The 71,800-nt window shown below is 41.1% G+C and overlaps 4 protein-coding genes across 4 annotated transcripts in view; 2 read left to right on the forward strand and 2 right to left on the reverse strand.

Moving 5' to 3' along the window:
* Window positions 1-97: 97 nt before the first annotated feature.
* On the forward strand, window positions 98-7,427 carry LOC137915858 (complement C3-like; the record flags this gene model as incomplete). Its single annotated transcript, XM_068758977.1, has 18 exons — window positions 98-301; window positions 391-466; window positions 587-749; window positions 850-963; window positions 1,092-1,245; window positions 1,589-1,752; window positions 2,160-2,315; window positions 2,764-2,823; window positions 3,029-3,119; window positions 3,281-3,332; window positions 3,932-4,019; window positions 5,004-5,093; window positions 5,402-5,507; window positions 5,860-5,949; window positions 6,039-6,122; window positions 6,320-6,400; window positions 6,943-7,078; window positions 7,283-7,427. Coding segments are annotated over 18 exons (2,054 nt in total), but the record flags the coding sequence as incomplete, so codon positions are not given.
* A 2,203-nt stretch (window positions 7,428-9,630) lies between these two features.
* Window positions 9,631-19,058, forward strand: LOC137915860 (beta-1,3-N-acetylglucosaminyltransferase manic fringe-like). The gene is made up of 8 exons (XM_068758978.1): window positions 9,631-9,954; window positions 14,271-14,316; window positions 14,518-14,620; window positions 15,421-15,574; window positions 15,977-16,062; window positions 17,357-17,522; window positions 17,614-17,699; window positions 18,423-19,058. The coding sequence occupies exons 1-8, from the start codon at window positions 9,631-9,633 to the stop codon at window positions 18,472-18,474; spliced, it is 1,017 nt and encodes a 338-aa protein (XP_068615079.1). The 3' UTR covers window positions 18,475-19,058.
* A 3,370-nt stretch (window positions 19,059-22,428) lies between these two features.
* Window positions 22,429-50,525, reverse strand: LOC137915861 (RNA-binding protein 20-like). Its single transcript, XM_068758979.1, has 14 exons — window positions 50,404-50,525; window positions 35,793-36,813; window positions 35,486-35,550; window positions 35,239-35,348; window positions 34,165-34,265; window positions 29,029-29,175; window positions 28,236-28,367; window positions 28,070-28,149; window positions 27,273-27,960; window positions 27,092-27,178; window positions 26,447-27,014; window positions 25,599-25,664; window positions 24,366-24,487; window positions 22,429-23,143 (listed from the first exon to the last, which is right to left on the reverse strand). Exons 1-14 carry the CDS (start codon window positions 50,523-50,525, stop codon window positions 23,075-23,077), a joined length of 3,378 nt encoding a protein of 1,125 aa, XP_068615080.1. The 3' UTR covers window positions 22,429-23,074.
* Window positions 50,526-56,828: 6,303 nt separating this feature from the next.
* The window catches only part of LOC137915856 (structural maintenance of chromosomes protein 3), a 17,549-nt gene continuing 2,577 nt past the window's right edge, over window positions 56,829-71,800 (reverse strand). Inside the window, exons 8-29 of the mRNA XM_068758975.1 lie at window positions 71,387-71,504; window positions 70,135-70,310; window positions 69,765-69,845; window positions 69,126-69,290; window positions 68,595-68,716; window positions 68,143-68,356; window positions 67,438-67,541; window positions 66,817-66,916; window positions 65,281-65,441; window positions 64,766-64,907; window positions 64,075-64,225; window positions 63,492-63,644; window positions 63,156-63,307; window positions 62,892-63,050; window positions 61,359-61,466; window positions 60,934-61,042; window positions 60,429-60,676; window positions 59,982-60,194; window positions 59,329-59,520; window positions 59,064-59,241; window positions 58,644-58,750; window positions 56,829-57,738 (exon numbers count right to left, since the gene is read on the reverse strand). Of these exons, the coding sequence (XP_068615076.1) occupies window positions 57,667-57,738; window positions 58,644-58,750; window positions 59,064-59,241; window positions 59,329-59,520; window positions 59,982-60,194; window positions 60,429-60,676; window positions 60,934-61,042; window positions 61,359-61,466; window positions 62,892-63,050; window positions 63,156-63,307; window positions 63,492-63,644; window positions 64,075-64,225; window positions 64,766-64,907; window positions 65,281-65,441; window positions 66,817-66,916; window positions 67,438-67,541; window positions 68,143-68,356; window positions 68,595-68,716; window positions 69,126-69,290; window positions 69,765-69,845; window positions 70,135-70,310; window positions 71,387-71,504 (3,225 nt within the window). The 3' untranslated portion in view covers window positions 56,829-57,666. The remainder of the gene's footprint in view (window positions 57,739-58,643; window positions 58,751-59,063; window positions 59,242-59,328; window positions 59,521-59,981; window positions 60,195-60,428; window positions 60,677-60,933; window positions 61,043-61,358; window positions 61,467-62,891; window positions 63,051-63,155; window positions 63,308-63,491; window positions 63,645-64,074; window positions 64,226-64,765; window positions 64,908-65,280; window positions 65,442-66,816; window positions 66,917-67,437; window positions 67,542-68,142; window positions 68,357-68,594; window positions 68,717-69,125; window positions 69,291-69,764; window positions 69,846-70,134; window positions 70,311-71,386; window positions 71,505-71,800) is intronic.

Genomic DNA, 71,800 nt, shown 5'->3' on the forward strand with positions numbered 1-71,800 from the left:
CAATATCCGAGGTAGGTCAGTCACCCAAAGAGCAACGGCAAGGATTAATCGTGAGCCAAGGAGAACGGATTGATCCCCCCCCCCCCCCTCCTTCCAGGCAATATATTGGCAGACAGTATTGATAACTCCATCAGTGGGGACTCTCTGGGGGCTCTCATCCGAATGCCTGGGGGTTGTGTGGAGCAGAACTTGGCCACCATCACGTTCCCCCTTATCGCCACCCTCTACTTGGAGAGGACTGACAACTGGGAGAGCGTGGGGGTGCAGCGCAAGGAGGAGGCGCTTCGATACATCAGGAGAGGTGAGAGTAAACGGGCGACTGATTGTCATTTTATTATTTTAATAGGTGGATGGACCCATCATGTATAAATTCTCTCACCTTGAATACAGGATATGAGAACCAGCTGGTTTACAGAAAGAGTGATGGATCTTACCCCCCTTACAGGAGGGAGGGTACGAGTACCTGGTACTGTCCAATTTAACATTTTATATTAAGTGGTATGGATGATATTCTGTAATTCTGTGAACGGATTCTGTCATTTGGACTGTGTGCGTTGAAAACGAATCACAGTCCTCTTTGAATTAGGATCACGGCGTATGTGGTGAAAGTTTTCTCCATGGCTCACTCCATCATCGGCGTCAACAAGCAGCAAGTGTGTGAGCCTCTGCTCTACCTGATAAAGAACAAACACCGGCTTTCTCCGGGATTTTATGTAGAGGACAACCCAGTTTACAGCACCACGATGATTGTGAGACACACACAAATGTACCTATCTACACACTATATTTAATATATACTAGGTTTAAACATTTAAATACAATCTTCTTTTTCTTTATGTGATTCTTCAGGGTGGTATCCGTGGCGACGACACCCAGATAACTCTCACAGCGTTTGTCCTCGTTGCTCTCCTTGAGGCCAAGCAGGCAGGGTTCAGTTGCAGTGATCCAAAAGTGAATGTAGAGGTACCTTCCTACCTTCCTTCCTTCCTACCTTCCTTCCTTCCTTCCTTTCTTGACCTCACTGTTTTGATCGGTGGTGTTATTAGTACTGGTATTATCACTCTTTTATGGACCAAATGTCTGTGTTTTAGATATCTATCACAAGGACAGCTGAGTATCTGAAGGCAGCTGTGTTGAAGCCTAACAGGAGACCGTACACTGTGGCCATCGCTGCGTACGCTCTGGCTCTGATGGGAAACCCAAGATATAATCCGGCAGCACAGTTACTCAGAGCTGCAGCTCCAGGTATCCTGCTTATTATTTACTGGGTACACGTCAAAGAATCCTAAATACAAATAGAACACCTTAATACGCACATTCCAAATTGCTAGACTATTGCATCAAAGTAAGGTCTTTCCTACTCTTCAATGCTGATGCAGATAAAATGCAGAGAGCTTGATCATTAGTTCAGGGTTGAAACACCCACAATCAACATTCTGGTACTTTTAAAAGTACTTACCCCACCATGCTGTTTGGTGAGTAAAATAAAGTAAAGGAAATTAATTTCTTCAAAGGTTCCAAAAAACATCTCTTGGCAAAGTTTCTGTTGGGATAGCTCCCCCCCCCCCCCATCTTGTCTGTCTTTCAGATCAAAGCCACTGGCCTGACTTGCACAACACTTTATTCACACTGGAGGCGACTGGCTATGCCCTGCTGGCTCTGGTCAAACTGGGACGCATGAAGGAAGCAGTGGCGCCCTTTAACTGGCTGAACAACCACCGGCGGATAGGAGGGGCCTTCGGCTCCACTCAGGTACTGCAACAGCAGAGCAGCTCTGGTAGATCAGCTCCAATTAGCAACTCCGACAAACTCCTAGTTGTGTTTTCAGACCCGTTCATTCATTTACTGCCGGCTTCCTGCAGTATCATTGATCAGCAGAGATTTCGGCTATTTAACTCGAACCAAAAAAGAAATCAATTAAAAATGAGACCATACCCATTTTTTTATGGAGATATGTTTGCCGAATCTACTTTATACTTTATGCATACTCCGACACTACCAAGCAAGTTATTCCAGGCATGCTATTAAGTGCATGGAAATACATCGAGGTTGTTCTTATACAGCAGAGTAACTATTACAAATGACTAACTAGTGGTAGATGACTCTTGTTAAATCAATTATGAGCCATCTCCACATCTTGCTTGCTTGTCTTCCTCCAGTCCACCATGGTGGTCCTCCAGGCCCTGTCAGAGTACATGATTAAAAATACTCCTCCTGGTGACTTTAATCTGGATGTGGACCTCCAAATATCAGGACGCAGGGAAATCCGTTACAATTTCGACCCGAAGACTGCCTATCTTGCTCGTTCTTCAAGGGTAAGCTGCAAGAACGGAATGTGAACTCCGGGATGGTTTACACAGAGATAACAGCTCATGAATTCAACTGCATGGCATGCGGCTGGGATTTCATAGCTGCATTCTATAATGTTCACATCTGGGTTCTAAAACTAATCTGTTTTCTCCAAACATGTATCAATTCAACATCAGAGAAGAGGAGAGAATGGTAGTTCAGTTTTCACAGTTAACTATGGTTACAGGTACAGACACGGGTTCTGGATCAGCTTTTCACTTGTATTAACATTGTGGCATACATTTAGGAAATAATAGGTAGCTCATAATATTCCACAGTAATCCACAACGGTATCAAGATCAGCGGAGTTTTGATATTGCTGATGCATCTTTGATGAATACATCTTAGTTTTTTGTGTTTGCTAGTCTTAGTTGCGTTTTACCAAAAATGTCCTCTGCTGCTTTTTCTCCATAGTTGCCTACTAATCTTAACTTTGAAGTGGTGGCTCGAGGGACTGGAGAAGGGATATTAGAGGTTTGATTACATTTGAAGCTTTTCTACTTTTCATCATGTATATTGTATACTTGTACACGCCAAAACTGAACAACACACAAGAATACAGCAGGATCTAGATGGTTTATGTTTTCTATGTTTTTTTAACATATTATTTGACCCCCCCCCCCTCTGTATCTTTGTTTTACATGTGGGGTGCTTCTTTTTACTTCAACCCTGACTGAAGGTTGTGACCTATTATAACCAGCTGCATGAATTTGATGAGAAAATTCCCTGCAACGATTTTGAGCTCAACGTCACAATAGAAGACTCCAGTGGTAAATCAGTTTCTCACACTTCCTCATATGTACTAAATATTGTTTTTCTGTCCTCTGTTTGTCAAATAAAATCACTTTTATTAAATTCAATAAACTTATAATTCTCAGTATTGTATTATTAAAGTTGGAAAAGTCTAAAACTTTATTTTGTGACATAACAGAAAAGCCGCCGGCAGATGTAGAAAAGTCCTTCCAGATCACAATTAAAGTGAGGTGAGTTATATATTATTGTCATCGAGTACTGTTTGAACAAAAACCAAACAATCAATCCCTTCAGGATCAACATCACATGGTGAATATTCCCATATTTTTCACATTGCAAAAAATAAAGCCATGTGCAAGTACGGTGGCGCAGTGGGTTGCGCTGTTGCCTCACAGCGAGTTCACAGATTCAAATCCAACTTGGGGCCTTTCTTTGCCGAGTTTGTATGTTCTCCGCGTGTCTGCGTAGGTTCTTTCCGGGTTCTCCCACCTCCAAAAACATGCATCTTAGGTGAATTGGACACGCTAAATTGACTGTCGATGTGAGTGTGAGTGTTATGAATTGTTCAGGAAAAGGAATGTATCAATAAAAAGGAATGAATCAATAAAATAAAACATTGTAATGTCAACCTGTTCCTCAGCATCATGTAAATTCAAATGATTTGAATGTTGTAATCAATTTCCACATAGGGGAAATATTCTTTGGAATAATATTGCTTCTTTAATTTCAGGTTAAATTTTGGTTTCGATTTACAGTATTTTATCTTCAACACATTTGCTCAAAATGTTATGAATGCAATAAGACATTGTCTCATCCTTTAATCTCACAGGGCACTAGGACCCAGCGATGTCCGGATGGTGGTTCTGGATATAAGTCTCCCCACAGGCTTCACCCCTGAAAACTCCGACTTGGAGATGGTAATCAGCCTCCGCAACTTGTGCTGATCACATTGTTTACTATAAAATGTAGCTTTCTTGTGTTATGCATATGGATTTATTTCAAAGATAGAAAGCATTATTAGAATGTGTGAGGGTTTTATTTTTGCTGAAAATGTATTCATTCTAATTTAAAAACCTGAAGTTATACAACTGACACAAGACTAAACACACAAGATGCAATAATAATCATCATCAAAATCTTCCATCCATCCGTCTTAGCCGGTGCTGGGTTGCAGAGGCAACAGTCTGAGCAGGGATAGACTTCCCTCACCCCAGACACCCCCTCCAGCTCTTCCGGGGGGGATCCCAAGGCGTTCCCAGGCCAGTCGAGCGGCATAGTCTCTCCAGCCTGTCCTAGGTCATCCCTGCATGAGGCCTGCTCCCGGTGGGACATGCCCGGAACACCTTCCCAGGGAGGTGTCCTGTGCCATAGATAGGTGTCCCAGCCACCTCAGCTGACTCCTCGCGATGTGGAGGAGCAGCGGCTCTACTCCGAGCTCCTCCCTGGTGACTGAGCTCCTCACCCTGTCTCTAAGGGAGCACCCAGCCACCCTGCGGAGGAAACTACTTTTCCCATCCAAGAACCATGGCCTCGGATTTGGAGGTCCTCATCCTCATCCCCAATCACTTCCCACTCGGCTGCAAACCGCCCCAAGAAACCCTGAATATTCAGGCTGAAAGAAGCCAACAGGACAACATCGCCCACAAAATCCTGCGGTCCTAAAACCAGCCCCCCTCTGGGTTTGTGAATTTGGTTGATACGAAAGCGTATCTTTTATTACTTCAGAACATGGATCACTTTTTTTAAGTGAAGGGATTTTTCTGTTTTTCAGACCAACTTAGAGGCGACCTTTGAATGCGACTGCTTGAAATTCCCGCCTCATTACGGAAATTCCAAATGAAGCCACTCAGACAGACGCTTCTGAAAAGCAACGCATGATGTGATTCTGTGTGTTTGTCCAGTTAACCAACTCGGTGGACCGTTACATCAATAACTTCCAGATTGTGGACAACCTGAGTGACCGGGGTTCTCTGATCCTCCACCTCTTCAAGGTAGACATGACAGGCCGCAGCGTGCTCTTAGCAACAGCAGTTTCATTGGCTAAAAGATGAGAGGGGGTGTTTCTCATGCACCAGACGCCGTACCCTGACGATTACTGTTCAGTTTCACATTTGGAAATATAAATAATCCTACGCAGGTTCTGCGTCCTCACATACAATACAAAAAATAGAAGTTGAGCGTGACATAAATACTTCAAAATAGTCGTAGTTTCCAGCTTCTTGGAGCAGAACGCCATGCTCAAGGAGCCTGCTATTTTTTGCATTTTTTGAACACTTCGTGATTCACGCATTCTTCTCAGGTGTCCCACAAAGAGCCAGAGATCCTGATCTTCAGGCTTCAGCAAACATTTAAAGTCGGCCTCTTCCAGCCGTCCTCAGTGACGGTCTATGAATATTACAATCCAGGTAGGAGAACACATCCGGAATGTTCTGCTTCACATCAGAGCTCAGGAAAAATTATTACATTTTAACATTGAACCTGCCCCCCCCCCCCATTTACAGATTCAACAATCTGTTAAAAATACACATCAACTCTGATTCACTTTTACTTTTCATGGGAACTATTCTTCTTCTGATGATCCAGATCACCCTGTGGACGGTGTAAATCTAATTATGAGAGGAATGAGCTGCTCGGCGGAGGTCTCTGCACTCTCAGTGCTTTTCCAGTGTTTTTTTTTTTTATGTAATTATTTTTAATAGATTGTGATCCTGAAAATTAGTATCACTCTCAAAACATAATGGTGCCACTCTGTGTCAGATCACCGCTGCAGTCGTACCTACACGCCCAAAGAGGACAGAGAGGAGCTCACACAGATCTGCAGAGAAAACGTCTGCCGCTGCGCACAAGGTAAAGTGTTCATGTGCAGCAACTCAACTCGTGGGGGGGGGGGGTCGGATGATGGTGCCAGATATTTAGGATTTGCTCATAACCCCCAGGTGACTGCTGCGAAAGCAGAAGTGACAGTGAAGTCTTCCCAAACAAAGAAAGGGAGACGTTTGCCTGCAAGAGTTTACACCATGGTATGAGCCCAAGCTGCCATTTTGTTTGGTTGATTTCTCCATGACTCGGACAAGGGGAACAGGCAAATAAGCAATGATTTGTTTGCAGTATTTCTTTCATACATGTGATCATCGTTAAACGGTCACGTTATCTTCACCACATGAATGCAAACATGGCAAAAGTGGATCCAATTTTTTTTTTTTCTTCGTGTTTCAAGTGTTCCAGGTGAAGGTGCTGGGCGTGAGCCAGAGTTACTACGACAAATACGAGATGGAAATCACGCGAGTCGTCAAGCTGGGTAAGGCGGTGCGGTGGGAGCGTGTGGTCCGACGTGTTCTGCTCTCATTTTAATCCTGTTACTACAAGTTTTCATCAGTCATTGAGAAGACTGTTTCCCACAGCGCCAAATTAGCTGTTTAGAAACATCTGCATCTGCTACTTGTACACTGAAGCCAGACTTGTGCTTAGCTTCTACTGGGGTACGTTGTCATGGTAACGTCCTGTACACCTGAATCGAGTGTGAGATCAAACTGTATGAAAGCACTGCCGAACTGGCAAATCAACAAATGGCATAAATCATTCATGTTTTAACATTTAGATTTTGGTTGGCATGCCAGGGTTCCGTTACGTCGATAGTTTGCAGCTGTAGCTATTATAGTTTTTAACCTGGTTCACCTTCTTCTTATTTGAGTTTTATTAGAATTGAATTTTGGTTTGTTAAACATGCCACTGTGTTGCCAGAAAACTACAAACATGGCTAGCAGCGGGATGCTATTCTGGTTCTTCTGGTATCCAGTGCAGCTATATGCATTACTGTATTGCATACCCCGTGCCATCCAGGTGTGGAGGATGGAGTGGGAGTGGGCCAGTCGAGGCTTTTCATGTCTCACGGAGGCTGCAGAGATGGGCTCAAACTAAAGCAGGGTTCCCAGTATCTCATCATTGGCCCCAAAGAAGACCTGTGGAACACCAACAAGTAAGGATGGCAAAAAAAAGAAGGAAAAAACCCAGAGATTCCTGCGTTGTTGTTTAAAAAAAATATTTTAAAGGTTCACATTCTTTTTTCTTGCCTCTGCACACCAGAATCGGATCATTCATCAGCATTTAAAAGCAAACTGCGCAACATTTGATGCGTTTAAAGACAAACGTCGTCTCTCCCTTTTTTTGCTCCTTCCGCCAGATTCATCTACATGTTGGGGAAAGACACCTGGGTGGAACGCTGGCCTTCCTCTGACGAGTGCTCCAGCAATCCAACCCTTCAAGCAAAATGCAAAAGCCTTACTGGTGCTGCACATGAACTGTTTGTCGATGGCTGTGGGTTATAGAGGTGTTGAACTTATTGCACGTCATTCCCCGTTATCATTTTGTTGTAAAGATGGCAAACAATGGATTATTCCTTTTAATCAGCCTGTGCAATAAAGTTGAAAACAAATATATATGTATATATAATTTATTTTTGGCTCTTGAAAGATGAATTGAAACCAAAGCGGTGCATCTGTGGTGGTTCCACTGCCCTCATTCAGAATACTTAGATTCAGAATACTTTATTAATCCCAAAGGGACATTTCATGTTAGAAATGCAAGCAGCAAAACGTTCTGGAAAAATACAGGAAGGAAACGGTCTCTATTAATTCTTTATCAATTAAACTTGTTCAATATTTAAAACAAATATCTCATATATTTCAATAAATATTCGTAACACAAGACATCTTCAAAGTTGTTGTCAAAGACATCATCTTGGACCACTAACTCTAAATGCTTAGTGTAATCTTAGTGTATTTTCAAACAGTGGGATGAACATTTATTTTGGTTCTGAATGTGTGTGAATGTGATTTACTGATTTCACTGACCTCATACTATGTCGCCAAATGATGAGTCAAGTGTGACCATAACCTAATTTGTTGAAAATCATGATAAAACCTGCTCAAATATATAAACCAATATAAAAATCTTTAGGTGGAAAAAAAAATGGCAAAGTTCTTGAGACTGTTCTGCGGCATCAGTTCAATACGTATGTCAGTTAATGAAGCAGTTCTGTTTCTAGAAGAATAAAAAAATCAAAAAAGAATTAGATGTATGATTTTGGAACAGAATACACTGTTGAGAACGAGAGCCTGTAGCGCCCTCTACTGACTATTTTGATAGTTTGAGTGCAATTTGTTTCTCATCTGTCATGGGGATAAAAATGTGGCGTAAACAACAACGGCTCGTCTTCAAGAAAATGAATGAACAAGTTCTCAGTTCTGGAGGGCAGAGGTGGTGTTAGGAAAAACAAAAACAAAAAAAACATCTTGTGTTACCATTTGTAGCCGTTTCCTTCTATCATTTCATCGCAAATCTGTCACAAATCCTCTCACCGTTTTGTGTGTTGTCTTCTGTTGGGATTCCATTTCTGCAACAATTCAGAAGCGTATTTAAAGGTCCCATATTGACCTCTTTTTTACACAAGTTCATGCAGTTCCCAGACACTTATCTGTGACAGTGTTTGGTCAAAACAGTAAAAGGATGATGCAGGACAGCGTCCCTCTTTTCTGTCTCAAAGAGAACTGGCAACTATATGATCTGGCACTATAGAAATAAAAATGAGTTGACTTGAATTGAGCCACCAGTATACAGCAGTGGTTCAGGCTAAAACTCAAGGTTCTTCACCACAGATGTTCATAGTGGGAGGAACCGAGCATCGGGAGATGAAAGGGTCTGAGGTAGAAACGTTACTAAGCCAACCTATTAAGTGACGTCTAGTCTCCAGCATAGACAGAGTCAAACAGTTCAATTACAGATGATGCAAATATGATTGATTCATATTTTGGAGCAAGACAACATGGACACAATTGTTGTAGATTTACAAAAACATCAAGTATTGAGTTATATTGTTTGTTTGTTTTTGTTGTTTGCACTACTGTGACTCCTGCCTGGTCAGATTGGGCTTCCTGCCTGAGCAATACCAACAGATGTGTCCAAATGTCTCATATACCAATATGGTAATAGGAGCAGGTCGCTTTAGGAATTAAGAAACATTAATATGTGTTCATTCATAAACCTGTCAAAAAATAAAGAATTCCCTGCTACAGAAACAAGCAGTCTAAAAAGCAAAAAGTAAACCATATACTCCAACAGTACATTGTGCCAAATATCTAAAAAGAAAATGTCACGACTGTGATTTATTCTGAAAGGTAAGGAAGGAAGTTCGTGTGATTCCGTGTAGCCTGACGCTGGACGACAATTAAACCGAGTGACGGAAACTTTTACTTGGAAACGATTATTTGTATTTATTTATTTTTTTGTCATATTGCCAAATGGAGAAAACAGGTGTAACTATAAAACGCGACCGTAATTATTCTGGGATTATTACATTATTTAGATGAAAAGCAAGTTATTATTGAAATTACGAGTTGAAAATCAAGGAACGTGAGACAGAAGGAAGTCCCAGCGACGATGGATGGACAAGAGAACACATTAACGCGCGTCTTTGGTGTGATGGGACCAATGCGTTAGTGTGTGATGGAACACGGGGCCACTTCTGCTACCATGTATAAGACATTCATATTCCGGAGGTTGCCTGTGTTGCTTTTCACCTTCTTCATCGTTCTCTACGTGGACTTCCAACTGCGCGCCGGGAGGCTCCGCAAACGCAGCATTACGCACCGTCCGTCACAGATCCAGCTGTTTCTGTCCAAGTCCAGAGGCGCACCAAGCCCCGCCAAGGTCCGCCCGACCTCGGAAAGTGCGCAGGGCACCCAGGCCAAACTGGCGCTGGAAGACATCTTCATAGCGGTAAAGACCACCGGCAGGTTCCACGGGACGCGACTTCAGCTCCTTTTGGACACGTGGATCTCCAGAACCAAGGCGCACGTGAGTCTTTTGGCCACTCCCCCCTCCCCAACCCAAAATAACCATTATACTGTCATTTAAAACAGGGTACAGCTCGAGATGTAGAAGATGTAGAGGGAATTTATTACTTCAGTTATGCAGTATTTAAAATACACCGATTATGGCGTCTGCCACGCCGTCTCAAACACACAACCCTTGAGGTCGTTTTACAGTCATTTGTGTCACTTATTTATTTCATCAAAAAGCAGACATGGGAGAAGACCAGTTGTGATTGAGCAGTCACTTCCTGTTTTGAGGTGGGCGATTGATTTGGCACATTAAAGTTAAGTTTCCGTGCGATTTTCAGCCGATGTCGTTTAAAAACATACAGATGGAAGCGGTTTGAGTTCCAACATTCTCAGAGAAACATCGCAAACGGACGGCAATTGCTTTTTGGAGCCTTATTTAATTTTGGACTCATAAAAGCACAACTTTGACTGATTTGCTTCTTAATTCGGAAGAACTCCATAAAATACTGTATGTTGGCGCCTGGCCGTGAAGGAGAAGGAATTTAAATCCTGTTTCAGTCTTTAAAAGTCTTCACCCTTGAAGGGTTTAGCCTGGCTTTAGGTGAAGCTGCAACAGGTGGGAAAGTGAGAGGGATGATGGAGAGACAACAGCCACGAATGGGAAAGGATGCTGAGAAGGGATCTGCCTGTCAAGAGGAGAAAAGGAAAGACCGGTGGGGAGGTTTATGGATGCAGAGGGAGGGCATGCAGGTGATGAGGAGGCTGGAGCTCTGCTATGGCAACCCCGAACACACACACACACACACACACACACGTTTTTGTGACAATGGTTTTCTTGTTGATTAGTTTAGTTAAATAATTAATAACAAGTAATGGCTTAAGGCATTTGATCTGCTGATTCCAGATTCCCGTGTAAAAAGGTTTCGTGTTTGGACCGCTGATATGAGGCGGTACCAGTCACTTCCGGCCATTTGGGTATCTGGTTTAAGTAACATTTTGCTGTCTGACAGGTGCTCTCTCTGTCTCTGTCTCTCTCTTTCTCTCTCTCCCATGCGAAGACAAACACACACACGACCAGCTACCATTTATTTTTGTCGTCTCCGTGAGGATTTGGCGGCTCCAGATTAAAGTCATTTGTCGAAACACACAACCCTCTTTGCGTTTCACTTCTCAAATGTGTGCAGGCTTGGTTTGCTCAACTGGGATGGCAAAGTTGATCTTCAGAAGCAGACTACATGTAGAGATTTGGCAGCTCATTCAGCGAGGATCAGTGGAAACGTTCACAATTATCTGAATGATGACTTTTTCTATTTGGTAAGCCTTTTTTCTAAGGACTCTTGTGGATTATGCAGATGTAACTTCTCTTTTAAAGAAGTGAAACAGACGAGCAATGATGTTGAGGAGTTTCTCATTTTCAGTCTCACAGTTGAGAAAGACTCAGACTTAGGGACACACACACACACACACACACACACAGGAAGCTGTGTAGGCAGGTTGTCTAGGTTGAGGGGAAGCAGCCACTGTGAAATGACTCTGTTAACAATACTAAAAAAAGAAGCTGGTTCTAAAACAGGAAGCAGAAAGGCGGCCTGCAGAACAGAATGAACGTCATGTTACTTCCGCCTATACATGCACACACACACACATACACCCTAAAACACTCACACACATCACAGAACTGTATTTATTTTGAGCTTGAGAATTCATTTCAAGCAGGATCACCGCCAACAGCAACTTGTCTGAAGTTTGAAGTTGATTGAGCATGGGACATTTAATTGTATTTTCGTTGGGCTATGACAAAGAGGGGCGCCACTATTCCCCTGGTCGTAGGCTCAGCCCCGTAGCAGGGACGTCCCCAGCATATCAGGGAATGCAGTATGCCTTGTTTTACACATGAAATGCAGCCTTATGGGTAGCACGGGTAGTGTGGTAAGGAGGAGCTAACGTAGCATTGTCAGTTTCTACCTTGTACCGGTCACAAGCCCAATAATGCATCATACCATGGGAATGGTATCTGGTGTAAATATTTGCCAAATGAATGGACTGCACTTATATAGTGCTTTTTCCATCCTTGCGGTGCGAATGGGTGAATTCACCCATTCACACACACATTCACACTCCAGTGGGTGCAATTTGGGGTTCAGTGTCTTGCCCAAGGACACTTCAACATGCGGACAGTCGGAGCTGGGATTTGACCCACTCTGTCAACTGAGCCACAGCCGCTCCCAAATTACACATGCAAATCAATGTAAATGAGAAAGTCATACCGAACCAGTCGAGGGCCGGGTTAACAACGACCGCCAGCAGCGCTGATAACCCAGAGGATGATGATGATGATGAATATATTTATTAGATAGAATGTTAGAGTACAAGTACAGTCACACAGTAGCATGTATTACAGTACAAATAACGTCAAACATCCTGTCTAAGAGGAGCATTTCAAAAAAGCCCTTGCGGGCTTGTTTCCGTTGAAAGTCCTTCGTACATAAATCATCCACAATTAACAATACAAATAAAAATAAAACCAATATTAAATTACACAATTGATGCAACGTAACATTAGAAAAACAAAAATAAAATGATTTTACACCGCCAGTGCAAACTAACAATTAATCTAAAATAAATTACACCACTGATGCAAAATGACAATAAATAACTTACATAAATTACAATAAATTACTAAAGCAATTAATACGTGCAACGTAGGTGATGCTGCTGGTTGAAGAACAGGAGAAAAATGGGTGGCAGTGCAGGCGATGTATGACATTTGTACGACAGCAGTGAAGTATGCAGTAGGAGTAACAGAGGTGCACACCAAGGATCAGCTCTGAGCCCCTTTTTGTTTGCCATGGTGATGGATAGACTAACAGATGAGGTGAGACAGGAAGCTCCTTGGAATGTGATGGTTGCAGATGACATTGTGATCTGCAGTGAGAGCAGGGAGCAGGTAGAGGAGAATCTAGAGAAGTGGAGGTCTGCTCTAGAAAACAGAGGAATGAAGGTAAGCAGGAGTAAAACAGAGTTTATGTGTGAAAATGAGAAGATCCCAGGGGGAACAGTGAGGTTACAAGGAATAGACGTAAAAATGTATGTTTGTATGTCTTTTGTGGCGTGAAATTGTTTGTTTGAAATTGAGGTGACAGTTCACTTACTGAGCACTGCCGAGGTGCCCTTAAGCAAGGAATCAAACCCGATAAGTTGCTTCCTGGGTGCTGCTGTATGTCTTGCCCTTTCTCTGCCCTGATTGCATGTTTACAGGCCCTTTGTGTGTGTGTATGCATATCAAGTGAAAAAAGGACGAATAAAGGAAAAGGCTACATTTTCATAATATTTTCCGAATTGATTTGTAGCATATATATCTGAAATTAAATCATTTGAAACAAATACATTTAATGCATATAAACTGCTTTACCACTGTTCACCGCCAGAGGCCAGTCTTGTTCCACCTAGCTAAAATGTGTTTTGTCTTGACCATCATTACCTTAATTCCTGTGCATATCATGATGACTATCATATTGAATTTTATTTTCTTCCTATTTCTCCAGACTGAAATATTTTATTTCCTTCAGCTTTTAATTCCATCTTTTGTGTTTGACTGTAAAGTCATTCCCTTTGTTAAATTTATCAATGTCTGGACCCAAATTACAGAAATAAAAGACAGAACCAAAGGAAGGGGGCTCAACAGGATTTTATAGAATAAGGTGAAATAGTGTGCAGTTGAAGGTCTCTTCTTCTGGGAGGGGTCAACAACAAGCAGGCAGGCTGATTGTTGCAGACAAGGGGCAAATAAATGACACAGGCAGGCAGTGTGGTATGAAGCTGATCAAAAGCCATCAAAAGCACCAACAGTAGTGGTGCTTTTGATGCTTTAGTGTAAGTGTAAGTGGGTGTAATCAGAATATGGAATGTGACAGACGAGATGGAAATGGACATTTCAACAAACGAGCAAGAGCCATTATGAGTTTACTGGAAAAGGATGGACTTAAGCTCAATCATTGCATTCATTTTACTTTAAAGCAGCATATGAAATCACACTTTGTCAAGCTCGCTCCCGTAAAATCACCCTATAGCTAAGGGATTGATCATGCACAAACACACACACACACACATGCTCTCCCCTTCATCTGTGTGCAATGATAAAAAAAAAATGTTTTGTATATACAGTAATTTTGTATTTAAATACAGAAAATTAATGAGAATCTTTTTTTTTCTCATTCAAAATTCTAATCAAACAATTTCATTTCAACAAAACTGATCCTGTGTGTTTGTCTTGCAGTGTTTAAGATCATTTGTTTAATCCCTTTAATTGTCTATTATTTTATTTTACAGACATTCATTTTCACGGATGTGGAGGATGTGGAGTTACGTTCAGAAGGTAAGCAGCAACCGTGAGCAACTTTGAAGTACAGTCATTGTAAAACACACACAATCTAATCATAACATGTTTTTGGTTATTTAGCCGGAAAATTGATGAACAAAATCAGCCACATAATAATGAATACTTATAAAAACATGGATACTGAAAAACGGGGAAATGCAGCTGTATGACTCAAACATACCCTCTCGCTCTGCCCAGGCCATAACGTGGTGGTAACAAGCTGCCAGTCAGATCACAGCCAGCAGGCGTTGTCGTGCAAGATGTCTGCCGAGTACGACGGCTTCATGGCCTCAGAAAAGAGGTAAGACAGATTAAGGTGCCGACGCTGCACTTTAAACTCTAATGATCACCACTGGCATGATGGACGGTTACCGCAGGAGGTAATGAGGTGTGAAATAAAAGCAAATCATCTTCTAGGATTACATCAAATAAACACAGTTTCAGATTAGGAATACCGCCTGAACGGCATTGATTATTGTCGTCACTAGCTTTTGTGATGAATAACAATTCATTCATTTTCTGTAAGTATCCATCGCAGTATCGAGGCTTCTCTGGTCACATGGCCTCTGGGGAAATCTGCAACGAAGCAGCAACAAAATGAAACATCATGCTATTTGATTTGGCTGAGAGGAAGCATGTAAAGAGCTAAAAACACAATAGTGGATACCTTTTTTTTATATAAAGTTAAATTAAATGCCTTTTTTGTTACACACACAGATATCCTTAGTCGGAATATGGTCTTTTTTTGTGACCACAAAATACGGTCAAGAGTGTGACCCTTGGAGTGTGTTTAAAATTTACAAGAGGTGCCACATAAATTCAGTTGTTTTTGAGAAATGACAGCGCAAGTGTGGATGTGAATAAGATGTTGTGAGACTTGCATAAACCCACCACATTCATGCACGACAACAACAAAGACTGTTTGTACATTAGTAACACAAAATGTCAATGCTGATGTGATGTATTAACGCTTGGTATCCAGGTAATCTTTTAGTCTTTGAGAGCAATTTAATATTTCTGCACATGAAAGACACCAAGAAGGAATGAAGTGTTCAAATCTGCCTTTATCTGTGCTCCGTTCTTCTCTCTGCGGGCCCTCAGGTGGTTTTGTCATGTGGACGATGACAACTACTTGAACCCGGATGCTCTCCTCCTCTTGCTCGCTGCCTTCTCCGAAGCCAGTGACATCTATGTGGGCAAAGCGAGTCTGGACAGGCCAATCACTGCTCACGAACTGCTGGACGGCAACGCAACGGTATCATGCCACATTCTTTTTCATATGCCATGCTTTCTCTTCTCAGATTTATGGTTGGGTCTAAGTACTGAGTTCAGAAAAATGATGAGCTCGGCAACACTGGAATATGCAGAAAGAGAAATGTGGGTTTTAAAACATTGAAAAATGTGAAATCCTGCCCCGCCTTCTCTGCGGCAAAATGCAAAGCCACTCCTTTGGAAAAAATAAATAAAGATCCAGCAGAGCGATATGATTCAATATTAAACATTATTTAATTTTGCCTGCAAACTTCACATAATTGCACAGACTAGCAGATATGCACTCCATTAGCATACCAATGGAGTGATGCAGCCAACTAGACAGGTATGCTGATTGGATGAATTATATGTGTGACCTCTCCCTTGTGTTTCTGTTTGGCCTTAGAGGGAAGTCCAGTTCTGGTTTGCTACAGGAGGAGCAGGATTCTGTCTGAGTCGACAGCTGGCAGAAAAGATGGCTCCCTGGGCAAGGTATTTATGAACTGCTGCACGTGTAATGCGTCACTACTTTATCTCTATAGAGTCCAAATGTTCAGATCCAGTCTAAGTAAGAGACTTATTTTGCTTTCATCTTTTTGCAGACGCATGTTCACTCAAATTAGGATTTAGTGTTTTCATGATTCTGTCCTATTAGACCTTTAAATGCAGAATATTTTTGCTTGCTGTCCCTGCAAATTTACTATCACTTTCTGACATTAAACATCAATCCTGAAGTGCAAAATGCAAAACAAATTGTCAATAACTTAAGTGTGCCGAAATGTCACATAATGCATTTTGTGATTTTGATCGCCTCTTGCAAGTTTGATGCTTTGTATCAAACTCTGATGATAGTTTTCTGAAACATTTCTTAAGGCAGTCATTTTTCTTTCTGACTTAACCAGCAGCAAAACTTCAACCAAAGCATAAGATGAAAAAATGATGACTCACTTCCTGTTTTACATGCAAACTCAACACAGAAAGATATCAATCCTGGAACATTCTTGCTGCGAGGCAACAGAATTATCCGCTATGCCACCTATATACTCTGTTTCAACTAGGGATGTTCCCGTCAGGTTTTTGTGCCCCCCGAGTCCGAGTCATTTGATTTTGAACCAATACCGAGTCCCGATCTGATACTTCTATAATACATTTTTAAAAAAATAAAGAAGAGTGAAGAAACGAATCCAGGATGTCCCTTATTTTGTATTTTATCATCATATTTCAACATTTAACTCTTAGACAGAGCACTTCTGTGGCGTTGCTTGAACATTCAATAAATAAAATACTTTTTTCACTTTGGACTAGGTTCTTTCTCTCTCTGAAACTTCTTTTGAATGAACATAACAAACCAGCAAGAACTAAAACAGTTCCATAAAAGTTGGTTCAAATTCAAATTAATTCTAAAAAGGCTCAAATCATCACAATAAGAGCACTGGGTGGTGGCGCAGTTTATTGATTTATTGATTTTTACTTTTTTTGTTCAGCTTGTAGCAAGTCCTCATTGTTATATATATAATATGTCCTTAGACTGCGTGAGACGAGAATGAGGATTTTGGAGACAAAATAAACAAGCAAAATAGCAATTAAGCAGCAAAAACAAGTGCAGAAATATTTTGTTAGGAGTCAGTAGATAGACGTCTCACTGGTGAAGTGTCTGCCTTTCGATTTAGTTTGCTTAACTCCATCTGTCAAAATATAGAATAAAGTGTGTCTTCAGTCACCTGTAATTTATGCAAGTAAATCTGCATCTCATTAACATGTGCGTGGGTTCCTGTATGAATCTCAGTGGCTCTCGGTTCGAGCAGACGTCTGCAAGGATCCGCCTCCCCGATGACTGCACAGTGGGCTTCATTGTGGAGAGGAAGCTGGGCCTCTCCATGGTCCACTGTCCTTTATTCCACTCCCACCTGGAAAACCTGCTGCTCATCAGCCAGAGAAGCATGCCACACCAAGTAGCGGCCAACACACGAACAAACACACACACACACACGCTGAAATGTATGGCATTGTATCTTGCAGTGTGTGTGTGTTTTCTCTCTGCAGGTGACTCTCAGCTATGGGATGTTTGAGAACAAGATGAACAGCATAGAGGTGAAAGGGAGCTTCTCTCAGGAGGAAGATCCGTCTAGGTTCGAACTTTTTATCACCACTCACGTTTTTATTCTGTTAGGAAATGAATCTTTTTGTCAGCCCATAAAAAAAATCAATGCACAAAGGAACCTTAGGAAATGAAAACCCATCGATAAATTACTTGTAAGAAAATGTTTTATTATTCTCTTGGTCTTGGATGCTGTAAGTCTGTGGGTCCAATAATCAATAGACAAAGTACTTTATTGATTTCTAATGGAAGCGCCACAATGGGCAATTTCTTTCAGTGAGTCCCAATAATTATTTGGTCAAAAAATGCCTCATGAAAATTAACTGAACTGAAAAACAATAAGGTTCTAAAATTGAACACGCATTTAAGGTTGTTACCTTAAATTAAGAAGGTTGATTTGCTGATTTTGCCTCATTGTGTCGTACGCAGTCCGAAGGATCTTTTAATACTTGAGGCAAAATCACTCGTGCATTTCATCGAGGCAATCCTAATATCAATTTTCTAAACGTTTGTTCATCACCATTAATTTTTTTCACTGCTGCTGTAGTTAAAAAAAAAACGTGCCGGTAAAGTTCGCCATCATTGTCTGCTCTACAAACTGGAAAGGTTTCGTCCGAAGGTATAAGCGAATACCTTTGTTTTATATGGTGAATGAAGTGTGAAGAATACAATATGCTACACATCACGACCAGACAAGGCTTTACTGTATTAAAAACGTCTCAGAGTCCGTATTCATCGTGTCTGTTTTCTGCAGGTTTAGGACTGTTCACTGCATCCTGTATCCGCTCACCAGCTGGTGTCCTTGAGCTCCTCATTAAAAAGCACACTAGTGGGAGAGACACTGTATTCCCACTAGATGCTGTTCCCCGGAATATCTGAGTGCAGAGGAAACTTGTGTTTCCCTTTGAAGTGGCGAATCCGAAAGAAGGAATGAAGCCTAGGTCAGAATGGAACTCCGTTGCTACAACGGATCAGATTGGACGTCTTTAATGTCCTGACTTTGAACGGTGAAAGGTTCATTCCTGCTGCATGGATGACATGAGGACTTTATGCATCGTTAAAAAAAGGCTTGTTTGGAGGATTTTATCTGTGGGACTGCAGCTGGTCACATTTGCTGTAAATGAATATGAAATTCTACATGTTGTATTGTAACATTTTAATGCTGACGATAACGTAAGACAGTCGTTGACCTATGCGACTATTCGACTTCACGACCGCACTGTGTTTTATTTTGTCTGTTTACAAGGTGTTGGCACAGTCATGTAAGGGGGGGGCTCTATCCTACCACCAACTTTCATCTGGATCTGATCCGGAATGGAATCAGTAAATAATATTTCAATACAGATCAATTTTAATTCACTTTTACTTTTCATGGTTGGTGTATAAAGACACCAAGAACAATTTAGAACCTTTTGGTGATGACCCAGATCACCATGTGGACGATGTAAATCCAATTAGGAGGGGAATGAGCTGCTTGGCGAAGGTCTGGCTCGCCGAGTGCTTTTCTAGTTCCCCTTGTTTTCCCTCCATCTGTCTCTGTGTTTGATCAGTTGCAAATCCGTTGAGCATCTTGGCATCTTTATTGAGGTTAATTTTGGAACAAAAAAAATAACTTGACTGCAAAATGAATATTTTCATAGACTGGTCTTCACAGAATATACTGAATGAAGTATGAAAACACTGTTAAAAGTCTGTGAGCTCAGCTGCTGTTGTCTATCGGTTGTCTTTGTCAGGCAGTGCAGGGACTGTGAGCGAGTGTGACACCGTGACTACAGCTGACTGACTTCCGGTAGATGTTTTCTTTAAAATGAGTAATTGGGATAGGCCCCGTGAGCTTTGTTCTCTTTAGCTGTGCCGCCCACAGATAGCCCTTAGTCATAGTGGAAAGGAAAAGATGAAAAGTAGTGAGAACCACTGTTGAATTGTAGAAAGAAATAGTCGCCAAATATGAAAATGACATTCGTGTCTCAGATCTTTCTGTGCAGTACTGTGCTTTGGGCTTGTCCCCTGAGGGGTCGCCACAGCAAATCAATGTTCTCCACTTCACCCTGTCCTTTGCATCATCCTTCCCAACACCAGCCACTCTCATGTCCTCCCTCACTACGTCCATGTATCCGTCTCCTGGCAGTTCCATCCTCAGCATCCTTCTACCGATATAGTCCCTGTCTCTCCTCTGGACATGTCCAAACCATCGAAGTCTGTCCTCTCTGACCTTACCTTCATTGTCCCTCTTATTGCCTCATCTCTAATCCTATCCAACACGAAGATGAGCAAAAGAGAAAGAGCAGAAGACACCCCAGAAGGACAGTCACCCAGTCATTTTATGAAATGTCAAATTCCATAAACATCAGTTCAGAAAACCGCCTGTAGATGTCAGTAGAGCGCTGTGCCTGAGGGGTAAAGCGAAGAAGAGGATCACGTGATCAATACGGAAATGCTGTCTTGACAACCGCTGTAATCTCTTTCTGGTGTTCAAGGTAGGCTTATCCACGATATTTTTAATATTCCCACACGAAACGGAAATGTTTTTGAATTTGTTTGTCACCGACAACAATTACTTATTTGACAGGTAAAGTTACCTGGCCAATAAAAATAGTTTTGTTACTGTAGCAAGGCCTGCAAGTTAGCTGAATCTAAACACAGTTAGCCTTAACATTTAGCATAGTTATGAACTATGCAGGGTTCGAGATTTAGTCCGAATTTTTAAATTAAGGATACAGGACGAGACAGTACTGATAAAAATATATATATTTTCCTTTCGGGTGATTCAGTGTTATCAGTTTAACTACTGTTATTACCGATGCTAGAGTTTCTGACATATTTATGTGTGCTGCTGAATCTACACCAACAACGTGAATGCTGACATTCAGACCTAGCCAGTAGCCCAACCAATGGATGCTTTCAGTCTCGGAATATAGACCAGAATTCATCAGCAATAGAGAAATAATAGCACCGGCAGCTAACTTGTTATTCCTATTACTCGCATGCCATATCTTTGTCTTTAACCATAATAACCTAAAACTAATTAATTCACCTTTCAGCAAACATCCAGAAGTCACCATGCCAGAGGTCAAGCCAATATTCAGAGAAGTACTTCCCAAACAAGGTTTGTACCACATTAGTTATGTCATTTTCAAGCAGCTTGCATGGTCCAGTCAGTGGTCGTTCACCCTCGTTCAGTCTTTTTCACAACTTGACACCACATTTGTTGCTGAAGAAATAGCTGCATAAAGGGTTGGACAACGCATGCTGCCAATCGTACGGGTTGAGTGATTGTTTTATTTTGTCCTCCTCCACAGGGCAACTTGCTATGGAAGATGTCCCTACCATGATTCTGTGTAAGCCGAAGCTGCTCCCGCTCAAATCCGTCACGCTGGAGAAGTTGGAGAAGATGCAGACGGATGCTCAGGAGGCTGTCAAGCAGCAGGAGTTGGCAGTAAAACAGCAGCTCCAGTAGATTGCTAACGGATTTGCAGGAGAAATAGCTGCTGGCTTACGGGAAAATGTATTGCAGAACTTTAGGGACTGAAGTCTCACCTTGGCACACGAAATGAGGAATAACTGAGGACCAGTTGTATATTTGGATTAAGCTAAATTTTCATTTCGGCTGAATATTGGATCTATTATGTCCCCCCCCCCCCCCTCTGAGAGAGTTCTGTACGGCGCCAGGTCCTATCTGTCTACCAAAACAATCCAAGGACATGTCTCTCTGACTTTCCACACACATGAACTCTCACACACATACACATCTTCCTACTGCCCCCCCCCCCCCCCTCCTCCCCGAAGGACAATTCTCCGGACTTGCCTGGTTCCGACTTTTCATTGAAAAAATTCCTGCGCATTACCAGTGCATTGTGTCCTTCCTTTCTCCTGCGTGTGTTGTCCTGTGTACCTGATGCTTTCTGCACCTTCTCGAAGGAGAGTTTATTTATTTGCTGCAGCCGAAGCTCACTCATCGAATCTTGTTTCAGTGTTGCACTGTACTTGTACTGTGTTGACAATGACAATAAAGCTTTCCATTCCAAAATGTATTGCAGAACTGTAGTATCAATTGCATGTACTGACGAAGTTCTTCCTAACTAATAAGATCTATTATTTGGAATTAAGGCAAACAACAAAATGACAGTTAAATGCTTTGATGTAGCACAGTTGCAAGACGGAAATAAATGTTATACTGTGTGAAGTCTTCGGTATTAAATGTTATTGTTGTGAGTTAGTGATTTACTGAACAATGAGTAAATCAAATCAAAGAATGCTAAATGTATCAGTATTAACATACGAGAATGTTCAATATTTATATAATACAGTGTTCAGTATTCATTATCAATTATATTGTACATTTATATTCAATTAAAACAATGAGTGTCCTCGGTGTAGGTCATGCAGGGGACCTTAACGTCACATTGGACACTCGTGTTTTGTAGCTAGAAGACCACATCCGGTCTCAGAGAACGATAAACAAACCCAGTTGCTTTTCATTTACGCTTTTCAAGTGATTTTATCTAATAAAATAAAATAAAATTGATTTTCAAGATCACTTTTTGTCAATGAAAATGAAAATGCCCTATTTTTTACTTTTGGTTGTTGTTTTTATATCATTTTCTAAAATTAAAATAACAAATGAAATATAAATCGACACGGTCAGATAGTCCTGATGCCTGTGTTACCGATATTCCACACAGCATATACAGAAAAATTAAAGACACTCGTCACACATTTAAAAACAAAATATAATTGTTGAAACCACTTTAAAATGTTTATTCAAGTTTTTCCATCAAAATTCATATCAAACATTCATGAAAGAAAATGCTGATGTCACAGGATAATTATTCACAGTGGATATTACCATATTATCACACATTATGATAATCCTTCTCAAAAAACTGTAACATTTAATATTGGATGTTACTCCAATGCACATGGTCCAGTTTAAAATTGTTAATTATTAATGTATATTAATTAGGATTTTGATGGCAGAAATCTTCTTGTGAATTATATGAACATTAAACTCCAAGAAAATCTGTTTTGTTTTTATGTAGCAACATTATCAGTAAAAATTATGTACATTTTACCTGGCAGACATGTACTGTGCACAAATAAAAGCCCCAAATATAAATAAAAATGTAAGTATTGTGTACTGAGATATACACTGAAATCTCTTCAACAAATACAATAAACCTGAGAATCTGCCTCAGTTATTGAACTGAGTAAAAAAAAAAAAAAAAAAGTTACATACTTCAAGTCATTTTACACCTATTTATGTATTTTTGTTGTTTGGACAAGTATATACTCATCAAATAGAGACTAGCAGAAGCCCTGACTGTTCAATTACTATCCAAATTCAGATTCCGTTGCATAAACCACATCTAATATCAAAGCCATTTCAGTCCACATACTTATCAGATGTCACTGTAAGACTAAGGGTTCAGCAAGTGTGTCTGACAGACTCTCCTCTTCCAGTTGGGACAAGTATTTCTGTGGATGAGAGGAAGAATAGCAAATTGAAAAAATGAATCACTAATATTAGTAAATAGGACAAGACATCACAATAAGTAACTTACTTGCTGTAAGAGGATGTTATGTATAATAATATAATGTGTCATAAATATTATTTTACTTTGCAGTTTTTTTCTACTAACACAGCATGCATTTTCTCTGACATATAAAGATTAAGACCTTTACCATAACGATTATTGTGACTATTTTGGGAGGGGGAAAAAGGACAAGAAACCAGCATAATGTTAAATGACCATATTTCAGTCAAACACAAGTGAAAGGTGTGAACGATCCTGAATTCTAATACGAACAAATAAAGGCATTTGATTATTTTTTTCAAATGCGAGTGTCTTGCAGTTATTTACAAAGTAGCGTGTTGAATTTTAAAGTATGATGAGTAAGTTAAAGTAAAGTAAAGCATAGTCCAAATATTTCATACTGTAACAAGCTGAAATGAACCAGAGGGGAAAAAAATGAAATCTCTCATTAATAAAAAAAAAGAAATTCACACTAATCTGCAAACGCTAAACACCAGCACACACACACCAAACACGCACGATCACACCGATTGCATGAAACCCTAAATGTATTACATTTCCAATTATCAGCTATTCGGTGCCGAGACATCTCGCATTACTTTCGTCTCCGGCAGCACAGCTGAGGCAGAGGAGCAGCGATGGATTACATTCCAAGTGGGAAAACCTGTTTTAAACAGTTGTGCTGTCAGTCAAAGATCAGCGTGTGCGTATGTGTGGAGGGGTGTATGTGTGTGTGTGTGTGTGTGTGTAGGTGTGTGTGTGTGTGTCAAATTGCAATCTTGCATTAAGGGTTTAGACATGAAATCTAAGTAAAATATAAAGTAACTAATGACCTCATGATAACTAATGATCATAAATTTCTTTAAAGGATGTCAAATTGATCTCCAAAAAAGACAAATATTAGAGGAACTTGAAAAAGTTATGTGCATGCACTGAATGTTTAGGCATAAAGAGGTTATTTATCAATCCAGCAACAGACCACACCTGCAGTGTTCCATGCGTGGCTATAATAAAACAAAAATCATCTTACATTCTCTGGTAAAAAAAAATCTTTTATTATTATGCACATATAATTTTCATAGAAGTCGAGGAAAAAGGTAAAATGCATAAATTCTAACCCTTCTCATCACCTGAATATTGGTGTGTAGCCATGCCGTGTGTACCTGTAGGTTCCTGTAGTGAACCGTGCTGCGGCAATGAGCGGTCTTTGCAGCGTCCTCACTGGTGTAGAACAGCCCACAGAGTTTACAGTAAAAACCGGTCTGGGGCACAACAAACTCCACTCCTGTTCGACAGGGATGCCAGCAATTAGAAATACAGAAATCATCACCTGACTTGAGACAATGCTGCAATACTTTTGATTTCACACTGTGTGAAATGAAACGTCCATCCAGGAGACGGTCTCAGTCCTCTACAGCTGCTTAATCCGCCCTGCGGGTCACAGGTGTTGCTGGAGCCTATCCCAACTGACTACGGGCGAGAGGCGGGTGCACCCCGGATTGCAGGGCCACACATAGACACACAACCACTCACACACAGACTCACACCTACGGACAGTTTGGAGCGATGAATTCACCTAAACTGCATGTTTTTTTAGAGGTGAAAACGATTAAATTAAGAACTTCTGGAAGGAAAATGTGCATTTCAAAAATATCCCAAATGCTCATATACCAGAATGTTACTTTTCACTATGTTGAATTAATTATAATTATTTAATGGTGTCTGGTGTAAAGATGAATACCATTTCATAATTACTGTGCTGAGTAATGTGTGTTTAGTATATGCTAGGACAATAATCCTGGACTACATTAACTTTAACAGCAAGAATTGACTGATGTGTTTGATTTTAGTGCAGTTGCATTCCGACAGTGCCGAAATGGATGCTGGCATTCTTGTTCTCGATAATTGGAACAGTTAAAACATAATACGCAATGAATGGACACACTGTCTCAGACACACTTGTGTTTAGTGTCTATATTGTGGTCCATTTTTACGTTGCCCCTCAGCTTATGTGAGTCTCCGTACAGCTGGCCATGTGCTTCGCCGTGTCATTCTAGCCCTAATGATAATATAAATACTCATCCCTCTCGGGTGCATTTCACAATCTGCTCACAGAAGCAGCTCACAGCAAGCAATTCCACTCAATTAGGGTGCTAATGCTGTGGGTTGTCAGTGCGTTCATTTAAGATGCCCAATGATAGCGCTTAGCTTTAACTAGGACTAGACCACGTGCACAAGACTCCACGAACTTGTATCCACGACAGCAATCGTGCACAGACGGATTCATCCAGCCGTTTACGTTGCACGATTACATTTATAGGAACTCAACGAGATCCGTCTTGCTTTATCTAAAGCAAAAAGCCTTTTAAATAAAGTTATGGGCGCGTTATTCTTACCCAAAGGGATAAATTGTTCACTGACAGCTCTGTCTGGCTCACGAGATGGCAAAGGGGTCTCAAGCTCTGCAAAAGGCAAAAACAACGATTAGACAGATCATACATGAATGCATACAGGATGACTGTCATCCTGTATGCATTTATGTATGATCGGATTTTCTTTTGATATCAGAGTAGAAACGACTGCCTATTAATCAAGAACAAACGTTTCAGGATATCGCCTCTGTCTACCATTTGTTTTTGTTTTTTTCACCCGGTTTCCTGGAACATTTCTATGGTAAATTTGTAATAAAAATTTTGAAAGCTGTTGCTTGTTTTGAACTGCCTTTTCTCTATTTGACCCGAGCCTGACTTTGAATATTAAATCTCTGAGCTGCAAGCAAGTGTCTTTTCTCCTGTATCTACATTTGTCTCCTCACTTTAGTACTGAAGCCCGGTCATATATCTGATTGTGGTTGTGCAACATGAATGGGAATGTTTTCCCTTTTGAAAAGGTGCAGGCAGCACAGGCAGTGTGGGAAATTTCACAAACACAGAGGAGAGCTGACGTCAGCGATGCAGATCTTCAGTTGTTCACAATCTGCTTGTGATGAGATCAAATTATCTTGCAAATATGTGTTTTTTTGTGCTGTTGGTGGTGCAGAAGACTGAAACAAATCAACACGTGCATGTCTGCACATATTTTGCAGGACTGATGCCTTCACATATTAGCGCTAAATGCAGGATACTTATAAATATTAATGTGAGCTGAAATAACTATTATCTGAGCAAACAGTCAGAGGGAAACTCTGCGGATCGTAACGTTATTATAGCTGTGAGATGCTGCAGACACCTTTGTTGAGAAGCACCTTTTATAAGACTGTGATTTTTGTGTGGAGCCCCGGTCTTGATTGATTCCGTGATCAGTCCTGCTTCCGGGGACTCGCTGTCCTCCGCTGCAGAGGTGTGATTTTCATTCGACTCTCCAGGTGGCTCACTCTTGGTGGTTTTATTCTCTAAACATGTCTCCTCCAGTTTGGCCTTGAACTCTTCACTGGGGAAGTCACCAAGTGCATCGACTGGTAATTCAGGAGCAGCTTGACACTGAAGTTTCAGGTCTTCACAGCTGGTTGAAACGTTGTCTGGCTCCTCGGTTACAGTCTGGTCTCTAACTTCCTCACGGAACATTTCCTGATCAGACTTCTCGTTTAGTGTCTGCATCTCCGTGGACGATGTTGGTGGTGAACTGTGCTCCTCCGTTCCTTTGGCCTCTGCAGACTCTTCTGGGCAGGGCGCACACTTTTCCAGCTCAGGAAGGTCAGGCTCGATAATGGAATCGTCGTCTCCTCCCACTTCATCAACGGTGACGAGTTCTTCCATGTTCTGGGGATACCAGCACTCTTCTTCAGTGTCATCTCCACTTTCCCATTCGATCACCTGTGAAAACAGATCAGTGAATAGATCAGTGGGATTGACTAAGGGTGTGAATGTGCAATGCAGACTAGAATGCTTACAGCGTTTCTATCTTTACTAGAGTCTACTGCCGCTTTTAGTTTGTGGCTTGATTGGGGTGATGTAGACTTTTCTTTTGACTGGTGATCCTGGGGAAAGAAAGAAAAAAGACTTGGCATTTAAAATGATGAATTCCGTAAAGCAGGAATGCAACGATGGCGTCTATTTATGGAAATGACTTGCGGTGTTTCCAGTAGCATCTTGCTTCTCGTGTCTTTCTGCTGTGGTGAGACTCTTGCTTGTCTTCCTGCTCTTGCCCCGGCTTGGTGAACTCGTTCTCTTGTTCTCTGGTCTTCTGTGAAGTGCCTCCGCCGTCCTGCCGAACTCCGGATGCCTCGGCCTACTGTGGTAATCGCTGCTATCCCTCCTCTTGATCTTCGGATCGTGCCTTTGGTATGGAGGTCTGGGTAGCTTCTCTGACTTGAATGTCTGTTCCTTCATGTAGAAGTCTTCCTCCGTGTTTCTGTAAGAGAGAAAGCCTTTAGGGCTTCCCTGTGGGTGCCGGTCTCTGTTGCCTCTTATCACATCACTTCCTCCCCCGCCCCCTCGCTCATCTGTAGATCTTGAGTTGACATGATTTAAAGGTTTCTGGTAAGTCTTCTGACGCTCAGCTGACCTTCCATTCGGCCAGTCGTCATCCATCCCTTTCCTCCATCGGTCATCTCTTTCCCGTTCATCGTTGCCTCTTCTTGATGACCAATCCCAAGGGCCCGGGCGAGGCCCTGTGCCGTTACTACCTCTCTCTGGGCCCCTACAAGCTGCTCCCTGGGGGCTGGGGGCTGAGCTACATGACGTAAAGCTGGGGCTGTGGGATTGAGAGCTCAGAGCGTGAGTGATGGGGCTGCGGGAGCGGGGTCTATCTGGGATGTAGCTGGAAGCAGATGAGAGGTAACATACTGTGATTCTAAGCCTTTACTTTGTGTTTTTTAATCAGTCATTCAGGTGAAGTCTATATTTAATTGAAATACAAGTTCTCTTACTGTTCAAGGTCTTGCATGTCATCCCTTCCTCGATGTGAGCTGATATCCTGGATGATCGACTGAACATCTTTACCTGGTTTCTACACACAAAAAGGAATCTGAAGATTCATAATTGCGTAGCACAATTTTCATCTTGCTTTTTTTAATATTTGTTCTCCATTCTTACCTTAAGTTGCAACTCCTTGTACCTCTTGGACATCCGTATAAGAAGTTTTTGATTGTTAATAACAGCAGGAGTAAGTTGGTAATATTGAACCATGGCCTGAGCTGCTTCATTATAAGCCATCTCCAAAAAGGCCTAATGGGGGGGAAGAAAATCAATTACAAAAATGTTGTCTTGATAATTATATTGCTTTTATTACTCAATGAGTTCATACACGAGCTAGTCAGACCATAATGCAAAGCCACTCTGTAAACAACCCCATGATTTTTGGAAGAAATTATTTAGCTGGAAGCTAAATAATTATTTTTTATTTTTCACACGCATTTCGGTTCTATAATGTACTTAAGTTGATTCTAAATGGTCATCTAGGGTTTTATTCAATAAATTATATTGAATAAATTAAAAACATGGATGAAAGAAAAAGATTGTTGTGCTGTTGGTCGTCGTAAAAATGCACAGGATAGCCTTTCCATAGTTTCATTTCTTATTATGGACTTCACCTCGCCACCACCAGATACTGAAAAAGATACCACACTTCCTCCTGCTGTGCATTTCTCAGCAGAGGAAAGGCATTCTGGGATTTCTTTTTTTTTTACTGACATGTAAAGACAGCATTCTGGAGCGTTGGTACACAGGTCAACACACGACTCATCACTCCAGTGATTTTGACTTTTGATAGCTGATGAAATGATAGAAGGGTTTGACATAATAGCCCCACTCTTCAACCACTTTGCCATAAATATCACAGAGAAAAATAATATGTTGTCACAAATAATGAGCATTGATTTCATCGTACCTGATGGGTAGAGCGCATGAGGATGTAGTTTGTGACCTTGCCAAATGGTAGTCCCAGGTTGATGACATCATTCTCTGTGCAGCTGCCTTCAGGGAGGTTGCAGATGTGAATGACGCGGCCTACTGTGGCCTTTCTGGGTGGAAATGACTGCAAATAATAATAATAATAAATAAAACGATCGGTATGCCATCAGGACTATTGTTTTAAATATTGTACATAGCTGTGGTGTAAGTCTTTTAAACAACTAAAAACAGCAAATAAAAATTTGAGTCAATACCAAACCATTCAAACTTCATTCTATTCATTCATGTATTCTGTAATGGGTTGACAGGACTTCTGAACCCAGCTGTTGTTTTGGGTAAGGAATCACATAGGTAAACATACAACATAACGCATTCATGTGATCTTGATCAGCTCTGAAGCGATTTCTTCAACATTTATGTAATATTACACAGGACATTGTGTCATGTCTCCTCCTTGATAAAGCCAAAGAGCACATTTCATTGCATATTTTAATAGATTTTTGGCAATAGTGCATCAATGGAAAGGAGCATTTTTACATTTGACTATAGAGACTTGTTAGCTGATTGTCCCCACAGTTGATGCACATTTGACACAAACCCTAACCGGATTGTATTCCGACTAGGAAATCCATTGTTCTTCTGGGGGGATTTCAACACTCACATGGGCAGTGACAGTGAGACCTGGACGGGGGTGATTGGGATGAGCGGCCTCCCCGATTTGAACACAAGTGGTGTACTTTTATTGGACTTCTGCGCTTGCGCTCATCACAGTTTGTCCACAACAAACACCTCGTTCAAGCACAGGGATGTCCACAAGTGCACATGGCACCAGGAAACGCAAGGGATCGACTTTATTGTCTTGTCATTGGGCCTTTGGTTGCGTGTCTTGGATGCTCGGGTGAAGAGAGGGGCAGAACTGTCAACTGATCACTGCCTGGTGGTGAGTCGGATCCACCGGCAGGGTTGGCGTCCAGACAGACTCGGCAGACCAAAACGTGTTTTGAGGGTCTGTTGGGAACATTTAGCAGAGCCATCTGTCAGTGCGGTCTTCAACTCCCATCCGGGAGAACTTCGTGCTGAAGAAGGAGTCTTATCGAGTCTTTACTCATTGGACTCCTGAGGCAGCTGACAGGTATCAGCAGGCCAAGTTCACCGATGCCCAAGTGATTGTGGAAGCAAAAACTTGGCACCATTTGTGCTTGATGTGTTCGCTTTTCCCACATTCAAAAGTCTCATGTGAGCACATTTTCTCAAAAGTAAATGTAATTAAAATCAAGAGACTTTAAATGGACTTAGACACACTTCGGAGTGTCTGACAAATAGCTTGTGGATGCGCAAAATCCACACCAACAAGGACGATATTGCGTTTGTCCAGCCAGAAACAGCAACCAACCGTTACAAGAAAACGTCCACCACACCTACAGCAGAGGAGGGAACTTTCATTTCCACCATATAAAACAACCGTCGCTGTGGTACAACTGATACACGAGACCTGGCTAGGACATCACACATATGGTGAATGTGTGTATGAGTTCCATTTCCAAACAACTATGTATGTTCTTAAGAAAAAACAAGTGAAACAAATGTGTTCTATTTTTGGCAAATTGTGCACCAGGTGTAAAGTAAAAAAACAATCTTAATGTCTCCCCAAACAACTTATTTAAGCATATTGCATTCTCAAATGTAAAATCAAAACCATCCAATGGGCATACGTACCATTTGACACCTCATGTTCCACAAAATAAAGAGTAGTATCAAACTTAGCTTGTCGTATTCTGGAGTCTTATTTCTGCAACCATTATGCTGCAACTGCAGTTTTCCAGTGCCCACCCTCCTCCTCCTGCTTCTCTGGCTCATAGACCTGACAGACAGTTCCATGTGTGGGACAGTCTGGTGTCCTAATTCCACTTCGGACTAACAGCCAGGTTTTTACCGGGACTATGTTCAGGAAAACCCCTTGATTGTTTTTATTGTAAATGAAGTGAAAATGGAGAATTCATACTTTCCTTTAAAATGTCTTTTGGAAGATGAATAAGAATTAAAATACTTTAAAGTCTTTACTGATTCCTGGGGAACATTTGGTTCATTGCAGCTCCTTCAGGCAAGGGGGTGAAATACTACTGTTACTCTGTTCATATGATAAAATAAGGGTGACAAAGAAAAAATTATATTTTCTGAACAGTAAGCAAGCATAATTTTAAATTTAAGGATGATATGTTTGTTATCATCTCTAAGTATCAACAAAATGTAAATCATATTGTACTCTAAACAGACCAAGGAGTAAAAGTCTTGTGAATATAGTATAATTTATAGTTCTAATTTAAGCTTAAATTCAGCAATGTTTCCCTTTATGTTTCCTAAGCGCCTACTTAGAAAATATGCACCTTTCACTCCAGATTGCAGTCACCTGAGGTTAGGGATTTACCTACCATAATGTGTTCTGTTGTCCTCTGTTGTTAAATACATCCCAGTCTCATCGTCACTATGACCTACTGAACTAAGCGTAAAGGATAAACATCCATTTCACCCAGTGCTTTTTTTATATCTCACTGACAGCATGCTGACCGTCATTAGCTGGAATCACCCCTAAGGACTTGTCTGTTTATTTGTGCAAAGTAGGATCCATGTTGGGGGATCCAAGGAGATGATCAGTCTGGTTTCACAGTTTCTCCCCCACGTTCCACTGCAGAGCTCTCACACGTTGATCCCACAGATAGCGTTACCAGTGTCTTGCCAATCTGAAACTTTACACTTGGTGCCCAGGGGTGTGACCTGGAAGCCTTTATGGTCCGTGCTCCTAAAAGCAGTTAGCAGTAATCCTGTGTTTATCTCCATATGAGCTGGGCTATCACATGAAGCCACTGTGTTACTGCAAGCTGGGCTGCTGAACAATAGGACTAATGCGTATGTGCAAGCAACTATGTGCATATTTTTTACATATGCAACAAAGAAGTGAACAATTATTTTTTCTTCATTGTGATCACAAAGTCAATGGATTTGTCTCTTTCGCTTTTAATTTCGGTTGATTTCAAAAAATCGATTCCTACAAACTACTGTATATCTGTAAGATTCTTATTACATGCTTACAATTTAGCATTGGTCTCGGTCTCTGTGTGTTTGTTTGTGTGTGCTCTCTATTAACCGAGGGTTCAGAACCAATAAAATCTGTTCTGCTTATGCAGGCGTTTGTTTATAGGAACTAATGCTTTAAAAGGTTGCTCTGGCAATAAGAACAACAACAAACGCCTAACAGAGTTGTGGACATTTGTTGGATTGGAACAGCTCTTAATTAATCATGTGAATCTTTATTCTTAGATCCTAAACACCTCAGACACGTCGCCAGCACATTGCCGGGGCCACAGAGACAGAAAAACCCACATGCAGGACAGACAAATACGCACAGACAGGACTCAAACCCGGTGCCGTCTTGCTGTGACTTGACTGCGCCACCCGCTATGCCACCGTGCCATCCTAAGGGTATGCATTTCACAATGAAATGATAAGAGCTGCCAAGATATATCCCCAAGAGATCAGAACTGCAGCACAAACGCATGTATACAGTGCACAAATCTGCAGGATTATGCTGCATATCTGTTTACAGACAGGTGCTTCTGCACTGCACACATGTTCTTGCCCACTGACTGTTGAAAGCTGTGCACGTCGTCTCAGATTAAAGTTTTCTTCGGGTTTGTGGGGGGGGGGGGGGGGGGGGTAGTTTTCACCTCCCCTACCATCTGCACCGTGCCATTCAAGATACCTAATTTTACAACTGAAGCCTGTCAGCAGCTGCAGTTTTGCAGCCCTGCGCAATAGCAAATGATTTTTGAGCCGGCACGCTGACTAAATGGCAGCAAGAAAAGAGAAATGAGCTCTGCAAGTCTTCACAAATTGGAGCTGAAAACAAAACAAACAAATAAAACAAATATGACATTGAAAAATTAGATTATATTAGCAATCCATCCATTTTCTTGTAGAAGAGACAACCTCGATTGTCCTGTCGACAGCAGGGTCAAGGGTCAAGGGTCTGCTGGAGCAGGGTCCGCTTTCCGGAGGGACAAAAGGCGGGATACACCCCGGCCAAGACCCCAGCCTATGGAAGTCATACAGACAGGCTCACACTCACAGAAAATTTGGTGTGACCAATTCACCTAAGACGCACGCAAAAAAAAATAATCCAGAATTCAGTCCACATTCTGGAAGTGGGAGGATGCCCGGACAACCCGGAGAGAGAACATGCAAACACCCACACAGAAAGGAATCAAACCCAGAACCTTCTTGCTGTGAGGTAACACCCGGACACCAACTGCCCCACCACGCCGCGTCTTTGTTACATTTGAAAGTCAAGTACAAAGTATTTCTTTGAGTGTAAATATAATATGAGCATGCAGTGTATTGTAAACCTTGGCCTTGTGTAGATAGCTGCTTTAGATATGAAGGAGAGACATGGAAAGATCCGACAATACATCCATCCAGCCATCCATCCATCCATCTACTTGTAGATGAAGCAATCGCACTCGTCTTCAGTCACTTATCCACTCTGCTTATCACGGGTGCAGACTATAATCATAAAGTATAAATAATTGCAAACATTCTATCCAACATCATCTTCAATATAGAATCTGTTTTGTTGTACCCAGGGGCTTGACAATCATTAAGTTGTACAAGCAGGATATATAAACTGTCAAAACAAAGTTTCGAGCCAGTGATGTAATTGCCTGGCTATCCAGCTGAGTCGAAATGACTTATCAAGCCCAGACAAAGCTGTTGATCCCTCGCAGCTGTCAACAAGGGGATTCGAGTCCATTCCTGACACAATACAGCATCAGGGCCCTTTCAATATGCCTTTTATGCACTTCTTCCTCCACTAAGTTTCAGAAATACTGTATACAAAATAATGCAATTTAATGTTTTGCAGCTGATAAAATGTTATAAAATATAATTATCAGTCTGGAAATATTACTAAGTGTCAAAGACATATCAACTTAGTGGTAAAGATAAAATCATTAATGGTTATTTGACCATTCTTTCTGTCATAATATATATTTTTACAGTCTGAAGGCAAGTCATTCTAATCTTGCAAAAATAAAAAATAAAATCCATACATTATTCTGACCTTTAGGTCTGGCTGGCTTGAGGGAAATCCAGTGTCTGACATAGAATAAGTCTTCATGGCTGCAGCTGGTAAGTAGGCGGTATTGACTCCAGTGGATACATCTGTGGAAATAGTTTGAAACTTGGATTTGAAATAAGAAAAAGACAAATTTGCTGACTTTCATGGCTCAATTTCATAAATATATATGAGAAACCTTTAATTTCACTTTTTTCTTTACAATTATAAGCATTTGAAAAAAAGCACTATGATGTAAAAATACAGTACAAAACGAGCCTCAGTGTTGCCCCTGATATCGGTTCATTCTGGTGATTCTGTGATCCATCCAATTTCTCGCAGGTTCTAATCTTTAACCAGGAGTTTATTCCAGCAATGTGTTGACATTTGCAAGATGAAGACTTTAAACTACAAACTTGGGAAGGATATAGAAATACAGTTGTCTTTTTGTGTAGATAAATATTGACTGACTACTGCACAACACAACTGATGGTCCCAACACAAAGAAAATCCACAAATGAACCTTGACAAGGCACACCTGAAAACCATTTCAGGTGAGTACATCATGGAGCTCATTGAGAGGAGGCCAAGGGTTTGCAAAGCTGTCATCCAAGCCCGTGGCCCACGGGGCGGATAACGCAGCTGCGGGCGAGACGATTGAGGTCGTCTAGTCTCCATGAATGAGGATGGACATTTAAGAGTTCTTTCACAATGTTGTGTTTAATAATTCGATATATCTTGCTTCATAATTCGGATATATTCATTTTGTAACTATAGTGTGGAAAGTAATAATAAAGAAAAGCCATTGAATGAGGAGTGTGGAACATTTTTAACTGGCAGTAGTCACCAAAGCAAGATTTGTGTTCGTCCTATTGTCTCCTATATTTGGAATTCAAAACGCTTATTTTAACAGCACATATAAATGCATTGAACTGTCAAGCTCTAAAAACACACTCCCTCATACCCTCCCATAACGGCATAGATAATCCCTCACCTTCGACTATCATTCCATGATATATATTCCAATTTTCAAAAATGCACCACTCATAACAACTTGAGGCAGCCGGTGTGTTATCGTACCTTGACTTGCAGCAGAGTATACCATCGAGGTGGTTCCTGCAGTGGTTAAACCTCCATCAGAAGGCCCGCTGACAGTGAAGTGAACAGCTCCGCCTGATACTGCTGCAGCGCTGCAACAATCACAGATCGCTGATTTTAGGACAATAAAATTCTAATTATCCCAACGCTAAAGGGACACTTGGATAAAATCGACAAAGCTAAGACTGAACTGTGTTACCAGTTCTTTTTAGAAATAGAGATAACTCACCTTTCCTGTGTGTAGAACATTCGGTTCTGCAAGTGTAGTTTTCCCTTCACATGCTGGTCCCAGTCCTATAAACACACACGCACGCCATCCAAACAGTGACTCAAACGACTTGGATAGACAAAACATTGTATATATATATATTACAAGATTGAATTGCATCCAGCTCAAGTCCCACTTTGCGACATTTAGATCATGTTATTTAGTTCCAGAGTTTCAATAGCTAGTTATGTGTACGCAACAAAACTAGCAGCTCTTCCTTCTGCTTATTTTCACGCATGCATTAATATTGCCGTGCGCTGTATTTCACCTTGAGGTTATAGACCTTCTTGTCACAGATGCTACATTGGTGTGGCAGTTGAGTGGGCGTGACCGCATGGTAATCATTGGCTTGGTAAGGCTGGAGTATCTTGGTGCCTGACGAGGTTTCCTCACTTCCATGCTGTGTTGGGTAGAGTCCAAATCCCTGCGTGCCACTTGGAACAAAAGAGGAAACCCCAGTGCTTGGATTGAATTTGGGATCAGGGGTAGGTTCCTCAGGATTATACAGTTCCATCTGGGTCCGAATTGACTGCCCAGCTGCTGCCCACCCAGTGGCAGTGTTAGATGCCATGTCCACCTTTCCGGCATGATTTAAATGAGAGCGGCCTTTCTCTGTGGAGTTATAAACGTTCACGTTCTTCTCATTGACACTGAACCGTGTTTGTTGCCCCAGCACATCATGCCCATTGAAGTCCCTCTGAAAGCCAACGTTGTTTGGGTTTTGTGCCTGAGAGTTCATCACTGAATATTGACCATCAGCAGTCGTGACTGACGGTCCAGAAGATGCCCCGCCTAAGTTGCTCTGAAGATGTCTCTCGGTGTCAGATGCGTAAATGGACCCTGACCTTTTACCATAATCTGTCGAGTGCTGGCCCAGTATACCTTCTCCACCCGGGTGGTTCAGTCTCACATTCCCTGGGTTTTGGTTGAATCCCCCACCCACCAAGGGCCCCAAGGTTGAATTTGAAGGTGGGAAACCTAGCACTCCCGTGGGGAAGGCGCTCTGAGGAGTCATGGTGGAAGTCCGAGGCTGATTGAACAATGACTGGGACATGGCAACATTGGAAAGAACCTGATTGAGAACATTGGCGGCAGTGGCTGTATTGCCTCCCTGAGCCAGCTTTAGGCGATGGAGAGTAAGCTGAGCCTGGAGCTGTGCAAGTTGAAAACTGGCCGGGGTCAGGAGGAGCTGCTGGTTCTGCTGAAGCCCCGCCTGCACACTGCCCGCCAACGGGGCCCCCAACTGGATTCCAGCCTTATTATTGTTGTCCACAGGAACTGCACTGATGCTATTGTGGATAAACAAAAGATCACACGTCACACTCAATCAGAAATCTCAAAGGAGAAGTGCATTTGCATTTTTCTGACCATCATGTCCTTATCGGTAGAATTAGCAGTTATAGTTTTGTATAGCATATAGTTCAGTATCTTGTTCAGCATCCTATATTTTACGTTATGTTATTGCTGTGCTGGTACCTTTTAAAAAGTTAGATTGCACATACAGAGACAGACTGTAGAAAAGGGCTGTAGCCGCCTGAAGGGCTTGAAGAGACATAATAAAAATGAATGCAACTGAATCTTGCTGAGGATTATCACCTTAAGGTTCCTTTTCTGAGTAGCTGTAAAATGTTTTTTTAACTACATTGCCACATCGTAAACTCATATCATATCACAATCATCACTCACACTTTGAGAGAGTTATAAATTATCATGCTATAGACACGTGGTCCTGAAATCACACCTCTGAAATCACGCCTCAAGGCAGTAATGACACTTTCGAGATAACTGAAAAAGCATATGGCTGACGAAATTCTAAATGTTTAGATATTGCATTCATGAAGTAATGGTTTGGATTATAGAATTTCAGAATATTTCAGTTCAACATCATTGCAGGTTTTACTCAGCACAAGCCTTCAACTTGATTGCTTCAAATTTTACTGACCAAAACATTTAGTTTATAGTGCAACTGTCAATATTAAATCTCTCGCTATAACAATTTGAAATGTGACAGTTGGGCACAGTTTCTCTGCTGATTGGCCTCACTCTTTATTGAGCAGCATGCTGGTAGAGAGATACACTTACATCATTCCAGCTTATGACTCAAAGCTATAAATACTAGCGTTGCCCTCTGCCATCACACACGCAGCCTTTGACTAATATGGACTCCTGGGTAACAAGCACAGTGTGCTGGACACTCCAGACGAAGAGGGGGGGGGGAGGTGTCCTGTTAATTGTAACCAGGTGCAGAAGGGAAGTAGCACACATAGCATGGAATTAATGAGGATGAGACTGATATTGTGAAGAAGTCGTAAACACTGTGGGTTTAGCCCACATAGCCACACCCACAGGACACAGCCTACTGCCACAGGGTAGAAACAGGTTAGCCTTTGCATATTTACATTTCAGCACTTTTACAAAATACATAAATTAATGAATCCTTTCTTGTGTTTGTGTTTACCACAAACAACAATAGAGCACAAACACAAGTCTTTCAGTGCATGGAAAAGCGGACGCCACTAGCGCAGCGTTATAATAGCAATTTTGTTGTCATCAAATATCAAATTTGTACAAGTAAATATCTATTTGTATTTCTGTTCCAATGTTTCACAATTAATGAAAATATAAAGCAAGGAAACAAATAAGGAAAACGTTAAATGTTTTGTTTTTTTAATGACTCCAGTACGACGTCACCTGGTCGGTACAATAAAGGTACAATATCAAAATCTATGTTAAGATATATGACATATCGTAAGATATGTGCCTCTTTTGCTAAGCTAATTCTGGCTAATCGTGGTTTTTCCATGATGAAGTGACACAATAAAATATGATGGTAGGTCCAGCAAACTGTATCTGATCTGGAAGACAAATTAATTTGGAAAGTGTAAGTGTAACTGTAAGTCATATTGCTTGTAAACAACAACAACAACAACAACAACAACAAAAATACAAAACTCAAAAGCTCACAGGTCTGTGGTCATAAGCATCATGTTCTGGGTCAGCCCACAAAGGCTGATCAACAGGAAGAAACAAATTATAGGATGGATTCAAATCTAGTCCAGCTCCAGAATAACCCTCCACTGACACCAGCACTCTGCAGCTGCAACAAAGGTGGCCATCAGTTCTGCCTCTGTGTGGATCCAATCAGCAACACAGCTGACATGACTTACGCCTACACACTACTACATGCATACTATACTATATTACGCTATTACAGGATGTAACAAGGAACACACCGACCTTGACGAGACATGGAGTCTGAGGTCCACGTTGCAGATCAGACTCTAAACCCCAACACTGAGCTGACTTGTACCCAGAAACAGAGACCAATGTATCTCTCTGCCCTCCAACATGATGACTAATGTTAGTACATACATGTGCATGAGCATAAAAATAGTGCCAGTGAACTTCAACGTATGTGAGAGAGGATGCTTCACTCTGTTAATGACGGGCCGGACAGAGGGGACGCTGATGAAAGCTGTGTGTGTGTGTGTGTGTGTGTGTGTGTCAGTAGACCAAAACAGGAGGGATATATTTACAGAAGAAGGCTTGGAGTAATATCTGCCATCCCAAAGATTGCTGACCCGAAAAGTAAGAGATATTTCAAGCACTAGTCTCAGGTATATAATAATACAGTGAGGTTAATCAATGAGCCAAATAACTCTTCTGCATGACTGATTTTATGCACCACTTGAATCTTGATTAAAGTTGAAAATATAAATAAGACCATTTGTTCATTTTCTGTAACCATTAATCTTTTATAGTTCTATTATCAGATTTCAGCATCTCAATTGAGTACTTTACCCAAACACAGGAGCACTGATCACACATAGATGTGGGGAAAATCTTTTGATCCAAAGTGGCTGGAAACAGACAGCCAGAAACCTAACATACTGAGAGGTCCCCTGGATAAAAACTATAATAAAAAAATAACTTTTTGCCCATTTTAATCTATTAAAATAAACATATTTACATTGAAAAAAGTTTGGATTTTGTGTTTATTTGCATTATTTGTTCAAATTCTACAGAATATGCAGCAACTCGGAAAAGGCTCATATTCCTTTTAATTTACGAAGCACTTTTACTCAAGCCACTAGGTGGCGCCATATATTTCCATAATGGCCCCAGGGGGTTTGAAAAGGATAAGCCTTCCCTTTGACACCAGCAATTTATATACTGTGACTTATAACATAACGTGACCAATCTCTGCACACAGACGGCTAAAGAACAACATTAGACCCATATAGAGCCATCTAATCTACGCACGGCGTCTTAGGTATATATTAGGAAAGAACAAGTTCCACAGGCTGTTAATAACAATTAATTATATCATTTAACAACTATGTGAGATCATTGTGTTAAGGATACTGAAGAATTCATTAATCATGTTTATTGTGAGAATGTCCAAATGTTGATGTGACTACATCTCTAGAAGGATGCTGAGGATGGAACTGCCAGGGAACAGGGCTCGAGGTCGACCCAGGAGACGATACATGGGGGATGGGGGACGTAATGAGGGAGGACATGAGAGTGGCTGGTGTTGGGGAGGACGATGCAAAGGACAGGGTGAAGTGGAGAAGGTTGATTTGCTGTGGCGACCCCTCACGGGACGAGCCGTAAAAGAGGAAGTCCAAATGTTGATGTTCAAAATCGTGTTTTCACTGCTTTTTCTCAGGCAGATTCTCACATAGCAAGCAAAGAGTCAGGGTTTGCTTTTTGATCATTATTTTAGGGTTTGGTTTTTGATCATTATTTTGTCGGTTGTGCTCCTGGTATTTCCTTGCATTTGTTTTCTCTCTCTCTCTCTCTCTCTCTCTCGGCGGAGGGCGGGTCGGCTGAACGGAGCAGACACACCCGTGACCCAATGTACCATCACCAGACTGCTTCAAATTTTGGCTCACCTGATTACTAGTCACTGGATTATTGCTATTGCCTCCCATGCCTGACCTGCATTGTCTATTACGCCATCCAGGGCAAGAAACAATGTCCGGATGAAACTCCAACTTGGGCCCATAATTGTTCTCGTGTTGGTATAATTAGATTATCATGAACACGAACACTTGAAAAATGCTTTCAGAACAGATGAAATGACATCTCTGTTAATATCCTCGGCTGGAGCGCCTCAGACACCCGTTATTTTCAACGTGTCCATGCGAGGCCCATCAACTTCTGACACATGATTCAAGAGGACACCCGGTAACCTTTACACATCCCAATATGGGATAAGCAGTTACTAACATTCCAGGGCCTTAATTTAACTTTTCAACAAATCAGACACGTGTCTGTGGGTTGCATGCTTTGTCAAACCATGTCTCATCATGCCGTGAGACATGGTTCGACGAAGCATGTCTCACATTTGGCAAAGTTACAAACAGGGGTGTTTCCATGATTTATGGCATCGCAGCAATGGAGCAGCAAGGTCTGCCCTCTCACCGCCACATTAAGGACAGTGAAGAGGGGCTTTGAGTTATACCGTGTTTCTCTGATGATGCAATAAAATGGATAAAAATGGGCCGATTGATGCAAGCGATCAGTCCTTTTGTTTTATGACTTGATATTAGAACAATTGTGAGGCAACTGGAACGACATCGCAACCCGGCCTCGGCCTATAAGCCCATTTGATCACATGCCTGACATGAGGTCACTAACCGAGTGACATGCAACTCAAACCTCAAGAGGCTTAGCCTGGAGAAACATTTTTCTCTACTTCTCTCATAGTAGCTGCAGGTGATCACGTTTCAACCATTAGTGCAGACTGACTCAGGACAAAGAGAAAACTCTGGACACGACAGCTGTCTCCCAACTGTTCCAGCAAATCCTTCTCCGAGCAGGAAAACTGCAATTAGTTGTTAGAGTTCTGCTGACATTATTCCCAAATGAGGACTTCAGGGGGTGATCCGTTTGGGGGCTCTAGGCCGGAAATAAAATAGCTCTGAAACCTTCATAATAATAAATAAATGAGTAAAAAGAATCAATCAAACAATGAAAGGAAAGGAAAAAGCACATTGTGCATGTTTTTTTTGCATGACTAAAGATGTGCCACCTTTTCTAAAGCAGTAAAGCTTTCAAAAGTAAACTATCAACCCTCACCCATTATTTCTGTCAAAATTCTTTAGTCTAAATAAATCAAAGACAAATAAAACCCCGCCCCCAGCTTCCTGAGACCTGCTGACATCGTGTGCAGCTGGATGCTGAGAATTGAGCCCAAGAGAGAGTCTACAAGCAGCTAGCTTGGACTTTGGACAGATCGACGTCAGAATTCCATCAAGATTGAAAAAGAAAGACGGGGACCACCCGGTGAATATTATGAATCTGAACGTGCAGCAGAAAATGGCTTTTGCCAAAGTAGCCAAGTGTTCAACAGAAAAACCTTCTTTTTATTTTTTATAAATCCTTAATATTGTGTAAAAGTCAATATAGTTTGATTATAGAAATATTTGCCAGAATACAGGAAGTGTTACAAGACGTGAAGTAATATGAAGTGAGGGACAAGATTATGTCGGCTTTGACAACTGAGCCTGACCAGCCTTTTTTTTTTTTTATTGTGGCTCCAAAATAGTTATTTATAGTTGTTGCTCAAGGGTAGGCAGTAAATTTATTTCTCACTAGCAGCTGCTGTACCGTCCAATGACACGTCAACGTCCAAACTAATTAGTTAAATACAAAACTGTAGTTCCAAATAGAAATATAAACAGAGGATTACATTTTTCACACAGCTATCGATTTGTTCTTTTAAGGAATAACTATGGAATATAGTAAGGAAAACCAAATCCCCCCACAGTGGTCAGCAACTTTACAGCTATACTGGTGTACATTGTGATGATTCACACAAGCAGGAGCACATGCTGGCATGTCTGGCAGTAGCAGGGAGGGCTCAATAAGCGTCGTTCAAAGAAGCCGCCGGCCTCACACGCTGCTCAAATAGCCATTAGAACAAGTTACACAAACACTGAAAGTGGGTGAACTCGGCAACGTTTTCCAAAAGCTGCTCGAAATTACAAATAAACAAAAAGGGCAAGTGGAAAAAGAAAAAACGTTGCAACAAGAAACCCCAGGGCAAGTGAAAAATCCTCCTAAATCCTGTGGACAGAATGGGTTGGCTGCGCTCTGGAGTAATGACCATCTAGGGGTTCGTCTTGGAGTCCGGTCACTGAAGCGAGTACGAGCTTGTAAAACAGGCACGATGAAATGAAGCTCGTCCTTTTGTCTTCAATCAGCTTTCATTATGAATATCATTCTAAAAGAAAGAATGTTTCAACATAGCATCCCAGGGGAAAGGTAAAAAAAAATTACATGGTAGGATCTCACTTATGCGCCCATAACGTTTTCTGGGGGCATTATATATAACTTATTTCAATAAGACCATCTGAAATGGAGAAGTTTCATTGTCAGTTTAATGTCTGCAATCAGAACTGGCAAATGAACAGTGCAAAGGAAGAACGGTTTGACAGCTTGACTAATTTCACAATGAGGATCTCAGCGGCTTCTGAGCTCGTGCATGTAGACCAACACAAAAACACAAATGCAAAGTCATTTATTTCATGTCCACTCACTCGCTGCCGCTAACATGCATCTCAAAACCGGCATTTCCAGGAGTGCAGAAGGGAAACCTGACGGGGAGGATGGAAGAGCTAAAGCAGCAGAGAGTGATGGTATGGGAACAATCACACAAGGAAAAGAAGCAAGTAAATCAAAGAGTTTTGGCCAGAATGTCTCTCCGGACTCTGTAATCAATGTAATCAAAATAGCAACTAGAAAAGCACTCAGAGAGCGCAGACCTCTGACAAGCAAGCACATTTTGAAGCTCCATTGACTGCATTGTTAACAAAAATTTCAAACTGATCCAGAATCCAGGATCTCTTCTGGATTGTCACCAAAATGTAATAATCTGTTCCTGGTAACATTCACCGGTGAAAATTTCCTCAACTGAGGTAGCAATACAGCCAAATAAATGTTCTTCATTTCATTCATTTCATTTCAAGCCACTTACAAAGTTAAGAGGAACTGAAATAATATATGAGTATTAATAAAATATAAATATGTGACTCATATTTGTCTCATGTTTGTTTGCTTGTCAAACATTTCTCTGTTTGAAACATGCTTTGAACAGTTTTTCATAGATAAAAAAACAACAACTGTGTTATTCCATTTTGAGATGGAGTCGGGTTTGATTGTGGATCCTTCCCCATTGATTTGTATGCAAGGGGACCTTTCTTTTCAAATATTATGATAATGATAATTCAGGCAAAATATTATTATTTCATTATAAAGTCTTGCAGAACTCCTGACATTTCTCCACTATGTGTAATTGGAACCAGATCATGATCTGGATGTGAGAGATTAAAATATATTTGACGAGGGGGCGATCTGTATCAGGTCACAGTAGGGTAACAGAGAAGGAAAAGGCATGGCACCGTCACCAACATACAGATATAACGCAGATTCAGACACATTTAAATATATTTTATGTATTTGTCTAAGACTCTAAGGTAAGCACTTATAGAGAGACTAAAATACATTTATTTTATTTTGGATAAACTACTAAACTCATGGTTCCACATGCTAGCAGCAGATATCCAGGGAGGATAAATTATGCAGGAATACAGAATTAAGAAGGAGGAATATCCAAGTATACTGCAAAATCATACACACTCACACACACATTTCATTTCTTGTTTGCCATTTGTTATATAGCTTTTGGAAAGGACACACATACATTCTTTGTTACTTGGTTAAAGCACATTTTGTGTGTTAAAAAAGCTAAATAAAATAAAAATGCATAACTTTCCTAATGAAAGAACATAATACATAAAAGCCTTTTGTTGATTGAAAACAGACTACTGTATATCTTTTTTATATATCTTAGCAGAGTTAGAAGTCTAAAATATGTTTTTGTAATTATTTCACCTCAGAATTGTGGGTTTAATGGCAGCATTTTTTTCTTCTTGAAGTATCCTCAATGGCATGCTAAATTCATTCCACGAATCACTTCCATCATACGTTTCCGCGCCTTTATTTAATTTACTTAGCATTTTAGTGTGACTGACACATTATTTGACAAATGCGGAGAGTCTGTCTTTCAGATATGAGCGAGAGTATAACAGTAACAAACTGAAGCATTAGCCATGAGCTAAAGCAGTTAACCATCTGTGGAAATCGACCTGAGTCAAGTGACGGCAGCAAGTAATTGCCCCCCCCCCCACACAAACTGATGTGGGGGGGGGCGTAACTCACCATGAAGCTCCTGTGGGGAATGGAACCACCCCGTGCTTTTGCACAACTTCATGCAGCTACGGTGTCATGCTACAGATTTGTTTCAGAGATGAGATGAGATGAACTTTTTTAATGCCTATAAAGGGAATTAAAATTGACTGGCTTCACCTCTACCGTGTTCGTGTCACATCAGAATGATCAATTCTCATTTACGTCCAAGTTTAAATTGTAGAAAGACGGCGATCTTTCTAATTCCAAGTTTCCCTGTTATATGACATTAAAAAAACGTTCTACTATTCAGATAATGTCTAATTGGACTTCACATGAAGGATATTTCGGACGTCTTGTAGTTATCTACCATGTCACACGGTATCAGCAGCCTTCACAAGGCAGCGAGGCTGTCTCGCCTGTCAGCGACTCTATATGATCTCTGAGAGCCTCCTCGCTTCACCTCTGTCCTCCTCTGGCAGAAAACGGTCATACAATCAATAGCTACCTCGTCCATTCATTAACAATACAAAAGATTAGGTGAAAATGACCAATTAAAATGTCTATGCTGAATACTCCTCTATTAAACTTGAACTCTGACCTCAGTATTCCCGGTAAATACGCCTCCGAGTGAAACGGAGGTATGACTGGAGTCTGTATTAAATGTCCAGCAGTATCTTAATACCAACACACATCCCTAAACCACGTGTGATCAAAACTGGGTGTGCAGTGCTGATGTAGCTGCTCTACGTGTACGTGAAACCTGGAAGTCCGAACACGCTGCGTTCCCACCCAGTCAAGTCAGTTGGGTGATGCTGAAATGACAGAAAATCATTCAACTGTATAATCGTAAAAGAAATCAAGAGACCTATTGAATCCCTGATAAAAACTAGAATTGTTATAGCAATATAGTATTCCATTTTGCCCCGGTATATTCAGAATCCCTGCTTTATTTTAACTTTCCCGTATTTACATATTTCACCGCATTAATTTTCACAGTACGCCGCACTGGTTATAATGCATTTTATGTTCATCCTGGAATTCCAACCAAAACCTGAATATCCCTAACTTGTTTTGAGTAGTGTATTTAAAATGTAATTTGATGTACTCACTAGCTGTCTTAAGGCTTATATATATATTATATATATATAACTTCTGCACTCAAACTCAGAGCACATCCTGAATTTACAACCCACAGTGCCCTACTGTCATGTGCCTGTGTCTGTTTTTAGGCCAGCCTGCTTCCATATCTGTCGTAAATTCTTGAGTCAGCCCTGCTATTTTAAAGATAAGGAGGGATTGTATTAACAGAGATCACCGCCGCTCAGTAACAACAGTCGCTATAAGTCGTATATTTGTTTAAACACGAAAGCCCTGAAAATCTGTGCTGTTTTCAAATCAGGGGTTTCAAAGTCTGAATATGATACGAGACTCATGTGAAGTTTACGATGCTGTCAGGGTGTCACCGCTACGATGCCAAAGAGGGCAACGAGCCGACTGGCGACATGGCGCTCAACCGAGGATGGGGGGGTCGGCCCAAATAAAAATGTCAATGAAATTCACACGACATTAAAAAGAGGAGAATATTATTATAGTGCTCTTGTCTAAAACGCAATTAAATAATTTGGTCCTGTGTGAATGGGTTTGAGAACAGCCACAATGGGGGGGGGGGGGGGGGTCTGTCCTCGAGCAAAGCTGTAAAGCCATAAATAATTTCATACACAGACTGCATGACAACTAATTTCTCCTTGGTGGACAATTCTTTAATATTTCAATCCTTAATCCAGAGGCATGTTTCTTTAATTTGTCCATATGCAGGACAATTGTTTATTTTTTATATCCTTCTGTGACCATGCTGTGTATCTATGAGGCAGAGGTACAGTGAATTGCATTTCCTGTACTGCGGCCCTGTCACCATGGCGATGAAAGCAAAATGCCTTTGGAGTGAGAACACATGCTGCAATCTCCCCGGGCCTCAGCTGTCGGTGCCGGCGTGACAGAGCAGAGCTGAGTCGCTTCGGCGAACTTAAACCAGGAGGTGATTTCATGCAGAACCCCCGATTCCAAAAAAAGGTGGGATGCTGAGTAAAACATCAATGAAAACAGAAGGCGACCATTTACAAATATACTGACTGCTATTCACAGTATATGGGAATAAAGTATTTCTGAAGTCCAATATTGTCTGCTTTTACTAAATTAAGAGATCATCTAATACAGCGGTTTTTAAACTTCTCCACCAAAACCGACAAAATTACAACAATAACAGATGTCAAATAACAGCGAAGCAACGTGTGTGAGAATTTAGAAGTGGTGGATTGTAGTGAGGTTGTCTCCCCTGCTCGTCCCCCAAAAAATCTACCACTCAACAATTTCAGTGTTGTACTTTCTGTAATGTATATTGAAATTATTAGTATCAATGTCAATGCTATGCAGACTCAAATGAAATAAAATGTGAGTCTGAAATGCATTGAATTGTCCCTTATATGCACAAAATGCACACATACAGTATAACTCCACACACACACACATTATGCACTCAGAGAACACAAACCTCAGTAGATCATGCTCCTTCTTCCCACACTATTTTCTTTATTTTATATTAGGAGGCAATATATACAATAATTAAAACAGCACTTCAATATTTGTATTATTTCAATACAAGCCTTTGAGCATGCACTTTGTTCGGTTTGTACGAAGCTACCTTTAAAGGAGACATATGATACCCTTTTTTTCCACAAGTTAACGCAGTTCCCAAACACTTCTATGAAATATATGTGACAGTCTTCGGTCAAAATAGCAAACAGATGCTGCAGGACAGTGTCCGTCATTTCTGTATCAAACCGCTCTGCCAGAAACGCTCTAAACCAGGAAGCAAGAGTACGTTCATAGCGAGCACGCAACCATGGTAACTCACACAAAAAACGTTGTTGGCAATTTTCACCAGAACATTACCACAAAAGATAAACTTTATCTACTTCTTCGACTCCTGCAGGAGAGAGGAAGAGCAGGATGTGCGGTGCAATCAAGGGGAGAGTGTTTCTACACACACACACACACAATGCCTTCCAACTCGAAAAATGTAAACCTGTTTCCAAGACAACGCAACTCTGTGTGAGAAACGCACTTCATCAAAATGTCTGACTAATCTAATTATGAGAATGTGAATGACCCTCCACTACCACAGTGTCAAGTAAAATGAAACCCAGATGGCAAATACAAAGTGTTTTACACACTTCTGTACATTTACAGCATCCGTGCAGTTTTGAGGAGCATGGGTTGCGTATTCCGCCATTTTCCAGTCAATGTGTTATACTGTATAGCCAAATTCTGTAATCTTCTGTCATCATGAAAACAGTAACGTTTAGGCCTCTGAGGCTGCTGCCTGGCGCCATGCAACTGTCAGCCAGTTATTGTGAAGATTAGCCGCAGTCGCTGCTACGTGTCGATAGGACACATGGTTAAGGAGCTGATGGGGAGTATCAGTCAGGCGGCCAAAAATATACAATTAATGTACAACTGTGGGCAAAGGCAAAGAAAAAATATTTGATATACATTTTGTGGACATTTGTAATAAGTTCTGTACTAGAATGATTTCATGCATTACTGCTTAAAAGTATTTCTACTGAAGCGATGATTCATCTATTCTCTTGTAGTGTAGTGTGGATGATGTAAAGTTTTCTCCAAAAACTGCTGGAGATGGGGAAAAAATGAATGTTTTATTATTTTCGATTGTTGTAGATTGTGTTTGAAAATTACTACTGAAATCTCGTGTTGTACTTTATATATGTTTCATGTTGTGTGGCGGTGACGATTTGACGTTAAAACAACAGCAAACTTCATGCAAATTCATTTCAAAATACATTTCTCAGGATGCTATGATAACCAAACCTGTGTTGGTAATTTTTCAGACAATGTTGTCTACTCACGGGGTAAAAAAAACAAAAATCCGAAATGAAACAGACTTTGTCCAGCACGAGTACAAAAGCAACAACAAGAAGACGTCACAGAGCCGTCGAACATCCAGACAAACATTTGGGATGAGACACATGAGGAGTGAGAAAGAGCAGACAGACAGACAGACATGTGATGCCTGTACAATACCTGACCCACAACAAAGGACAACAACTGACTCTAGCTCAACTCAGAGACGTTCCTTTACTTGAGGCTTGGTCATGCACCAGTGCACCAATGAAGGGCAGGACAATGTTGCCTTGAGAATTTGTCCTGCTGTGAGATGCTGACAGAGAGACATAGAGGAAGCAGGTGTGAAAGAGGGGTGACGCGGGGAAAGTGAAATCGATAAATCAACGTGGGGATGAATGGCAGTGTGAAAATGAACTGTGAAAACTGTGAAGCACGTATAACTAATGTCTTTGGCCACAGTGAGAAGCTGTATCATAAGAATTACGATGAAATACGTGTTTGTTTTGTTTTTTGACTTTCACTTTCAAATGGTTTATATTCTCAACAGTCACGGGGTTAGCAAGTTCATGAACTGACAAATGCCCAAAGATCAGCCCTCTATTGGAAATAACAATAAATAGATCGTACCTTTTTAGTCAGTTGCTGCTTGACTGATTTTTTTTTTCCACCTGCAACACGTGTATTAAATTTTACTAAAAGGGGAAAAAAGTATGAACTTAAAGAATCTGTTGTTTAACTGAATTCAGAAACAACTTTCTATGAAATATGACGCAACACGTCTGATTTATAGATCTCATTTTCTGCTTTGCACCATGTGTTTGACTTTATTGCAAAGCACTTCCTTGTTTGGGATATTCTCAGACGTTTCTTAACAGCTGACACAAAATCTCAGAATGAATGCAGGATAGCAGGAAATCCTATATTCAATGACCATCTATCATAAGATGCAGACTAAAAATCCTTGTTTAGGCTCTTATAAGTTGTTCTAAATAATTCAGTGATGCACATTTATCCATCCATATAGAGCCATTTAATTTGTATAGCTTTTAATAACCACTTTTAAATTTTATTTAGCTTTTCCTAAAATTGTAACATAAGATTCAACTTTATTTCACCTTCGCCTTCATAAACAGCTGATTAGATCATGTGGCAGATTAAAATAAAATTAAAATTGTCCTAAAATAAGAAATTGTCAACAAAATAATTCTTTTCAACATTTCAACAAGATAGTTGCATTTTTAGACACAAAAAAACAGCAAACTAAATATTGACTTGCACAAAACACAAAAAATAAAATCGAGCGGCCTTGATTTAGTCTCAACCGTAAAGAAGAGGTAATTTTGTTCTTCTCTTTAATAAAACATTACTTCAAAAAGATGAGACCACTGAATATAACATCATACATACAGTATGTGAATTATTCTTACTATATATATAATTTTTTTTACATTTCATACTCTTATTTAAATCTATATTTTTACTTTTGGAATGTCGTTTAGTGTTTATACACTAATGAATGAAATATTAAATATGATGATTTGGAGAAACACAATGAGATTTTACTGCACAGCCTGGAAGAGTAGAGACTCAATTTATTTTTCATTAATACTTCCCATAAACGTCTTTTGGAGATCCTGCTGTAATCATGAATACTTGCAACTTGGAAGCAACCATTGGGTTTTTTGTTTTTAGCAATGTGAGCATTAGAAACATTTCTTTACCTTCTGATTAAGTGGCGAGCAGATTTGTTTTCTTACCTTTGTAAGAGTTCTCCCGACGTATCAGAGACGTATCGGCCAATTTGTCCTTTTCCTGGCATTTTTGCAAGCCCTCTATTGTCGCTGCCAGTGCAGTTTGTCCGATCCCAAGCTTGCTGCATGGCGAAACAAACTCCCCAGCACCACCTGCAGACTTAACACCCCTGACCCCCAAACACCGCCCACAAAAATAGCTTTCACAGTCAAAAGACAGCAAATTCAGATGAGTCAACTTTCTCTAGCCTGTTCTGTTCCCCAACAGAATGGGCAGATGAGAGAGACGCCGAGAGAGACAGCAGGTGTGGAAAGACTGGCAGTCCAGTATTTCAGCAGCGGCTCTTCCACCCAGATTCTCCTGACCGACAGCAACAAAGGAAATAAAAGAAGTCACTTCTCACCAGTGCTCTGTCCCTATAAACTGCACCAGACGCCCTCACAAGACATTCCTTCACTTCCTCGCTTGTGTCAGTGTCCAAAAAACAACAACATCAGAGCAGCACCTCTCCAAAGGGAAAAAGGACTTTGCCGGAGTAAAGTTTAAGAGGGAATAACAGACGAGGTGGGCTCAGGGGACAGCAGAAGGGTGGGATTGGTGGGTGGTGGGTGGTGGGGGGAGTTGAAAGGGACCAACTGGGTGTCCCCGCCTGGGGCAGCAAGGGGCAGCACCGCACGGCACAACAACAGGGACGAGCAAATCCTCCTGCCACCGCTGATTATCACCTCTACAGTCGCTCACAAACACTCACACGGTCCGGCCAGTGAAGGAACGCAGCGAGGCCCTGGGAATGCCATCGGTCAGTCAGTAGGTGTCGGGTCCAATTTAGATGCTGAGTCATTGGAGGGGGCCAAGCCAGTGCCAGATTGTTCACATTGTGCAATGGTCTGGCAGTCTGAGGTTTCACATCTGTCAGCCAAAAGGTGGGACATTTGGTAATGAATCATGACTTACGCTGAGTGAGGGGCCACATCGGCGATTGTCGAAAACCACAGCTCAATCCTTTAATTGTTGTCTGGATAAATGCTTTATTTTTAATCGATTTCGTCACGTTTTGTATTCTTCTGGACAGGATATTCTCATTGGAGGGCTTTGGGGCAACGCAATAGCCTTCAAGTATATCATAGTTGTATAACATTAGTTGGTGAGGATAAATTCATCCACTACTTGTACGGAACAGTTTAGTGCATAAATATGTAAATTTCCTTTTCTCAACTCTGAAAAAGGAGAAAACACAGAGACCTAAGTTCTCCAACTTGACAAGTGCATGAAATATTAAAGTGTAGATTTATTCCGAGTGTAATGATATAGTTACTGAAGGAGAACACTGGTCTGTTTGACATATCATGGAGGATTACTAAAGAGTAGGTCGAGGGAAACGTACATCATTTTCACAATTGTCCGAAAACCCCATGTCATGGAAAATGTTCAGGTGATCAGGTCTAACATATAATGACCCTTACTTGAAGTTCTGTTGGTTTCAATGTGCTACTTCCTCTTATCCTTTAACCTAGAGAGGTACCGGTAATAGGATTAATCCAACTGCCTAACTGTCCTTATCTTGCAAAGCAGCTGGAGCCAGAATCAGAATCAGAACCTGAATCGATTTATTTGCCATCGTCACTGAAGGGATTCGCAAACTGGGATTTTTTTCTCCGAGCAATCGTGCAAACATAAAACATAGAATAGTGACAAATAATAAAATGCAAAACCACGGTGCTATGCTGGAGGGTTACGCCGTTAAAAACAAAAAAAGCTGATGAATACAAAAACAGCAGCACCAAGATTGATCCGATTGAGAATCATTAAGTGTTCACATGTTCACAGCAGAGGGGAAGAAGCTGTTCTCCAGTAAACCTTTCTCTAGTGAAACTTGTAACCCGCCTGACTGACGGTGTCCAAGCCCTGTGTGCAATGATTCTTGTTTAAATAAAGATAGAAAACATCAGTGCACATCCGGGTTTGTATTCAGTCAGAGATAGTACTAATCATTTATTCCTGGGTCAAATGGCTTGGCAATACTTATGGGTATTCATTAGCTTTAGTCTTAATTAATTGAATGACATTAACCCCAAATCAAGAAGATCAAAAAAGTAAGAATCAACTGGACTTGTTTAAGTTTGGTTGAAGACGTTTCACATCTCATCAAAAAAGGCTTCTTCAATTTGAAAAACAAATAAAATGTTTTATCACATGACCTCCTCCAGCTCTTGTTGGCAGAGGTGACCACACCCCTGCTGATTTCTGGGACAGCAGACATCCCTGTGGCATGAAGTGCTTTCTATAATGGTGCGTGTCTGGATGACTCAGTTAAAGCTGAGCAGGAACAGAAGTGTTTTGCAGATAAACTGTTTGCCCAGAGAATCTCATGCAACCTTGGAAAACCATCATGCTCTTCATACGCAATTCAATAGTTATCTCTACAAACAGTTCCTAAGTGAACATTCCTTCTTCAGCAGGAATCCTTGTAAAGAATTGGTGACAAAAGTCCAAGTTTTGCCGTCCAAGCAAGCAAAGGAATTTACCTGAAGTAAAAAATAAAAATAATCCGCTTTACTAACTCTTTATTCACCACCGGACAATATTGATTATTCATTCATTTGTCTGAAATCTAGGTTGCGTGATATTATGAAGGGCATTACTATTGTTGCATAAAGTATTATCAGCTAAAATTCTGATCTGAACTACTATAAAAATTACAATCTAATTTTCTCTTTTTATTCATTTATTGATTTTATTTCATTGTTTAAAATCTATGGCATATTTATACTTGCTACAACAACTAAGAGTTAAGATATAGTCCGTCCATCTATTTTTTGTAACCCAGAATTTTCTTATGAGCAAATCTAAAAATGAAATACAATATTGTAATTTTTAAAACTTTTTATTTAACTTTTTTTTTACAAAAATGAAACACACAAAAAAAACAACAAGGACATTTTTCTGCATACATCATTATCTAGTAAATTCTAAATGGATAATATATATATGTATACATGTATATTAAACATTTCTCCAGTTCCAGTCTTAAAACGAAAGTGAGTCTCTCCATACAATCCCACACCACTGGTCTAATGTTGGACAATCAACTTGCAACCATCTTCAAGATTATAATCTTTAACAAATATAGAAAGAAATTACAGTTAAACAAAATTAAACAACAGGAGGCCATATTTTTGTGGGTGTGCGTTCTGTTTTTAGGCTTATGTCTCCAAATTTGTATGTTCAAATTTCAGAGTAGTGCTGGATATTTTGCGTAACTCACTTTCCAGCACTTCTGAGTGTTTATTTTTGCTGAGAGTTTAAGCTGGTATGTGTGAAGCCATTAAACAGGCTTAGTTTGATAAATAGACTATTACAATATTTTACCTTTAGCCTCAGAGTGAGACCTCTGTGGGAAAGTGAGCAGGCTAGTATGAGATAAAATGAATGCATGAACATATGTGACACACATAAATACACGCAGTCATCGAAGGTCCAATGTGGTAAAGGCAGTGGCATAAAGAAAGCTATCCATTTCAGCTGGCCTCTTTATTGAGGGTGTGTGTCTGTTATTGACATGAAGACATGAACATTCATTGACAGGTCATATACACACATTAAACAGAAAGGAACATTTTCTTCATTTAAATTTTGTCCAAAAATGTTATATTTTGCAGGATGGCAAAGCCTTTGGTACAACATGTACTTATTTAAAACTAAAACTTGTCGTGTCAGAGAATCATTAAAGGTTTTCCAGTTTTCACCGCACGTCCAGGATCTTTCATTCATTCATTTTTTAACCCCTTAATCCGGAATCTGGGTTTGAGGATCTGCCGGATCTACTAGTTGCAATTCTAGTTGCATGTTTTTGATGGTGGGAGGAACCCGGAGAGAACCCACGCAGACACGGGAAGAAACTCCTCGCAGAAACACCCCAAATCGGATTTGAACCTGTGACCTTTTTGCTGTTAGGCGCTATCCACTGCGCCAGCTTCAATTCTCTGAGTCAGGCAACTCATTAACCTATAATTCTGTGCCACCCAAGCAAATTCACCCACATAGGGAAGGATACAAACACAAGCCTGCATTCAAAATTAAAATCTAATTTATGTCAAAAATACGTTGCCAAATGTTGCTTGATGCGCAGACATTTGTTCTCCTGGGGCCAATCCAGACTTCAGAGAAGTTATGACCGGCTATCAGCATTTGGCCAACGATCCAAAGAACACATGACCTCATAAAACAAGCTTAGAAAGGATTGAGGCGCCGGCAATCACCGACAACAACGGTTTGTAAATTCCATTGTTCATGACAGCAGTTGCATGTGTTTTATTGCTGAACTAAAATTACACGGTGACACGACTCTGCCACATCGAGCATCTCACTGTTGTTCAATCGTGTCTCTGACTTTATGGGAGACGAGCAGAAAACAGTCCATTTTAAACACGGTTTGCAAGCGGTTGAAGTTTTATTGACCTGAACGGCACTGATCTGCATCAGATCCGGTCCAAATTGGACGCAGCATCATGACCTGACAGGGTCAGATCAAGGTCGACTTTGTTGACACGTTCACATTTTATAGACTTGAACAACAGCCCCCCCAACACAAATTAGCCAATACCTAATTGGCAAGTCTTTGAGAGAAATTACGGATCATTGAAACTGAATTGGTAGTTTACTTCACATTTTACACGAGGTTACAGCTGCAAAGCATTATCATTCTGATTACTTAACTATTATGAAAACAAGCAATTTAAATTACCCTTATTTGTATTCAATCAGAAATAAAACAGTATATGTCAGAGCACACTGAGTAGTGAAGCGTTAACTCCAATCCAAGCACAACACAGGAGCGGTGCAGGAGACGAGTACGGACGAGTTCAGTGCGTTTGGAGCGTTCGGCCATTTAGCGGCAACATCTGGAAGTTGCTCGTGTCTCAAAGCAAAAGTTTGCTCCCAGGTTTGCTCCCGTCTCAGAAAACTCGTATGTCCAGGTATTACTATATATATATATATACACACACACACATACACACATGCATGCATGCATATATTATTTTATTTTATACCGGTATGCATTCGGGAAATGTATGGTCAAGATGCAAAATGAATTTGAATGATGTAAACAGTTATTTTTTCTTTTGTAAACTACAGTTTGAAGGAGGGGTATTTAAATAAGTTCTTTGAACTTCTGCCTACCCCTTTGAGCACAAAGTGTCTGTATAGTATAGTATGGTGTCTTTATTTTTAAGCTGCTCAATTAAAGTTTATCTATCTATACTTTATGTACATTTCAAAGCCAGCACTTTCACACCTTAACTTAACAAATGTGATTTTATTTGTTTTATTATAGTAACTGTACTTCTATTTGGGTGGAGACTCTTTTGCTTCCTCTGCTAAAGCTAAAGGTTGCCAGCCATTGGTTTACTGGGACACTTGAACGCAGCAAAGAATTCAGAATTATATGTGAACTAAAAATGCTGTGAACGACTGTGGGTATAGCCATGAAATAAAATGTGAAATGTTTGCTCCTACAGATTCAACTTTAAATGCCAAAGTTGTGATTCTTCATATGCCAGAATAGTTGCGAGAAATAGATTCTGAATAATAAAGATAATACTTTGATTTCTCTGCTATAGCTTGCCGATAACTGCCAGTATCGCCCTCCAAGATCGATTCTAAAATGTATTTCCTCTTTGGAGAACACCAAGGCAATAACAATACAGTTAAAATCCAGGTTAGGGCTCTCATTTTAAAACAAACACCTGATGTAATGTGAGTTGATCCATCAACCCAGACGCTGGGAAGGTCTGCATGATTACAAGGCCCTGCTGATCCACCGCAGGTCACACGACCTTTCAGACAGAGCACAGTGATGTCACATCGGCACGACAGCTATGTGTGCGCATGACATGAGATCTCCTCTGACACACTGCAATTAAAAAGGATCATTGACATGATAAATAGCAAAAAGGCTGTGCAGCAAGTACCAGACTCTGACCTTGTGTTGAACCTGAGACTAGCTAGAAAGTGGTTTCCTCCCCCAGCCACATAAACTGAACATTATTCAAGATTCAACATTATATCCCCAATTAGAGCCGTTGATCCTTAATGTTGGGCATTTTGGTTTTTATAGTCAAGTTAAAGCAATTAAGATAACAAGAACTATGTCCATAAATGTCGCAGAAATAAATATATTTTTGTACTATGGCATTTATGGACATAGTAAAAAAAAAAACATAATTCTTACTCTACAAAAATTTATTTATTTTTGTAGAATAAGAAGTATGTTTTTTTTTTAACTACTGCCATTTTGCTTGAAGGCTGAGAAACTTATTGTATGGTGTATTTCTAATTTCAGATACCTTGTCTGTAGAACTAAGAGCATAGCTGTCCTTAGAGCTGTGAAACAGCGCCACGTAGTGGTCCTTTTAAGAAAAAACACGGATAAGGTCAAAGTTTATTTTTCAATCACAAATTCTTTGAGGTTTCAAATAACATAAAAAGAAAATAAAACATTGAAAAAGCAAAAATGCAACTGAGCAAAATACGAGGAGTGTAATTCCAAACAATAAATCCAGTTGAAAACAAATTTGATTTTTGATTTACAACTCATGTTGTGTGTCTTTAATAAGAGCTTTGTCCACTAATCTAGTCGGTTTTGTTTTTGAAATATAAACTGATCCAACTCATAGAACAATGTCTTTCTCCAGAATGAATATGTGCTGTTTGGAACTAAGCATGTCATGGATTTAACTAATCTATAAAACAGGAACTTGTGAAACCCGGTAAAAACCATTAAATTGAGTCACAACATTTTAACATTTAAAAACATGAAGCTTATTATGGGAAACATTATTCCATGAGTACAAACCTGATACATCAAAGGACAGTGAACAAAGACAGCACTAAAAATCAAACATCCATCAGAAAAGAGTCGCTCATCTCGTGGCCTTTAAAGTTTCAGCTCAATATTTTTCAGTTAAATCTTTTAAACCGTCTCCCCAGTGCACAACATGAACTGCTTTCTGAAAAGCTCCTGAATCTTTGTGAACTCTGGCACCAAAGCTCGGACCAAAACTACTGCGCGTTCGGAAAATACACACACGGGTAAATCCCTCAAGGACCTCTTCAGAAAAAAAAAAAGGAGATCTTAAATTTCAGTATAGAACTACACTTCTGTAAAAAGAAAACCATGAACATTTGTGCTCTACACAGAAAATCTTTAACACGCGTTAACAGCCTCTGATGATGCAACGACGAAGGTGATGAAGTGCTGAGGACTGTTATCCGTGGGTTGTATCGTCCTCCACGAAGTCTTTGGCCTGCTCCGCTGTGATGACATCGATGTGACTTACCTGAACACAATCACATGGTTAATGTCTGATCCATGCTACGCTAGTTCAGTCACTCTGACTAGAATGTAATCGTTTCATCCATCAAAAACGGCAGCATTAATTAGGTTGTCATTGTGCACGATCGCACAAAACTACCGGTACGCGACACAATACATGAAACCGGCCGTTGTTTGAGGCGAGATGTGGCAGGGAGCCGTTACAATTTGAACGGGATAGAGACAAAGAAGTCGCGTTTTTGAAATTGGGTAGATTTCAAAAGCTCGCTCTGAGTAATATGTGGAGACTCGAACCTGCTTCGGCACATCGAGACCAAGAACCCTGGAATTTATTTAAAGAAAAAGCACCAACATGAAGAACAGAAGACACAACTTCAACAAATGTGCCTGTTATGGTGAGTAGATATTGGTGTAATAACCGGTTAATAGTTATTACAAGTGCATAATATATAATATAATGTGTGCTTTTTAATTGGACCATTGTGTCTGCAAATAAAGATTTGATTGATTGATTGATTGATAAGGTTTAGTGGTTATATTACATTAGCCTTTTTCTAATTGAACCGCCGCCCCATGGAAGGAAAAATGTCGGGGCCCCCTGCTTTGGCAAAGACATTAAAATATAAATGCTGCCTGGAACATTGCGGCTGTCAATATGCTGTTATGTTACTGTTATACGTTACTTTCAACAGTAACATCGCTGTAATTATGCTCGTCTAATCTACGGTGGCAAATTAATGACTGAAGAACTCTGAAATCTTTGGTGCACACAATCGGAAGATTGTTACCAATCATGATTGAAATTTCACATTTTTCTCAAGACTTCAACCAACACAGACAGGGGGGGGGGGGGACGGCGCCGATGCGCTGGGAGATGAAGTCAAACTAAAGCATTTAGTTGCTTCTCACCTTGTTTCTGAATTTGACCCCATAGAACTTGTCAGCAGACTCGAGCAGCTCCGGCCTGAAGGTGGTGGTGATGAACTGGGCGTGGCCTGCCAGCTCCACAATCATGTCTGGAATTGGCACATTTAAAAAAAAAAAAAAAAAAAAGGGTAATGAGGACTTTCTTACATTTTTTAAAGCTGACTGGAAGGGGTGTAAAAGAAAAGATTACAGAACCACAATTAAAGCGTTTAAGGACTGAAGCAAATAAAACAGAAATATAGAAACACCGTTGATTTGACATGCTCTGATCAGGAAACAACAATCAAAAACATAAATGGCATAAATTCAACTGCTTTGCTTCCTGTTATCCATGGACAATTTATACACGAGACAAACCTATTCGCTTCTCAACACACATTGCATTTACAATCAACACTTTACCTGAAACGGCTTTCCTGTGCTGGGCATCGAGGGCCTGGTCAATCTCATCAAACAGGTAGAAAGGAGCAGGGTCGCACTTTTGGATGGCAAATATCAGTGCCAGCGCCACCAGAGACTTCTGACCCCCGGACAGCTGCTGCATCTCTCTCATCTCCCCTTGCTTTCCTGTGAACGACACCTTCGCAGGACAGGAGAGGTCCAATCTTAAGATCCACGAGGGAGCGTTTGGCAGGAGTCAAATGAATACGTGGAAAAAGACGCTCACCCTGATGCCGACTCCGGTGAACTGGTCCACTGAAGGAACGCTGCTCTGCGAACCAGAACCTCTCTCGCTGTCTGCACCGCTCTCACCCTCATCCTGGGATTGGCTGCCTTCGGCATCGCCCTTCTTCATCACTAATGTAGCTTTACCACCAGGAACCAGCTTCTGGAAAACCTCACTGAAGTTCTTCGACACCTGATGGGCCAGGGAATAAAGAAGGCAGACGCAATATATTATATATCAGATAAGAAAATATGCTGATTTCCTTACTTTCAGCAAAGTTGATGATGCATGGAGAAAAACTTCCTACTTTTTTTTTTTAATGTGACAGTAAACGTGTACATTTCAATGTTTCCAAAATGTCTGCTATCAATCAGATTGGAGAGACATTTCTTTGTGTGTGCGCAACAACTGAATCATCAAAAGTCTCTTTGATACTCCATTCCTCACCATTTTAGCTCTACAACCAAGGATATGCTCAGAATACAGACTGTTATCAACCATCTCAGTCACATTAGTGGTCCTTCGAAGCCAGGCTTGCTTTGTCTCTTTAACTCTGTGTATCACACACCCATTAAAAAATAACACGTTGCCATGTCAGGGCAATGAGGTGAACGCATCCTCGGTTGAACAGGAAGTGACGCGTAGTCCCGTACCTGTTTGAAAGTCAGCTGGATTGCCTCATACTTGCGCAGCTCCAGGACATTCATGAGCTCCATGATGGATTTGTGGCCGCGGTCCAGCTCATCCTGGCGCTTGATCAGCTTTTCCTTCTGCTCTGAGAAGTTGACGAACTGGTCCAGGGCCTTCTTGTTGACGTGACTGTACTTCTTCAGCTCCGTGTTGCACTGCTCCAGTTTACGGAACAACTGTTAGAAATAGGAGATTGTAAAAACAGGAGCGCTAGGTATGCTAAGCTTGAATAGCCTGAAATGTTAAATCAAGTGTTTCCTTGATAACTGAACATTTATGTTCGACTGTTTGTACTTTAAAATTGCACACAATTTATTCCCTTTAATATTTTCTCTCGATAGAGAGCCATCTGTATCTTGTTGAGTTTGGAATGATAGTTTGTGAGAATTGTGTAGTCTAAGAATGTGTACCTGCTTGAGTGTGAGGGTCTGGTACTTCTCAAAGGCCTCCTGAGGCAGTGAGCCCAGCTCTCTGATCTTCTTCATGCATTCCTCTTTCTTCTTGAGCAGCATCCCCTGCCTGTTTGTCATCTTCTCCAGCTCCTTGGTGTCATGGTTGATGGCGTCGTTCTGTTCCTTCTCAATGTTCTTCCAGCGCTCCATGCTCCTTATGTAGTCTTTGATCTCGCCCTCCGTCTTGTCAATCAGCAAATCCAGATCTGGGAAAGGCATTACGAGGCGCTTGACTAACGGATGAAACAATGAATGCGAGCACGTAGAAACCTTGAAAAACAGTCGCCTGCTGGATTCTCCAAAGAAAAGTGAGTTTGTGTTTCTACTGATTTACAATCTATTGAAATGATATTACACATTCGTCATGTCAAGTTGGTCAGACTCTTCTTCTGTTGCTTTTGAGCAGCGTAAACGCTGTTGCCCTTGGCGATAAGGGTTTAGAGAGCGTCTTGAGGAGGCACACCTTCTGATCGAGACAACGTTTCTTTCACTCGTTTGTTGATTCCGTCCAGCTCAGACGTCGTGGCAGTGAGCACCGTGCCTCCCTCAGTCTCTCGAAGTTCGTTTAGCTCCTGCGTCAGTGAGAATCAGGCCACATAATTAAATTTAAAAAAAAGAGGAATACAACATCTTGGAATTAAAACATTAGTGAATTATTATTCTAATAATTATGTAAAGTTCATGAAGAGTAATAAAACAACAATATAAATATAGTACTACCAGAGTTTAGCTCTCAAGACACCCTGTAAAAAAATAATAAAACGCACATAATGAATCAAGCAGACTACAGTTAACTTTTACGGCCGGGAGACGTAAATAAAATTTAAAAAAAAGTATAAATTGCTCTATAATGACATTGTTTTTAAGATACAGAAAATGACAGCGTACCTGTTCCACCTGGTCAAGACGCTTCCGCAAGTTCTCATTGAGATACGTTTCCACTCGAGTCATGATGCCTTCCAGCTTGATCCTCTCATTCAGCAACTGTCTGTTGTCCTGTGGTGAAGAGACGGACCAGCACGAAGGAGAAAGTTATTTGGGTCAGATGCTTGAAAAGCGCAGACTACTAATACTACTACTGTACATACACATACTACTACTACTACTACTACTACTGTACATACACATGCTACTGTACTTTCGGCTTGTCCCGTGAGGGGTCGATACAGCAAATCAGCGTTCTCCTCTTCACCCTGTCCTTTGCATCGTCCTCCCTCACTACGTCCATGTATCTTCTCCCGGGTCGACCTCTAGCCCTGTTCCCTGGCAGCTCCATCCTCAGCATCCTTCTACCGATATAGTCCCCGTCTCTCCTCTGGACATGTCCAAACCATCAAAGTCTGCTCTCTCTGACCTTATCTCCTAATCTTCAAAAATGCGCACCAGCACACTTCTCCATTCCTCTTTCAACTTCTTCCCCTCTAGGATTGTATTAAACTCTACAGCTACCTCTCCTAGACACTTCCACACCTCCACAGGTATGATGTCCGGTCCAACTGCCTTCCCATTCTTCATCCTCTTCATTGCCTTTCTAACTTCACCCTCACTAATCTTTGTCACTTCCTGGTGAACAACAGGTTCCTCTACTATCCATAGTTCCCTCTCATTTTCCTCATTCATGAATTCCTCAAAATGATTCCTCCATCTCCCTACTGGTCTCTGTCAACACCTTCCCATCTCCGTCTGGCTCTGACTAGATTTGGCTTGCGGCATTAGACAGAGGTTGGCGTTCACATACAACAACAAACAGAGAACAATAGTCAGTCCATAGTCTGCAACAAAAATACAGGAATCACACACTTTAAAATAACAACGAACCCCAAAGCTGCAGTTTATTTTAGAGCCACGATGGAAGGGGGGGACAAAGATATTCCTGAAACGATTTGTCCTACAGCTCTGCACTTGAAGGACGAGGGGGAACTCATCCGGAAGAGGATGAGATTCTCCTTTCAAAATGTTCTGAGAAATCCGCAGCAGCCGTCTCTTATACAGAGACTCAACTGTGGATACCCAATCAGGCTGCGTTGCCTTCTTCCTCGTCTTCACCCCCAGCCTGTTGGCTGGCTACACCCTCTCTCACCACGACCTTACAGTCACCAACCTTCTTTAAACTCCTCCATCTACACAAGATGTCGTCCACCTGTGTGCTCCTCCCTCCACTCTCGTAGGTCACCCTATGTTCTAAGCCCTATGAAAATAAGCATTCATTAATGCCATTTCCATCCTTCTGACAAAGTCCACCACATCTGTCCTTCTAGGTTCCTGTCCTGAATACCAAAACTCGCCAATCACTTCTTCATCTAAATATAACTCGAGAAATTCCTCACACCTTCCAGTTACTTTGAAATAAGTTCAACTGTCCCAGAGATCCCTTGAATGAAAATCGACAATGGATAGAACTCGATCCGTCTTCCTTCTGACCTGCTGGAGTTGGCGGATCTCATCATTGAGGTCATCGACGCGCCTCTGGTCCTCGAGGCTGAGCTGGGAGAGCAGATCCGTACCGAGCTCCGCCTTTAGCGACTCCCTCGTTGACTCCATGGCGTGGAGGCTGGCCTCCAGACTTTGGAGACTGCGTTGCTGAAAAGAAAGACAACAAAAGAAAAGTGTGCCATGAACACCACGAATGCCCCGGCAGATGATAACGGCCTGAAGTCCGGTCTCAGACCCAGCATGCATCATCACCTTGGGCATGAACGTCTTCTCCGACTGCTGCCTCTTCTCTTTCAGCATTTTCATCTCCGACAGGATGCTGTCCCTGGAGGCCTTGAACTTCCTCTGTTGTGTTTCAATCTGCTGCATCTGGTTCATCAGTTGGTCAATCTCATTGTTAATGCGTGGGAGCAGGGATTAAGGAAGTACACTGCATATGGTGTCAATATTAAAGAAGGGACATTTATAATCTACGATGTAGACTCGCACAGTGGCATCTGCAGCACAGCTAGCCATACAAGCAAAGGGAGCAACGATGCGTCACTATCTCGTACAGACAAACACCTTATGTTTAAACAGAAAGGATATGTTCAATGTTCCTGCGCAAATTCTCATTGAGCTTCGCTTCCAGCTCACCGAGCTCCTCCTCAGCCTTCCTCATGTCTTTCTGCAGCTCCAGACGGGATTTTCTGGTATCGTAGTAGCCTCCCGTCAGAGCCCCTCGGTGGCTCACCTGGTCACCTAAGAGGCAATGCATTATTCACATGGTTAGGAAAATGTCCTGCATATGAAAGATAAAGGGCTTCTAAACTACAGGACAGTGTTTAACTGGTAGTAAGATTCCAACAGAGTGGATATATCTCCCACTTGTTACTGAGCCTGTATGTGTACTTTGGCCCTGTATGGAATTGTCCATCCAACACTGCAAAAATAATTACTAAGGACTTTTCTGGCAAGGAAATGTTCATTAAGAATAAAATATTGTTGTCGATGTCGATATAAAATGGGCCTCGAGTTAAAATGGCAAGTTGACCAGGCAGAGATATATTTTCAGATACAGTATATCCTTATTTTAATAGATGATTCCTGACCCAGATTTAACTTTACACTTCCTTTTTTTGCAGGCCCACATTGTATAGTATACTGTGCTGTATATCACAGGGCAGCTCACCCTCCAGAGTAATGCAGTCCATGGTGAAAGCTCTGGCCAGCTGGGTGGAAACTTCCATGCTGCGACAAATGAGTGTCTTTCCAAAAACGTGCTTGAAGGCCTTGTCAAAAGTGGTGCTGTAGCGCAGCTTGCTGATCATAGGGATCGCATCCTGGTGGAACAAGAACACATTGGTATGAACACACAGCACTGCATACCTCATCAACAATAAAGTAAAAATATTTTACTATTGCATGCATGAGAGTGGAAAAAAAACTATGTTGTATATGCAAATGTGAATGTTTATGCATAAATCATCCTTTGGCTCAATTTCTGCTTGCCGTTCAGAATACAGATCTTACCTGCAGGGAGTGTGCTTCCTTCTTCAAAACAAACTAAAGTATGATTAAAACACATTTACAGTACACTTCTTCCGGTGAAAGTAATCAAGTACCTGATATGATTTGAGATACAAAAAACATCAGATGTTCTGTTCCTAGACTTGGACTCATTTGTTGTTGGGGTCTAAATTTACTACTTATAAACCAGATGCAGTTTGTTTAAGTTTATTTCATTTCATTGATTTCTTTTGTCCAGGGCGTACCCCGCATCTCGCCCGGTGACTGCTGGGATCGGCTCCAGCATGACCCGTGACCCGGTAACAGACAAATAAGTGAGGAGGATGAATGAATGAATGAATGTGGTTAATTACGTTGGTTTCTGGGTATGCAGTGTCCCGGACGTCGAGCTTGGTCAAGGGCAGGAATGTGACTTCTCCGGGTAGATTCATTTTGTTGAACTCCATCAATATTTTGGTGCTGACTTCGTCCGTCTCCACAATGTGGTAGAACAGTCTGGGATACATAAGAGCAGGTCGACACAGAGTAACGGTTAGGAATGACATGAATGTAAAAGCACGAGTGGGTGGGTTTGCAACATTGTCAATTTTGTTTTTATATACAAAAAAGAAAAATCTGTGAATTTGCAAAACCATCCAATATACCAATATTATGTGACCTCAGTCATAATAAATACCAAACAATCTCCAGGTATTAGAATTTAAATCAGTTACACAGTTACAAATAGGACCAAGAAATTTAGCAAAACTGCAGCAAATTTTCTCTCTTGTATTTTGCTGCAAACTTCATTAATTGTCACAAAAGTTTAGTGACATTTTGATTGAAAATAAAATAATAAGCAGTTCAAATGTAAAAAGGTAGCCCTCACCTAGTACCAGCAGTCACCTCCACACAAGTGTAGAAGGCAGGTTCACACTCAAAGTTATTCATGACGATGCCATGGTAACCATTGATGACATGCTGGTTGATACCCTTCCGACGGAAATGCTCAAGGACTTTGTTGATGCTGTCAATTCCATTCAGAATAGCCTGGAGGGTCACAACAGAAGAATGAGTAGGAGGCATAACGAATCTCTATTGTGATGCGTATGACCACGAAGGTTTTTCTCTTTGAGAGTACCTCATTGCTGCATAAGGATTTCTTAACACTCTTATACTATGTGCTACACATAGTTCCTTGTAACCACAGTGAGGTTACAAGGAATAGACGTGAAGAAGGTGAGGTACCTCGGGTCAACAGTGCAGAGTGATGGAGAGAATGTGGAAAGGAGGTGAAGAATCGTGTGCAGGCCGGCTGGAAGAAAGTATCAGGTGTGCTCTGTGACAGGAGAATCAGCGAGGATGAAGGGGAAGGTTTACAAGACAGTGGTGAGGACAGCCATGATGGACGGCTGAGAGACAGTTGCTCTGAGGAAAAGACAGGAAGCGGAGCTGGAAGGGGCGGAGATGAAGATGCTGAGGTTCTCCTTGGGAGTGAAAAGAGGCCATAAGAGGGGCAGTGAAGGTTAGGCATTTGATGACTTTGGTGGTTTGGACATGTCCAGAGGAGAGACGGGGACTATATCGGTAGAAGGATGCTGAGGATGGAACTGCCAGGGAACAGGGCTAGAGGTCGACCAAGGAGAAGATACATGGACGTAGTGAGGGAGGACATGAGAGGGGCTGGTGTTGGGGAGGACGATGCAAAGGACGGGGTGAAGAGGAGAAAGTTGATTTGCTGTATAGATCCCTCACAGGACAAGCCGAAAGTACAGTAGTAGTAGTAGTAGTAGTAGTATGTGTATGTACAGTAGTATTCTGCACTTTTCAAGAATCTGACCCAAATAAGTGGAGAACGTTGACTTGCTGTGGTGACCCCTGATGGGACAAGCAGCAAGAACAAGAACAAGAACAAGCAGCAAGAAGAACAAGAACGAAAACAATGAGAATGTCCAGATGTCTTTGCCTAAAAGAGACATTTGACACGGGACACTTGCAAGTTCTTCTGCAGAGCCCCGCTCGTCATACAAATGCAGTTATGTATGAAAAGGTGCCAGAAGAAAGGCAGATGAATGATTCCATTTGACAGATGCATCCCGACAACTGGCTGCATCAAACGATGAGTCCTTCAAGGTATTCAGTTGGGTTCATGAGAGACGGGGAACTTTTGAAGTTAAGGTTTGTCTTCAATTTCCCTTTCAGAAATTAGGAGCATTAGTAGAAGTGTGGTCTGCCTTTTGGAGCAGAAGAACACTTTATTTATTTATTGTACCAGGTTAATTCCTGCATGCGGACCTGCAGACTTAACATTTATTTGAGCCATAATTTGTTTTATTTCAGTGTGTATCTCACACACACACACACACACACACACACACACACACACACACACACCTTGTCCAGGTCTCTTGTGGCTAACACTGACCTTGCCGGTGGCTGCTCTGAGGAGCTGCTGTTTCTTCTCCAGGTCCTCTCGTTTGGCTGCCAGGGCTTGTTGCTCTGCGTTCTCCTCACGCCACAGGTAGCTGGAGACAAACCCACACGGTCACTCGTGTGTCACACGGAAGAAGAGAACCAAGCTGCTGCCATAAAACTCACTGAACAAGTGAGAACAAGTGAGAACAAGTGGGTCATGGGGACAGTCTTGTCCATGTCCTCATTGAAAATGAGACCCATCCTGTATTGTATGTAGCGTTGCTGTTTTTAGGTGGGCGATCGCCATGTATTACAAAGTAAAGGGAAGAAGAAGCGGAGAGGATGTTGGGAAATGGTGGAGCAGGTGCGATCGGAGGAAAACAAGCCGCTTACACTGGAGTATGAGTCGCAGTACGAAGAAGAGAAAAAGACAAAGAAGGGGCGGAAAACAGGAGCACCAGCAGCGAGAGAAGACGGATCTTTCAATTCAAAACATGAAACAGAAACGACTTGTCTCAGGATCCACTTAAGAATCAAGCAATGCTATATGAACCAAACCAAACCAAACAAAACGCCAAGTCTAAAGCTTCAATCCAAGATAAACACATTTGTCAGATCAAATAATTCTTACTTCCGTTCACTCTGGAGCTCATCTTTCCGGTTTTTCACTTCGTAGTACTTCTTGTCTAATTCTTCAACGCGGGTCTTGACCTCGTTCAGGTCTTGATCGAGTTTCTAAAGAGACAAGATGACAGCGAGTGAGATGCACTAATCTGTAAATTAGAATCAAAATGCAGTAATGTTTCTCAGGAAAACACACTCGATACATAATATCATTATGTGTGTATCGTTAAAAACAGCAACCTGATGTAATATGGAAATAGACATGAATATTTTAGCATCTTCTAATCACCTTCAAATAAAAGGAAGATAACCACACAAAAAAGTACTATTCTAGAATACAGTAGTAATAATAGTATGCTGTTGGTGACTTTCTTCCACTCCTGAAAAATTAGAGGAGCACTCTGCAGAGCACAAACCTCAGCCCAACGGTGTTACTGACTAAATTATATGCTAATCTGAAGTCGCAGAATTATTTGATTCACCCCTTCATCCAGATCCACCTGGAAATATAACAGATTCTTTGAAGCCACAGGCTAACAGTCCCATGAAAAGAATAACCAGCCCCCCGATAGACAAGAGTTAAAACCTAACCTCCTAGGCAGATGTGGAGATTCCAATTCTTAAATTATTACTCTAACTGATTCTGAAAATGGGACTGAAAAGCTGAATTGAGGAGATGGAGCAGCAGTGTTACATGTTTCTGTCGTCTTACACTGTACTGCTCCAAGTTCTTCTCCTTGTTGGTTTCTGTGTCCTCCAGGTCTTTATTGATGGCTGCAATCTGCCTCTTCTTATCATTGATGGCTTGGTCCAGAGACTTCAGCTCCTTCTTAATCCATTTGTCCCTCTCCTCCTTGGAGGTGAACTGGCTGCCACGGCCCTGCTTGGCATACAGGTCCGTCCTCTCCTGCGTGGCTTGGGCAAGTCTGGGAGGAGATGAAAGCATTATGAGCTCCAAAGATGTTTACGTTCACACAGAAATCAACATCAGGGACTCAACTTGATCATATGTATCCCTCAACAAATCAATGTACAGCGGAACCTCGGGTTCTCGAACGGCTCAGAAGTCAAACAACTCGGTATTCGAACAAAAGAAATTGCGTTTAAATTGCCTCGAAAGGCGAACATATTTTCGGGACAATAACTGGAAAGTGTCATCTCTACCTGGATATGCCGCGCTCCTCTTTCTCCTTCACCATGTTGAATTTAGGTTCAGTCTCCTGTAGCTCTTTTTGTTTCTCCTCAATTTTCTCCAGCAGTTTCTGACGCTCCTTCAACAGGCGTTTCTGAAAGAGCAAGAAAAGCTATTTATATATATTTTTTTTTAAATAATCTATAAAATGACAGTAAAATCTGAAAACAATCATTTGTGAGTGAGTGGAGCGGAAGAAAGTGAAAGTTGAATGTGGCAAACCGAACTGTTGTAAGAGGAAGATGGTGTACAGATGACTTCTGTCGTGTGTAGTGTGTACAGAATCAGTTTATTGCCGTTGTCGATGAGGGTTCACACACTAGGAGTCTTCCTCGGTGAAGTCGTGCAACATGTAACCGTAACGACAGTAATAAATGCTCGCTACATTTATTATACATGGTCTAAATACAATTAGGAGGCGGATGTCTCTGAGCGCTTTTCTAGTTTTCTACATATATTGATGGTTCAGAAGGGAAGAAGGGCAACGTTGCAGGCTTCCGTACCCTCTGTTCGCTATTGCCTGCCAGCTCGTCCTGCAGGTCCTTGGCCTTCAACTCCAGCTTGGTCCTCTGCTTAATCTGCTCCTGGCGCTCGGACGAGAGCTGCTCCTTCTCCTCCCTCATAGCAGAGATCTTGGATTTCTGCTCTCGCACAACACGTTCAGTCTCCTGGAGAAAGGGAGCCGAAATAAAGGAACAGGCTGTGAGATTCAATTCAAAGGAGTGGACACTCTGAACTTATTTACCAAGGCCACAAATCGTCACAAGATGTAAATATGTACATTTTAAATGTAACATATTTTGATGTCTTATTAAATGTGAACAGATAGGACATAGTTTTGCTTACAGTAATTGGTGACAAAAACTAAGTGATGGCATGGTGAGCGTTTCATATCACCGTCTCTGTTACCAATGTCACATTTTGCGAGAAGAGCTATTAATATATTGAGAAGAACCTTGTTTAAAACATTTGTCAATTGTGGAGTTAAATAATATCTAGTATTTGACTTGGTGACCAGCTGAAATGTTGTTATGTGATATCAGATAATTTGCTAAATACTGTAATACGTCTGAAGAAATTATGTCGTAATTATTTTGACTTCCCAATTCCATTTAATGCTTCTTGAAGGTTGAACGGTTTACCTCGACTTTGTCACGGGCATCTTGCTGCGCATCGCGAAGTTGTCTTGATTTGTCTCCGCAGGTCTCTCTCTTTGAGGACAGCTGCGAAAAAGCAATAGAAAATTACATTATTCGTTGTTTTTAATTTACATATATTATAAACACAACAGAGGAAAAAATACAATTCTTGGCGTCCATGACACAACAAATGGTCTATAACTACATGTATTTTAACTTAAACAAGCATATCTACTAAATCTTTTGAGTGATGTCCCTATACCTGCCATCTACAAAGCTGGGTGAAATGACTTAAGAATATTTTGCCTCACACGCTGAATGAAACGGCCAACACGCTTGCATTTACAGAACGCATCCTGAATGTTTTTCTCACCTCATCCAGTTTGGCTCGGGTTTCGTTCAGCTCCTGGTTATAGATGGTGTACTCCAGGGCCCTTCTCATCTTGTCCCACTTTTGGTACTGAGCCAGCTCCTCCTTTTCATCCTCGAGTGTGTGCAGACGCTCTTCAATGTACTTCAACAGCTCATTGATCTTTTCTCGCTTCCCCTCTGAGAAGGACATGTCAATTTGTTGGTTTTTTTTTTTTAATGTGAACCACAATTAACAGCACACATAACTTTCAGGGACAGTCATTCTTTAACACATATGATAGATTAACTCATTTAATGACACTGACAATCTAAATCTATATATATATAAAGACGTCAACTCATAACTCCGCTGCCAGTGCATTCCGCATGTCGTAACATCGATTTCTTGTTAAATGAGTATGTCAGTAAGTGAGAACCATCTGTATCTAATAATATATATATATACACATATACATACAAACAGGTACTACCCGAGTTACGATCTGCGTGACTTAAAACCGCCCGTATTTACGACAGGTACCGGTGCGTGAGACATTTCTTACCGGGCCGCACAGAAAGAATACATTTATATCATTTCCGTTGTATTGATTATTCGAGTCTGACAGGTGTTTTATTCTGAAAAACGACCGGATTTTCTCCAATGTAGCAATCGCCTGCGATGCTTCATTGTCACCGAAAATAAATGTTTCAAAAAGCAAACGTCTTTGGAGAGCTTCTTTGCAAAGGGGGAAAAGGCCAACTGAAGAGAAAGAAGAGAAGCTGACGACATCCAAGAAAAGAAAGCTTCTTCTTCTTCTAACAGACAGACCAGGAGTCAGACTTAAATCACGGATGTATCAACAGCTGACTCTTGCACAAAGTGCACGCTGCATAATATGTGGCGACATGCTAGCAAAGCTGCTTCGGCACATAGAGAACACGACCCCTGGATTAAAAGACAAGAACTTGGAATTTATGGGGGGAAAAAAACATGAACATGAAGGACAGAAGCAGTTACTTGGGTTTTTTTTTTAAAACTCCAGCCAAAGTGACAATTTTTGAAAACTGTTTACGCGTCTGCGTGCGGACGCCTGTAACCGGAGTTTAAGGCTTCGAAACGTCACTGCCTGCGAGAAAAATTGCTCTGAAATGACATGTGCGACCTGCATTTACATTCAGAAACAGCATGGATACCTTCAAAACTGTGTTGGCGTTAACATCTAGCACATCTAGAACATAAAAGAGAGCAAAATTATGATGCAGAAAAATTCTACCTGTCTCCTTCATGAGAGAAATACTCTCCTCCTTGCGCTCATCGTAGACCCGGGTGCCTGCAACTTCTCTCAGCAGCTTCAGACGCTGGGAGTCGGGTGCAGTTGCCATTTGGTTGATCTGCACAAAAGGCAAGGCAAGGCATTTTATTTATATAGCGCATTTCATACAGGGCAGAAGCTCAGTGTCCTGTACAGTAAAACAAAAGCCTACTACACAGATTAAAATAGAAAAATGAAAAATGAAAACTAAACCAATAAATATAAATTATTCAAAAATGTGTTAAAAATATCAACTCCAATTCAGTTTTACTTTTCGTGGTTGGTGCATAAAGATACCAAGAACAATTTGGAACCTTTTGGTGATGATCCAGATCACCTTGTGGACGTGTAAATCTAATTAGGAGGGAAATGAGC

Source organism: Brachionichthys hirsutus, unplaced genomic scaffold (genome assembly GCF_040956055.1).
Source record: "Brachionichthys hirsutus isolate HB-005 unplaced genomic scaffold, CSIRO-AGI_Bhir_v1 contig_224, whole genome shotgun sequence".
In the NCBI taxonomy this organism is placed as follows: Eukaryota; Metazoa; Chordata; class Actinopteri; order Lophiiformes; family Brachionichthyidae; genus Brachionichthys; species Brachionichthys hirsutus.

Coding starts and splice junctions, on each gene's coding strand:
- LOC137915860 (XM_068758978.1), top strand. CDS start 9,631: ATGTATAAGACATTCATATTCCGGAGGTTGCCTGTGTTGCTTTTCACC. Junction 14,621..15,420: donor TTCATGGCCTCAGAAAAGAG/GTAAGACAGATT, acceptor GCGGGCCCTCAG/GTGGTTTTGTCATGTGGACG. Junction 15,575..15,976: donor TGCTGGACGGCAACGCAACG/GTATCATGCCAC, acceptor GTTTGGCCTTAG/AGGGAAGTCCAGTTCTGGTT.
- LOC137915861 (XM_068758979.1), bottom strand. CDS start 50,525: ATGCAGCAAGCTTGGGATCGGACAAACTGCACTGGCAGCGACAATAGA. Junction 29,176..34,164: donor CAAGCCAGCCAGACCTAAAG/GTCAGAATAATG, acceptor TATTATTTGCAG/TCATTTCCACCCAGAAAGGC. Junction 27,179..27,272: donor AAGATGCTACTGGAAACACC/GCAAGTCATTTC, acceptor TTCTTTCCCCAG/GATCACCAGTCAAAAGAAAA.